Genomic DNA, 71,888 nt, shown 5'->3' with positions numbered 1-71,888 from the left:
GTGTGTGTTTGTAAGTTCCATTTGCACCATCATTTGGCAAGCCATCTGAGTGCAGTTTTATGACATAGCATTGACTTGTTTCTGATCCCAGGTACATCATTGTAGTGGAGCATGACCTGAGTGTGCTGGACTACCTGTCAGACTTCATCTGCTGCCTTTATGGAGTGCCCAGTGCGTATGGGGTTGTCACCATGCCTTTCAGTGTCAGGGAAGGTTAGTCCATCTTCCTTGTAGTTCTTCAAGCTTTATTTCTTACAGCAATATGAATTGGAATATTGTTTCCAAATGTTCACCTGCAGCCGGTTGCACCAGTAGAACGTAAGGTCGATCGTAAGTTTAGGTGTGAGGTGTGTCTTAAACCTTACGTTGAAACTAGTTTTAAACTAGCACTGCATTCTTTTTCTGTTGCACCATTGCTACTTAAAGGGATGTTCCGGAGCAAAAACAACCTAGGGTCTATTTCCAAAAGCTAACCGGTTCAAACAGTTGTTTGAGAGCATAATTACGTTAATTGGTGCAGTTTTGAGCATGACGGTCCTTTGCATTAACACCAAATTGTCTTACAATGCAAGTGCAAAGGGCAAAGACACACGTCAAAAACAAACTCTATTTTCCACCACTGACGATGTTCAAAATAGAATGACACTTCTGTGTTCGTATGGTGAGGTTTTCTACAGACAAATCAAAGTATTGTAAACGTTTTAAGTCTTTCGTAGGTTATAACAATGTTATTTTCCGAAGTGTCTTTTATCCTACCGTAGCTGTCTTTCTTTCACGGCCACCTCAAAGTAAAGGTTTAACAAGTCGATTGACGAATGCAACGCAAACCTATGTCCATGAACGCGAAAGGAGAATAGCCGACCCTCCTCTCGCGTTCGTTGACGGTTGTTTGTGCTCCATTTGTTAATCAACTTGTTAGGCCTTTCCTTCAATTTGTTTGTAGAGAACCTCAGCTATTAAATCAAAATATTGTCTTATAGAATGACTTTTTTTACCGTTGACAACCAATCAATATCATTGTTTAATGATATTGGAAGCGTCACAGATTCACAGCACTTTGCATGTTGGTAACGTTCGCTGGAAGATTGTATGCTACAGCAACATTTAGGTTTGACTTCCTCCACATTTACGTTGTTGTTGTTAGGGCTGAAACGATTCAACGAGTTACTCGAATAACTCGATTACAAAAATTACTCGAGGCAAAAACCCTGCCTCGAAGCCTCGTTAAATTCCTATGACGCGCACTATACGTGCAGGGATCTGATTGTTCCACACGGTCCGTTGTTCAGGAAGCACACCACTATCGAGTGAATCGTGATACATTCTGAATTTAGCTGGCACGATGGCGGAGTCAAGATATCCATAAATGGCAGAGAATGTCAAGTAAACTTTTCAAGTAAAGTTTTGTGATCATTACATACTCAAAAAGGAAAAGAAAAAGCATCTGAACCTAAATGTCCACTCCATGCTGTTTCACCAAGCGCCAATAAAGTAGGCTAGGCTATTTATCAATCTATCTAGCCTATCGATCATCTATCTACGTAGCCTATAGCCTACATTGATGTTGGTTGATTTTAATCACATACTGTATTTGTAGCGATGTCGTGATGGCTTGTTTAGCTTTGATGTTTTTAAGTAGGTAAACTTATTCACGTTCAATTGCAAGACAGTATGCCTAAAAAAAGAACCCGTCACACACATGCATGCACCCTCATCTTTCCTCACGCACCGCACGCGTGCACACACACACAGGTTGCTAAGTTACCATAGCAAATAGGCTCACCCCAGAAATTATTTTTTAGTAGCCTGGTAAAATTATTTGTTAGTAGCCTAATGGTAGGCTATTTTTTAGTAGCCTAATGGTAAAATTATTTGTTAGTAGCCTAATGGTAAATGCTGCAGGTGTAGAAATCTACATAAAACAGATATTTATGTTGATGTCAGGTCTAGATTACAGCATGAAACTTGTTGTAGGCTACATATTAATACATTAAATTGCTTTCCCTCTTCTCCCTCCCAGCACTTCACAACATAGTATGGGCAGCTTTGTTTGCCCAGCTAAGTCATGCACAAGAGGCTGCAATTTTACAGAGAGCATTTTGAACATTATTTAATTGATAGCACTGGCACTTAAAAACACTAAATGGGTGAATTGCAATATATGGGCTTAGTTTTGTAGCCTAATGTTGGAGTTAGAATAAATACCTCTGTGCCAATTGCTTGATCATTTTACAGCCATGTCATTTTCGTTAAGCATTATGGGTTTTGGTTGTTTAAAAATGCAAAAAAACAAATTATCCGATTAATCGAACGATAAAGTGCGAGATTAATCGATTACAAAAAGAATCAATAGCTGCAGCCCTAGTTGTTGTATGGAATAAAATAACACTGTATTTTTAATAACAGACTTTATTGCTTTGGGAATATTTCAGCCACCACTGTTTGCCTATCGTAGGCTACTGCAGTGGATATGTAGTGAAGGTAACGGTAACACTCTATATTTCTAAGAAGTTATGGCTAATGAAATCTCTGATAACAGATCAATCAACAGCAATGAAATGTGTGCTTTGTGTGATAATGAGGTAGATGTTTGGTATTTGTACTGCTAGGTCCAGACGATTTCTAGTGAATACAAACGTGATTCAAACACTGTTCAAGTAAATTAAATGTATAATCGGTCACGTATGTAACTCTTCTTGACCTATACTTTGTTAAATTGAACATTCCCACCATTAAATTAGAAAACCATGTAAACAACTTACTTACAAGGGACCTTACACCTAGGGAGAGGAAGATGTACAATTTAAGTCATAACTTAGTGTTACTTTGAAACTTTTTTGTGGTGCAACCCATAAAATTGTAGTAGCTCATAAACTCGTAGACGACGTAGTGCCAGTTTACGTTAGAACTAAACTAAGATGGAACCTGCGTTCAACTGGTGCAACCGGCTGCTGCTGTATGCCAGCATCAAAGAGGCTTAATTATCTGAAATCTGTTTAATCAGGAATCAACATCTTCTTGGACGGGTATGTTCCTACTGAGAATCTTCGCTTCCGGGAGACGTCGCTGGTTTTCAAAGTTGCAGAGACTGCCAATGAGGAGGAGATAAAGAAGATGTGCCGCTACCAGTACCCCAACATGAGGAAGGCCATGGGCGACTTTGAACTGGCCATCGTGGAGGGAGAGTTCACTGACTCTGAGATCATGGTCATGCTGGGAGAGAATGGTGAGTGAGTAGTCCGAGCAGTAGAAAGGAAAATGTTAAAATGGGAAGGTAGGCAATGGTTCTGGCACTGTAACAAATGAAAGTTCTCACTCATTTTTTTGTTCGGATTTTAGGAACTGGCAAGACCACATTTATCAGAATGCTGGCTGGCCGACTAAAGCCAGATGAAGGAGGTGAGAACCAGTAGCTGTCATTTTAGATATTTTCGAAAGATGGTGTTTCAGGGAAGATAAGCTGACATGAACCTGATATTAAATCCACTCTGTCTGACTTACAGGTGATGTACCCCTCCTGAATGTCAGCTACAAACCTCAGAAGATCAGCCCAAAATTCAAAGTGAGTCTGATCTGACCGTAACTACAGACCAAACACGTTTCACTTGTGCCCCATACAGTCCTGCTGTATTTCCAGTGAATGTCAGTGTTCCACACAGTGCTGCTTTAAAGTATGTGAACCTCTTGAACAGTTTGGAGGTTTCTGTTTTATCATGAATAGTGTTTAAATATGAACTGCCAGGTGTGTATATTTTATCAAATGCATGGACTTGTTTAAAGGGAATTCCGTGAGAAGCCTAAAATTTCATGAAACATGGAATTAATGTATATACAAAAGTAAGTGAACCCCCAGCTACATTGGTAAAGACAAGTAGGTAATTGATTAAAGGTGCTCTAAGCGATGCTGGGTAACGTCACTTCTGTTGACTTTCAAACAAAACAGAGAGCTAGCACGCTTCTTCCTCCCCCTCCCTCCCGTGCTGCTCCCATGCAATTGAAACTCTCCTAAACGCGCATCTCGTCTGTGATTTGCTGGAACAGTTTGTTAGGTTTTTATGGGCTAGGTTTGCCCAGGTTGTTTTTGTTGCCGTTCTTGGAGCCTGGGCTGTCCAGAGATCGCGTTTTTTTTACAGTGATTCAGGACACAGACGGCTGGTTAGGTGATTTTTGCAGTAAGTGACATAAAATGTTTCAGCCTAAAAAACGTGTGGCATTGCTTAGAGTGCCTTTAATGTAAAACATATTTGGGTGCTGAAATAATCAATTAAGCATACTAATCAAACAGACTTCCGTTGGAAAGGGCAGCCATGATTAAAAGAGAGAAAATCCACCAAACCACTGTAGTGCCAAGGCATACACACAGGAAACGGCAGTGCCAAGAGAAGAGGAGATATCCGAGGACATAAGGAAGAGAGTAGTGTCTGGGGAAAGCTATAAGACCCTCTCTAAAAGATTCCAGCTCCATTTATTCACTGTAAGACCAATTATTTGCAAATGGAGGGCCTTCATCACAACACCATGACCTGACCATGTCGAATGGTTTACAAACTTTCAAGCAGCACTGTAGATGTGTTTTTGAACTGAAGTGATTGAAAGACTTGATATTAAGGTCTAAAATAGTTCAACTGATCTGTTGTGTTGGCATTGTGTGTGTGTGTGTGTGTTTGTGTTCTTTTAGGGAAGTGTGCGTGCCCTTATGCACGAGAAGATCAGAGATGCTTATATGCATCCTCAGTTTGTCACGGATGTCATGAAGCCCATGCAGATTGAGAGCATCATCGACCAGGATGTAAGTGACCCAACTTTTGAAATGATTCTTCCATTCTGTTGTGTTTGCTCAATGGCATAGGTGCAGGGGTAGTTCAGGGCATTCTCCAGACCTGGTTCTCCATACGTTTGAAATGGGCTTTAGTTTCATACCAAGTGTTAATCAAGTCCATTTCCTCTCACATATATTTTGGTTAAAGAACCCAAGTTACTAAGTATCTGATTAGTATTTTATAGTGCATATGTTGTTGTGTGTTTGCAGGTCCAGAACTTGTCTGGAGGAGAGTTGCAGAGAGTAGCCCTGGCCCTGTGTCTGGGCAAACCTGCTGATGTCTATCTGATCGACGAGCCCTCTGCCTACCTAGACTCCGAGCAGCGTCTCATGGCTGCTAGGGTCGTCAAAAGGTGAACCACCAGAAGAAACCTCAAGAAGAGCCTTTAAGGGTTTTGCGCTTTCTTAAATTGTTGTACTTACATTTGCACTGATATTTACTCTCCAGGTTTATTCTCCATGCTAAGAAAACAGCATTTGTTGTGGAACACGACTTCATCATGGCAACCTATCTGGCTGACCGAGTCATTGTGTTTGATGGAATCCCATCAAGAAGCACAACTGCAAACACGTGAGTACATCTACAGTCACAAATGAGTAAAACTGAAAGGCTGGCTGTCTAGTTGTGCGTGAGGCCTGAACTCCGTGAAACTGAGCGTGAATCTTGAAAATTGGCTTTCAGAAAAGGGGAAAAGAAATGGCTTGTAATGCTTGCATCAAAAAGACCCCAATACAACTTTATCCTGACCAGCAGCCAAACAACGGATACCCTGTCTCTGCTGAATTACTGAAGCTAAGCAGGTGTGGGATTGGTTAGCACTTGGGTGGGAGACCTTCTTGGAAAACTAAGTTGATGCTGGACGGGTTTACGTTGTCTTTACCAGACTTTTACCAGTAACATTTTATAATGTCTGACAAATTATAATCTCTCCGGTTACCATGTATAATGAAAATAATTCCCTCCAAACATTTTAGCAAATATGTGGTAAATACAAACTTGATACACTACCCTTTTATTTTCAACGAATATTCATTTTTGATTGAAAGTTATAGACTTGCCTACGGTGCATCTAGTTCTGATTCATGGTATCAGGGAATATGTAGCCTAGGTCTAAAGCTGAAAAGGGTGAGTGTGACTTAAATTTGATTTTATTTGGAAAAATGGCCTAATCATGTCATTCTACTGTGTGTGTGTGTGTGTGTGTATATATATATATATATATATATATATATATATATATATATATATATATATATATATATATATATATACACACACAGTATACCCTGCCTACTGTTGTTTAAGGTTATCATAAACAGATGGACCTGATATTTGACCAGCATGTCACCAAATGGTCAGGGAAATTGAAAGCTTGCCGGTCACGCAGAGCGGCACCAATTCTTTCCAACTGAAATGCTGCTGCTCGAAGTACTGTTTTTGAGTCGCTATTAGGTGGCACTCTTCCCTCTGGCCAAAAGTCGATCCCAGTGCCCTAGTGCAGTGACGGTGACACTGTTATAGGAGATGCCGTCCTTTGGCCCTGACAATGTGACCATTAAAGATCCCATGGCAGGGATGGGGGGTTCCCCAGTGTGTGGTTAGCGTTCTGGCCAAAATGGCTGGCGTGTATCACCTAGATGGGTGCTACACATTGATGGCAGTTAGCGGGATTCCTGTTTCATTGTATAGGGACATAAGGCGTAGGGGGATACAGCGCCTTGATAAGGCACTAAAAATGCAAGTTGTTGTCATAATTGTTCTTATATGTTGGCAATTATTGGGGGGGTGGGGTACCTTTAAAATGCAACAGTCAAAACATGTAAAGGTAACAAAACTAAGAAATTCTTAGCCTGCACATAAGAACATTTAGGATAAAGTTGAACTACACTAGGTTAAATTAACTTTTTTGTATTAGACCTAAATACAGTTAGGTTATCAGTTTGACTAATTGAGCTGAAACCAGTGTGATGTCAATCATGGTGCAAATGGAGGAAGTATGTGATATCTGAATTCTTGATCTTTTAGGCCACAGACTCTACTGGCTGGCATGAACAAGTTTCTCTCCTTGCTGGAGATCACTTTCAGAAGAGACCCCAACAACTTTCGACCAAGGATCAACAAACTCAATTCCATTAAGGTATGGGGGTGAATAACCTGTATGTTTGAATTTAATCTGTATGTTTGGACAAAAGTAATTTTCCAATTGTACACTTTCGAGCACCTTGGTTGCACAGCTGAAGTACATTCATCTCAAACATTATGATGTTTTAAAACCTTGAAGTACTTTTCAAAATGGCGTTTTTAATACATTTTGTTCTCCTCCCCATTTTTACCTAAAGGACGTGGAGCAGAAGAAGTCCGGAAACTACTTCTTCCTTGATGACTAGCCACACATCCTTCCCCCATCGCTTTGGCCTGCCGTGCTATCCATCCCACTACAACCGTCTAGCGTAACATGTACAGCTTGGAGAAGAGAGGGGGTCGTAACCTGCTCCGCGGAGGGTCCAAGAAGGGGCACGGACCACAGACCTGCTGCTTCCGCTTCCAGCCTTCACATGTTGGTGCTCGGCTGGGCCTCCGTCATCCCTCCAGGAGTACCAGCAGCTATATAAAAAAAAAATGTGTTATTTTATCTTTCTGAATTATCATATTGATTCTTTTTTTTAAAGAAAGAATATTCCTCTCCTCAATAAATGCTAGCTGCCCCACCTCCTCTGCGTGGCTGTACGTGAGTGTATGTGAAAATGTAGAGGTTTGACCCCCAGAGAGCCATTTGGAAAAACCTACTTCACTCCGCTCCTGTCAGCTGAAGTATGATCAGGTCATGACCAGATCCCCACTTTCACCATGGTCAGCAAACCTTTGAAACTGACCCTAGACCAGTGGTCAGGGGCATGATGTATCAACGTCTAATCTCCACTTGTGATAGAGCATTGATATCATAACTGATTATTCACCCTCTATGCTCAGTCCATGCTCCTGGCTTCTTAACATTGATTGCAGCCTTTCCCAGCTCCGTGATACAAAACGGTCCTAAGGTATTATGGCTAATAACTATATTAATTATAATGTTTTACAGTTAATTCCTAGTGTCATTTCCATCTTTGTCACAAAAAATGGAAGTGCACTGGATATCAGAAAGGTTCCATTTTTTTTCGGTCACCATTAGCTTAGCGTGTATGAGTGTGTTTGTGTGTATGCAAGTACTAAACCTGGGTGGTAATTGTTGAAGGCAATCTCATTTCTTGAAGCCTGGAGTGGAAATTGTATCCAAACAAATGAAATAAAATCCATTTACATAGATTATTTTGAAAACTAGTGGTCTTGCTCTCTAAAAATGATACACTTTGGGTGTGTGAATATCTTTAATTGTTAATTGGCTCTAACTACACCTACATGTAAATGTCATGCACCTGTTGGTATTGTAATGATTTGACAGCGACACACACAGTTGTCCAATCAAAAGGTTTATTAGCTGAGAATAAGAACAGGGACCAAAATTAGAATACACACGGGTCAAGTCAAGCAGACACACACACTACACATACAGGGGAGGACGCAGACCCCCCACACAAAAAGGATCACACACGAGGGAGAATTAAAAGGGAAACATGTTACAATAAAGACGCTAACATTACACTCAAAACTAAGGAGAATTAACAACATAAACCCCCCAAACGTTCGCTCTCATATCCCAGCATGCCTTTCGCGGGAGAACGCTAACACTGTCTTTTTGCGCCGACGCTACAGTATTAATGTTCCGGTCAATGTAAGTAGTTGAAAGACATTCTACATGATACAGTAGCCTATTGACGTAATATAATATGGTATATTGCAATCAGAATGCGTTACTAGACCGTTGGCATCCTAAACTGAAGCTTGGGAGGAGCTTGACAAAATACAGTATTTTATACATTTTAAGTAATTTATTCTCAGTCTACCTATTCAAGCTGTAGCATTTGGCTTGGACACACCCTTTCATCACTATCTTCTATCTTCTTGTAACAGCATTGGGGTGTAGGCCTATGCATGGATCGTGCTTGACTCCTGCACGATCCCTGCAAAGCACATCACCACCCTGGCCGGCGACCTTGCCAAACACGCTTTTGCTTGTTTCAACTTGTGAAATGGTGTTACTGTAGCAAAAGGAGGATTCAAACATACTCCATTTCAGTGAGAGCCTACGTGAATATTGTGTGTATGACCAACCAGCAGGTGGCACTGAAGAACAACCAACCAACAGTCATGAGGAGCCCATCCCATGGTACATTATTGTAGGAAATGTGAATTTATCTTTTATTTATATTTTTTTATTTGCATAGATGGACATGTCATACTTTATGTATACAATATGCAGACTGGAGACAAAAGCATGATACCCAACCCAAGATGTCCCTCACGGGATTATACAATCGTGTACTTTGTGATAAGAGCATAAAACCTGGTACACATACACACAGTATAGTGAATTATAAGAGAAACATTTTGAGGTATTAGGGCATTTCCTATCTCTTAAAGGAGCCCTGTAATTGCAAGCCATGCAATCTTTAAGCCATGTTTTCACTAAAAACAGCAGCAGCAACAATGGCCACAGTGAATATATTTAACAAAACTCTAAAAAAGGTTTGGACAAAAAAAAACTATTATACAAGAGAAACATAGGACATACTGTATGTTGCTTTGATTTGAATCAAATGATGTTTATGGGAAACATAGGGGTCATTCCATGTCAAATCACCCATAATTCAGAAATGTTCTTTGTATAATAGATTGTTTTGAAAAAAACATTCATGAAAAGTCCATGGGACCCTGCATTTACTCTGCATTGTAACAACAGTCAGTTGTAGCATGTACAAATATGGTGTTTAAGGAAATATTTGTGATGGTCCAGTCTTCCTTCATCATTCATGGAGGAATCCATTTCATGTAGCCTACTTGGGAGATCAGTGATGCAGTGCTCTTCCTGATATACACTGGGCCTTGTGCATAAAACTGACCAGAATGACTCCATCATTAAACATCAATCATCCATCATCATCCAACACCCATAATGATCATCAAATGTTTCCATGTCTGATCCAAGCCACCACTTCCCATACTTGATAATGCAAATTATTTTCCCGGACCACTGTAAAAAAAAAAAATCAACTTGTGGATATCTGTGAGGCAGCCGTGGCCTACTGGTTATCGCTTTGGACTTGTAACCGGAGCAGGGACGTGCACAGGACTTTTGAGGGGCGGTTGCTCTGACCTTAAAAAAGGGCACCCCAAAAAAAAAAAAAACCTCACGGGCTATATGAAGGACTGAGAATAACAGAGCCTTTATTAAAATATATATACATTTCTATATAGAAGTAAAACACTGAAATACAGCACTCAATCACCTTAACACAGAAAAACATGACTTGAGTCATGAAAATCACCAACATCAATATCCCTATCAATCAATATCCTATCAAGTCACTGATAGGTTTCTCCAAATGTGGGCTCATCATCTGACCAATTACATATTAATGTTATTGCCATTATCATTATTATTTTAATGCCCACTAGTGGTATTTATGTTCTGCTCAGGCAAGATCTTTGAAATGATAGCCTATGTTTTTTTAGATTACAATTATTTAGCAGCTCTTTAGCCCTGTACTTTCTAGCATGGTCCTCTCATCTCATATTTGGTGATCATCACTTGGGCCTACCTGCCCTATGTGCCTCCTCCTGGTCCACATTTTCCTCACATGTTCTGGAGGCTTGTGACCGCTCCTCATCTTAAATGTAATGTAATTATGAAACATTGCCATTAGTAGGCTAAAATATGAGTCTGATTAATTAATCAATTAGCTTACACAGTGTCATGTCATCTTTATCACAGAAAGTTTCTGTCTCACCTGCTGGTTGGCTTTTTCACAGCCAACCCTGCAGTGATGTGCTGCCCTTTGCTGCCTCCCTGAATTGTCTCACCCTCTCCTGAATCCGCCTCTTTTCAGTGGGCATCTTGGCTTCAAACAATACCCAAAATAGTGAATAGGATTTAAGCATTTAACCATTTTGAATAAAATAATTAATGTGATGCATTACTTCCATCATTCATTCTTGCTAAAACAAAATGTGAGAAAGTAAATCAGCATACATGTAGCTTAGTTTGCCTAATGCAGGGGTGGGCAAACATTTTGGCTCAAGGTTTGGCTTTGGGTTTTGAAAATTGGCCGGCGGGCCGCACAGTAGGCTAGTAGCATAATGTTCAAGTTAGTTCTGCTGCAAAGGAGATAACTAAGAGTAGGCCTATTGCCTATCATCTCTATTTAACATGATGTTTTGACATTGTAAACGTTCTCTAAGAGCAGTAGTCCCCAAACTACGGCCCGCCACCTCATTTTGGGTGGCCACCCAAAACATGTTCGTAGTATATACTGTATCATCCGGCCCGCACGGGAGTACAACATCGTCAAACTAAAACCTCCGCAATTTCCCCCATTCATTCTCTATGGCGAGTCTTAACAGTACGCATGTAATACTCTTTTTGTCCACCGGTGGTTGTTTTGGCGCTGTTTTGCGTTTGCCATCGAAAACGGAATGAAATGTAGGCCTACCTGCAAACAATGTAAGAGGCCTATGCTGACTGCATCAGTGCTCAAAGTATTTTAAAAATGTATCAATTAATTGTTAATAACTAACTAACTTCTATTCAAGTCATATTTCTGGGACTTTCTGGGATAATTATTTCTATTTTTTATTCACTCGTTCAAATGTTCATACAAAGAGTTCTCATCAGGTGACTGAAAGTTAGAATGGTGGTCATTTCAGACCACTTCAGCACTTCATAAAATTCTCATAGTTTGAGAACTTGAAATTATTTGTAGGATATTCACAACTTGAGTTGTGTATGCAAAGACACAGAATTCAGAGTTCACACATTTTTTTTTATAAAATATACTTTTGGGACTCCCTGCTAATACTTTTGGGAATGCAAACGTTTTTTTATTAGTATTATTTAATTTTACACTGATATGGCATGATGACAATATAAACACAGCTAACAATGATATTAGCCTAAATTGCAATAGCCTATGATTAAATGTAATAGAATATTCAACTAAGGTAGACTGCTGTTGTTCACAGCACTAAGCTATTTATGGTTACTGATATAGAACTACTCCGAGTCTCTGGCCCTCTCTTGGAGCCAGGCATAGTGAGCTGGCCCTCGGAAGAAAAAGGTTGGGGACCACTGTCTAAGAGTGAAAAGCAGTTTGCGATAAAGCTAACCAATGTCGTCTCTGTCACAGGAAAAAAATAGCGAGCAGCAGCCTGATAACCAAATTAAATGCTCGGTGGGACGGATGAAAGTGCCTGGTGCGCGGGCCGCAGTTTGCCTACCCCTGGCCTAATGCCTACCAAAACTGGCTTTGTGGTAACGGGCTGCTTGTCTGCGAGCTATCTGTCTGATTATTTAGGCTAAACGTGGCAAACTCAGCCTGGATTTATGAAGATTTAAATTAATTTAATAAAACTTGATGATGATCGTTCGTTTGTTATACATCACAAACTCACTTTTTCCGACAACGTGGTTTCGCGACAATCTCCTTCTAAGGCCGCTCATGCAGGCTCAGCTCAGGTGCCGGTCGCGTGCAGCGCTTCAGCCACGTACCAGCGCTTTGCCCTTCCCCTACTGACTTTCACTTTCGGTGCCCGAATGGAAGTGAATTAGGCTATGCGATTTTTTTTTATCTAGGCCTACGTGAAATTCTGCATCCATTGTACGATTTATTTATTTATTTATTTATTTTCCTCTCGGAAGGGCAACGTGAGTCGAGATGAGCAGTTGCCATATGAGCAGTTGCCCGGGCAACCTGAGCAACCCCCCTGTGCACGTCCCTGAACCGGAGGGTTGCCGACCAGACCAAATTTCCCCTCACAGGATCAAAGGAGTATACTTATACTTACTTAACTCTTCTTTTATAGCCCATTTGAAAACATCGACTTCAACATCAGCAACTTCATTTTTGATCAGTATTCCAGTCTAGTCAGGGAAATACATTGCTTGGGATTGCCCTATCTGTTTTTCATCTATATTTTCATATTTCATATATATTTTGTAGATAGATGTTTTTTTTTGTAGTTTCTTTATTGTGACCATTGGTCCTGCAGCCTTTTTCAGTGTTAAAAATGTCTTAAAACTTTAAACTGCAATTACAGCTGCCAGGCTAACAGGGCTCTTGTATGAGATGAGGAAAGGGTCGAATATCTTAAAATGTTTATGTTATCATACACTGTGGGTGTGAGTTTGACAGCGTATTTTGCAGACAGAGCATGCGCACTGTGGCCAGAGCTATTTTGCAGACAGAGCATGCGCACTGTGGCCAGAGCGAAGTCAGACACATGAAGAGGGCAGAGTAGGCTAAAAGATAGGTAGACAGATCAGAATTTAACACTGGTTGCATGTGATTGGTTTATTCGATTTCACTGCACTGGAGAGGTCTCGCTCATTTGAGAGTCCCCACCTTGACGTAGTGGCCCTATGAAGGCCTACCATGTTTCCTGCTTTTATCACAAACTGCACGATTGGTCCAATATTTAGGACTGTATCTGTCAGACCTCACACAGTTCCTCATAGCCACCACTAGATGGAGACATTATTTTCAAGAATCTGTTATCTGTCCTTCTCAGCTACCTGTGAATTAATGAGTGGATTCACCTGGTGGTCACATGACTAATTGACAGAGTATATAAGCTGAGCTGAAAATGACTACACTTCTGCGACATGATTTTGTGACTGAGCAAGTGCACAAGGTGGACGCTGCATAGCTGAACTTCTCAGTGGATACTATGTTGGATTACTCTCTGGAATTGGACTTCTTTCTCGGATTGTGGATTAAATTCTCATGGACAGTTTCTTGTGACTTTCCTCTCTGAACTTCTCTGTGGACATTTGGATTACTATTGTAAGTGGACTTTGCTTTTGTTGTGGATATTTACCTGTGAACTGAACTGTATCCTGAAGCTTGGACTTACCTTTTGTGAACTGTGTGCTCTGGTGACTATTTTGGTGTGATTGAGCCGTTTGTCTTGCACCTCTGTTGGATTAAAGAGACTAATTTCTGATAATTCTCTGCCTCTGCGTCTGTGCTCAAAACCACCTCCTGACAATATCGCTGTACTATATGCTACTGTACAAGAAAAACAAAGCTGTTTCTCAGTGCAGGGCCTTTTAGCTATATTGAGGTTGCTTTTTGGAATTGAAATTATGACTGGAGTTGAGCTCCAAGATGACTAAATACAATATGGCCCGAGTGACTAGAGATCGATTCCCATCCCCAAGAGATGTCTCTTAGGTGACATGCACAACAGAGGTTATCAGAGGGCAAGAGCTCGCTGCAGCTGGTTGGCCAGTCTCGGGTCCTAAGAGCTCGTGGTGGACTTGATCGATGACACTCTCCAAGGGCTAAGAGTGGGGGTGGGGGAGGGGCGATGAGGAGAGCTGTGTTGGGGGAGAGGATGGTTTGCTCTATATTCTGTTGAAAGTAAAATCTGATCCAGGGTGAGCCTGGCAGAGATGAGCCAGTGAGACAGCTAGTTAACCAGGCTAACAGCTTGACCTTTGACCTGTGCAGCCCACAGCTGTTGCCTGTTGCAGCAACAGCCGGTACTGAGGTGGGGAGATCAGCGTGGTGTCAGACAGTGACCTCATCTCGCACACCTCTAGCCCATTCCTCAAGTGGTTAGACTGAAGCAAGGTCATGTTGAAGGAACATTTCATTTATTTTAAGCTCTCTGAACAGGTGAAAGTCAAAACGCACAATCTGCATAAAACCCACCAATTCATATTGGTACCATATGGTGGACAAGAAAAGCCTGGTAATATAAAGTAAAAAGAAAAATATTTCATATATATTTTGTAGATAGATGTTTTTTTTTTGTAGTTTCTTTATTGTGACCATTGGTCCTGCAGCCTTTTTCAGTGTTAAAAATGTCTAAAAAACTTTAAACTGCAATTACAGCTGCCAGGCTAACAGGGCTCTTGTATGAGATGAGGAAAGGGTCTAATATCTTAAAATGTTTATGTTATCATACACTGTGGGTGTGAGTTTGACAGCGTATTTTGCAGACAGAGCATCGCACTGTGGCCAGAGCTATTTTGCAGACAGAGCATGACAAGCACTGTGGCCAGAGCTAAGTCAGACACATGAAGAGGGCAGAGTAGGCTAAAAAGATAGGTAGACAGATCAGAATTTAACACTGGTTGCATGTGATTGGTTTATTGATTTCACTGCACTGGAGAGGTCTCGCTCATTTGAGAGTCCCCACCTTGACGTAGTGGCCCTATGAAGGCCTACCATGTTTCCTGCTTTTATCACAAACTGCACGATTGGTCCAATATTTAGGACTGTATCTGTCAGACCTCACACAGTTCCTCATAGCCACCACTAGATGGAGACATTATTTTTCAAGAATCTGTTATCTGTCCTTCTCAGCTACCTGTGAATTAATGAGTGGATTCACCTGGTGGTCACATGACTAATTGACAGAGTATATAAGCTGAGCTGAAAATGACTACACTTCTGCGACATGATTTTGTGACTGAGCAAGTGCACAAGGTGGACGCTGCATAGCTGAACTTCTCAGTGGATACTATGTTGGATTACTCTCTGGAATTGGACTTCTTTCTCGGATTGTGGATTAAATTCTCATGGACAGTTTCTTGTGACTTTCCTCTCTGAACTTCTCTGTGGACATTTGGATTACTATTGTAAGTGGACTTTGCTTTTTTGTTGTGGATATTTACCTGTGAACTGAACTGTATCCTGAAGCTTGGACTTACCTTTTGTGAACTGTGTGCTCTGGTGACTATTTTGGTGTGATTGAGCCGTTTGTCTTGCACCTCTGTTGGATTAAAGAGCCTAATTTCTGATAATTCTCTGCCTCTGCGTCTGTGCTCAAAACCACCTCCTGACAATATCGCTGTACTATATGCTACTGTACAAGAAAAACAAAGCTGTTTCTCAGTGCAGGGCCTTTTAGCTATATTGAGGTTGCTTTTTGGAATTGAAATTATGACTGGAGTTGAGCTCCAAGATGACTAAATACAATATGGCCCGAGTGACTAGAGATCGATTCCCATCCCCCAAGAGATGTCTCTTAGGTGACATGCACAACAGAGGTTATCAGAGGGCAAGAGCTCTGCTGCAGCTGGTTGGCCAGTCTCGGTCCTAAGAGCTCGTAATTGGACTTGATCGATGACACTCTCCAAGGGCTAAGAGTGGGGGTGGGGAGGGCGATGAGGAGAGCTGTGTTGGGGAGAGGATGGTTTGCTCTATATTCTGTTGAAAGTAAAATCTGATCCAGGGTGAGCCTGGCAGAGATGAGCCAGTGAGACAGCTAGTTAACCAGGCTAACAGCTTGACCTTTGACCTGTGCAGCCCACAGCTGTTGCCTGTTGCAGCAACAGCCGGTACTGAGGTGGGGAGATCAGCGTGGTGTCAGACAGTGACCTCATCTCTCGGCACACCTCTAGCCCATTCCTCAAGTGGTTAGACTGAAGCAAGGTCATGTTGAAGGAACATTTCATTTATTTTAAGCTCTCTGAACAGGTGAAAGTCAAAACGCACAATCTGCATAAAAACCCACCAATTCATATTGGTACCATATGGTGGACAAGAAAAGCCTGGTAATATAAAGTAAAAGAGAAAAATATTTCATATATTTCATCATCTTTGAGACTTGAGGAATTGAGAGATACTGTGAAGGATATATCATTGGGTGTCATTCATATGTATCCTTTTCACCCCCCAAAATGTACTGCCTTTGTGAAGAAAATGAGGAACATTCCAAGGTCATTCCAAATCCAGATATTTAGTATTTCAGTTGTGTATAATTTTTGTGTAATCACAATTATAAAACACCTGGCACTGACTTCAGTCACTCTTCAATTAAAAGTAAATTAAATTACTCAGTTTTTGGTTAAGGAACTGAGGCTATTTTTTGAGCCTCATATGTTTAGGGGGCCATGCTATCACCCCAATACCCCAACCAGATGAACAACATATTCCTCCTGAAAGATGACTTCACCATCCAGTATTGAAACAAAGATTGCATGGTGTGGCATGGCACTTATTGCAAATTATGTTAATCTTATACTCTATAATATCTGCCATCATCAAGATGGCCTGTTCTTTAATGTTCATCCTCTTTGGCTTTAGTGTTCATGCATAACAGAAAAAGGATTTGTAAATGTTTCATTCTGGAAAAAATCTTCCTCATAAAAAGGCGGCCTCAACCGATTTCTCACATGCACATACTTTATTGAGCACAAAAACTACCTCTGCATTATTTAATTTATAAGTGATACTTGGCAATAATTCAGTCAGATGTGTGTGTGTGTGTTGTGTGATGAAATAAGAAAATAAATAAAAGGTCTGTAGCATAGGGAGAGATGTAAAAGTGTTAAGTCATGTGTGTGTGTGTGGGGGGTGGTCATGAGTGCTGAGGAGTGAATGAGTGCAAAGTCAGTATAGTGTGAGTTAAGGGTTGGGAAATGTTTGAGAGTGCTGAGTAGTGAATGTGTGCAAAGTCAGTATAATGTGAGTTCAGAGTTCGCATGGCCTGGGGGTAAAAACTTCTGAGTCTCTCAGTTCTGGCTTTGTGACTACATAGGCGTCTTGATTTCAGCGGTAGGAATAATCCATTGTTAGGATGAGAAGTTCTTCAGAATCTTTTGGGCTCTTAGGAGTACTCTTCTGGAATAGATATCTTGTAGAGCAGGGAGTTGAGTTCTTATAGTACGTTCAGCTGAGCGCACTACTCTCTGCAGAGTACTACAATCTCTAACTGTGGAGTTCCCATATCAGGTGATGATGCTACCAATAAGAACACTCAACCACTGAAGTGTAGAAGGCCTTCATGATGGATGTAGAAACGTTGAATTTCCTTAGTTGACGAAGGAAGTAGAGTTGTTGTCTGGACTATGACAAGGTTGCTAAATGACAAGGTTGCTTTAAAGGGACACCAGGCAACGTTGTCGTGTTAATCATCTTTGTAAGTCGGTATATGGTTAAAAGACTCATTACGGGGCGAATGAAGGCTCTCTCGCCCGCCCCTACAGCCTTTAGGAAGAATATCCCACTTGCAAGTTCGGTGAATCCTACCCGCCGACCGAAGCAGGATCAGTTTACAGCACAGATGCAGGCTAACGAAACGCTAGAGATTGTTGCAAACGTGTGTATAATGGCAGAGCTGGCGAAGAAGCAGCGAAATCCCTTGACGGAAGATGCAAAGAAAAGGAAAAGAGCTTCAGACCGGGGGGGGGGGGGTTCGTAGAGAAAAAGCATCAGGCTTGCCTGGTGTCCCTTTAAATGAACTGGTTTGTGCCACTAAGATGTAGGTGACAGATGGACTACATGTATCAACCTTGTCTCAGAGGATAGTTCTCCTTCAAAATAAGTTGAAGTTTAGGTTTGAGCACATTGCCCACTGCTACTGTGATCTGAAGCTGAGTGACTCCATTCACCAGCAAGTATAAGTATATATACTCTTTTGATCCCATGATGGAAATTTGGTCTCTGCATTTATCCCAATCCGTGAATTAGTGAAACACACACAGCACAGTGTACACACAGTGAGGTGACGCACACCCTAATCCCGGAGCAGTGAGCTGCCTGCATCAACAGCGGCGCTCAGGGAGCAGTGAGGGGTTAGGTGCCTTGCTCAAGGGCACTTCAGCCGTGCCTACTGGTCGGGGTTCGAACCGGCAACCCTCCGGTTACAGGTCCGAAGTGCTAACCAGTAAAGTGACCACAGCAGCTGTTGTAGTATTGCCAGTTCCAGGTCTATAAGCTCACAAATGTGCAGACATCTCATACACAATGTTATGGGGTGAGGAAACTCTTAACAGAGTCCCAGGAACTGAGATTTGGGTGTGCAGGGGGCATTAGGGACATATGGGGTATGTGTATGTGTTGGAAGGGGGTTGGGTGGGGTTGTCCAACTGTCTAAAGCTGCTTAGACAGCCCATAGGAGCAGCTCAGCTTACACTTCCAAATACCATCTATTTACAAATGGCACATTGTTCATTTTAACAACTGCACATCAGTGCTGGACCTTTACTGAGTGTAGTGCAGCCTAATGAAGCTGTCAGCTGGTGTGGGTGTGAGTTCAGGGCACTCATCTCCTAACCTGCATAGTGCTCAACCATAGTGCCTTCACTACCTCTGTTATACTGTGTAACCATAGCAATGAAAAGGCAATTAATAGTACATATTTATTGTGACAATTAATTATATTTTCTCAGATATTGCATTGCCCTGCATAAGGACACATTCTATAATTCTGGACAAAAAGTTGGTGATGTTTGAGGTCAACTACTAATGACATGATAGGCCTACTTGAAAATATAGATGTTTTAGCTCACTCAAAGGCGGGACAGGAGACTAAGCAATTAACTTGTAATGTATTGGATGAAAACCTTCAGTTGTGACACGTATAACAGGCACTAACATCAACAAGAGCTATGGACTTTTGTGAGGGGATTTATTTTTTGATCATCCATCACAAAGTCTTTCACTGCCTACTACACCATCACAAGGAATTTGAAGATAAAGACCAAAACCAAACCTTTAATATAAGCCAATACGTTTCAAATTGTTGCAGTGCTGTTTTGCAGGATAAGAATAAAAAAAAATGCTGCCTCTAGGCTATCACAGAAATAAGCCTATATATTTCATTTGTATATTCTGCTCAGTCTTAGCTTACACTTCATTACAAGTAGACTTCCTACAGTAATTCAGGCAATATAGACTTTGTCATTATAAAATCTTGCATCTCGAATCAAATCCCCTAAACGGCTCCACTAGGACAAGAGCAAGTGGGCTATTGCGCCTTCTGGTGTAGCCTTGTATTGATTCAAACAGAATTTACTTACGCTATTTATTTATGGATAACAAGTGGAGCGCAAGGCGGATGCTTCAACTCCTGTAAAGAGGAGCCTGATCCCTGCAGAGCTGACTAGTTACCCTCCAAAAATGTCAGCAGCCAAGTTTCATTAACCCAATAAACAATAGCCTACTACTGCAGACAATTTAATAAAAGTAGGCTACACAGGCTGATTTTGGTTGGTCACAGAAATACCCGAGCAAATAACAGTTACGTCCGACACTGTTATAACAATATTAGGCTACAAACACACACGTATCGCATTAAAATGATTCCTATAGCTTCTTCATTCGGAATCTGTGACAGACATTGTCGTTTCGTCTGTTCCGTCTACCCTCACGCTCTTGACTCGCACTGTTTTCCCAGATTTCACATTCACGTGCAGCTTACTCGCGCCTCACTCAGACATTCTGTCGCCAGCCGTGTGACGTAACCAGCGCGCTCGGGGCTTCCACTTTCGTTGTTTTCATCCGCCGAGAAACCGAGCCAGCCTTCAGGAGAATGTAGTTCCACCTCTCAAGGACAATAGTTCAGCCATCTGTAGATGGGGGTGAACTTGAGATTTGAATTCTAACAGAATCCTAGCCATTTATTTCAGAAAAAACAGTGTGTGAATAGGAATTTTGTACAGATGTTAGGCTATGTCAAAATATTTAATATGCCTTATTAGACTGTTTTCTGTAGATTAACTGCAGTGCAACAGAAAATAAAATCTGTATTTGCTAATAACATTCTTCGCAGCTGATTATCACTCTCCACTCAACTTTGTGTGGATGTTACTCTAGGCCTACATATGTTAATGAGATGTTAATAATAGGCCCACACACACAGAATACAAGGTGATCTGTTATTCTAGGTGGACATTCTAGAATATGCCCCCCCTCCCCCCATCTATATGCACTTAAATGGTCAAACCTGTGAGAAATCCATATTTATATCCATGCTGTTCATGATGTGTCCAGAACTGTGGATTTTTTCATAATTCTAACATTTTTATTAAATAATTAAATTACAATCTCTCCAGAGTATGTCTTGGAAAAGCTGTAACAATACACTTGGCTAACAACTCCACGAAAGAATACATTGTTTCACAGTTACATAATCTCGTTCCAGTAGGCCTGCAAATGTTAGATGTGTAAAAAAGTAGGTCTCATTATTATGGTACCGCCCCAAACTCTATCCCGCGATGTGATACCATATTCGTGCGGAGGGTGAGGCGGTTCCGCGACACACTGACGCCAGGCGAGAGCAGATTGAGCCCTATGATTGAGCCAGGCTGTAGGACGGACGCGCGGAGGGAACGCTTGGAAGTGGCACTCGAGGTAGGCTACAGCAAACTTCTTCTAGTCTTCACTAACAAAGCATGTAAAGTTACGAAGAAGCAGTGTCAGCACTGTGTTTATGCGTTCATATAAGACAAGGGCATCGTATTCAACTTACCGTTTGTATCCTAAAGTATCTTTGGGGAGCTTCGAAACTTTTGTCTTTTATAAGGGACGTCGACAGCATGTTGGGGGCTGTCGTTACTGGAAACATTTTTTATCATACAAGATAACTTTTCTGTTTTTGTCGATGTGAATACAGTCTACATCTTTAATGCATAAGAGAGATAAGATACAGTTGATCTCCCATCTTGTGTTTTTTGTCTACACCCTGCGATGTCTAGGTCATTATTATTTTGTATAGCCAAATATGTGGCTACCATACAGTCAAGCGGTACTTTCTTGACTGGGAGATGTCATGTTTTTTTTTGACAAATGTTTTGATAAGTGTAGAATTATTAAAGGTGTAGAATAAGTGATGTAGACCCTGATCAACAAGGTGTCCAGTTTAAGACTTTGCAGTCTACATTTTTGGAGACTGTATGAGAGTAATGTGTATTTTAGAAGAATGTGCTATTTTAGCATACATTGTAATGTGTGTGTCTGTGCACGCATGTGTGGGTGGGTGCTCTCTGGATGCAGAGGCTGTTAGTCCTGGGCCAGATCTCCTGACATCATTGAAGATGACATATCAGATTACTCAAAGGACGCAGAATTTGTCCTTGTCTGTGATTTGGTTGAATTGTTACATTCTCTCACATTCCTCTCATGACTGGGTTATGTTTTCCCTTTGAATTGGTCTCTCTGGTGACTGGAGGTGTGATATTTTACTCAGACCAAATTACATGTAACCCTATGTGTTTATCGGCCTAATCTTTTTGTGTCTACCACTGAGGCTTTTTTTATGCAGTGCATTACATTGCATTACCCACACTGATTATCATAACCCTGTCATGAATGTAAAAATATCCGACATCTGTTTATTCAGAAATTTAGTAATGAGAAATAATGACTGCTGTTCACTAGAATAGGACCTACTTAAGAGGCTGCATATATCTAAAATGTATGGACCAAGAGAAGTCCTCCAAAGGTTGGCCTATCCCATGTCTGTCCCAGAATCTTCCGGATGTTCTGGTTAATAGATGACTTTCTCAAGTGTATTTCCCCCTCTCTCCATTCATTCTTCTTCCTGTGTATTTATTTATTTCCCTCCATCACACTTCCCTCCATTTTTGGTTACATTCTTCAGTTAGTGTCCTTTCCTTTATCTTGTCTAGTCAGCCTCTCTTCCTCAGAGATATTGTGATTTCTGTTCCTTGGATGTCTTTTACCTGCATCATAAATGACGTCTGATCAGAACCATTTATATGGAGGTTCCGAGATGCTGGTGTGTGTCTCCAAAGATAGGGCAAGCTGCATCACATTTTCACCACAACAGCCCATTTCTTGTGCAAGTACTCTGTCTCTGTTCATTTCTATCCCCCCCCCCCCCCTGCCCCCAGCTATCACTTGAACGTCTCAATTGAACTGCTAGCTCTTAATGGAGAGCCTCAGATCCAGGCCCTGATAAATAATGTAGGTTCTCTATAATGCGGCGTCCCCTGGGATTACAGAGAGAGCACCATTACTGCCCCCTCATCCTCTGCTGCAGGGGGCTAAATTGATTAACAGCACTGAAGCAGCGCAAAATGATACATGCAGGAGTAGGGGTGGTGCGGGATAAAGCCTGTCATGTGATCAAGCTGCGTTAGCCTGGCAACGCTAAGTGAGCATGGTTTTGCACGCTTCCGCTAGTGTTTAGGCATTGGGTTAAAACATAATAATAGTATACTTGTGACATAAAGCACATCTTCATACTTTCAGGAAGATGTGCTTTATAGCCTACAAATGATTGTATTTTACATCCACGTCAGTTTCATCTCACTATTATTCCCTAGACAACCCAAAACATCTATTGTCCTTAAACACAAACACAATTACTATACAGATCTATGTGTGGTAGAGTTAGTGGTTGTATAGATTCTGAGATTAGGGGCTCATTTGGAATGCTCTTGAAGATGACAGTTGGTGTCATTGTGCTCTCAGGCTCCAGATGTTTGGCCGATGTGCTTTCCTGGAATTAGCCACAGAACTGGATTAAAAGTTATTGTTTTTTCTTCTTTGTCTTACCCATCTGGTGGCAAACTGTGCAAGGTCTGTAAGAAGTTATCAACGCAGACCAGTGATTCCACTGATCAGTAAGGTATTCTTAAAGATGCTATTGGGCTCTTACTATGTTGACAGTTATCCAGCCTTATTTATAAATATAACAGTATTTCCCTTTGTTCAGAGACGACAAGTATATAAAATATACTTATTGTATTGTAGTAAAAAGAAGTTTAGGAAGACATGTAATGATTGTTCTTGCTCTGACATATAGTATTTTGAATGTCACTGTCTATCAGACCCCACTGAGAATCTGTCATCAGTTTCAGAGATACAGTTGAGATCATGTAATTTCTGCAAAATGACCTCCCGATTATTTTCTATTGAACTTGCCTATAGTGCCGTGGCAATAGCCGCCTGCACGTCTTCTGCGCCTGTCCCCTGCTCTCCTCATCCATCCCGAAGAGAGGTCTGTGGCCGATGCACAGACCCCTGGGACGAGTGAACGGAAAGAGGCACCACTCCCTCAATTGTTCCTCTCCCCCACCTGCATGGAGCCCTGGTGCCTCCAGGAAGTGAGATCAGTCCTTGCTGAGAGCAGAGGAGGGGTTTTGCCATGGTGGCTACTCAGAGAGGATATAAGATGTTTCCTTTGATGCCTCTTCATTGGAGAAGAGAAGGATGTGGCTGCCTTCCTCTGCAGTTCTCCCTGGTAACAACACAGGGTCCAGAGATTTTAAATTAGCAGTTGGCGCAGAGATTGGCCTGCTATGCTAAATATAGTTGAAAACTTTTTAGCTTTCCTGTCGCTGTGGACCATGATAGCAGCCACAAACCCCGCACAACCCAGCCCCCCTCTTGGGATATAAACAGCACCTGTTTTCATAGCATGTCTCTCAATCTTCGTATGGCACACTCTGAAACACACACACACACACACAGTCCGTACACCACTCAGGTCTGTAAACTGTGCCAATCTCCTAGTGTCAAATCCAAAAATAAGATTCTGTTCTTTAGGTCCTGTGACCCTTAGGTGAAAGCCCAGGATTCCAAAGTTGCTGTTTTTCCTCTTCATAGAGATAGGATTTTCCCACCTCAGCCTGACACAGTTTTGACATCCGTTTTGTTGCTCAAGTGTTAAAAATGTTGCATGTATGAGGTAGCAGAGGAGCTCTTTGAAAGAGCCATATGCTATAGCCATCCACACATGGAGCTAAGTCACAATGTTATGCACAGGCCTACTCTGCTCTCTCCTGACTGATTCTAGTGCAGTCATCCGATGATGTTGAAATGCATAGCTTTCTCTTTATGTGCCTTTTTCAGAAGTTATTGCCAACATCAGTGGTGGTACTAGAACTTGTTTGATTGCATTTGGGTTTGTTGAATAAGTGCAAGCGTTTTCTCTGTGTCTGCTTTCAGATGTCCCAAACTATTTAAAGGGTGACAAATACCACATTCACACTTTTCATAGAGTATCACATTACATGAATGCAGGGAGTCACCACTGCTTCTTTCTAGTCAACTTCAAAGCGGGGTGTAAACTTTCAAGTCATACGTCCCTGTTTCCCTCCAAATTCCCACAATGCCTGCTCCTCTGTGCTATGTTTCCTGGGACTTGCCTGAAAAAATTACACATTTATGGCAAGTTCCACTTGCATTTCCTGTCCCATTGTCATGCATTGTGTTGATTGAAGTTTCCGACAAATTCGCAATAACATATCTGTCCAACCATTTACTGAAAAAGCAGGAAAAAATTATCTAGCATTAAGAATGATCTAGTAACAGGACATGGGAAGTGTACTAGCACCGTTGGAATGGGCATGTCAATTTTGACATAACTTTTTTATTGGATAAATGCAAATTACAAAAAAACTCCATTCTCCCCATACTGACAGCTCTGAATATAGTAATGTAATTAGTTACAGTGAGAGCATAATCTCTACATCTGATTCAGAGAAGCCTGATATTTGAACTTTGAATAGCCTAATGTAATGATAATATCTGTTTTTTCTATCAGTCCAAAATTATGCTTATTGTAGCTCATCTGTTGCAGAATATTTTGTAGGGGACAACAGAGGTGCCTTTTATGCCTTAGTTCATCGTTTCCCAACCTTGGGGTCGGGACCCCATATGGGGTTGCCTGAAATTCAAATGGGGTCGCCTGCGATACTCGGTATATTACAAATGACATTGCATTCAAATATACATACATTAAATACAAAATATTAAAAACCCCATGTAATCAGATCCTTCATACAATCTGGCTACAAAAAAAAATAAACATAGACAGCCCACATTAGATGCCAAACGAATTTGCTTGCTAGGACGTTTGGGGAAGATCAAAGTCCCACTCTCGACTGGGTGTTACAACAGAGATGTTGTCAATGATTGGGTTTGCCAACATTTTGTGACATCAAAAGAGGGTCACCTGCCAAAAAAGGTTTGGAACCCCTGCCTTAGTTGAAAGGTTTTTGTTTAGTGTTTTAACAAAATCTCTCTTTCTGTGTCCCTTCTGTTTCAAGGTTTCCTGGGTATTTTCTCAGATCTCCCTGATCATCAACTCCAGAGGACCAAGAGTGGTTGGGGTGCTTTTGACGTGCCTCCCCTCCACCATAAGTGTGGGTGTGTGTCCGTGTGTGCTTATGCCTGTGAGTCCTGCGTGGGGGTCAGCTGGAGTCCTCTCCTCTCTGTGAAAGGCCCCGACCAGGACAGGTGGTGTGGGGGGGTGGGCTTTGGTTGCCGGGGCGTGCAAGGCAAAGCCGCCACCATGAACGTCACATCGCTGTTCTCTTTCACGAGCCCGGCCGTGAAGCGGCTTCTGGGCTGGAAGCAGGGTGACGAGGAGGAGAAGTGGGCGGAGAAGGCGGTGGACGCGCTGGTCAAGAAGCTGAAGAAAAAGAAGGGTGCCATGGAGGAGCTGGAGAGAGCCCTCAGCTGCCCAGGCCAACCCAGCAGCTGCGTCACCATTCCACGCTCGCTGGACGGACGCCTCCAGGTGTCCCACCGTAAGGGTCTGCCACATGTCATCTACTGCCGCGTGTGGCGCTGGCCCGACCTGCAGTCTCACCATGAGCTAAAGGCCCTGGAGTGCTGCGAGTACCCTTTCGGCTCCAAGCAGAAGGACGTCTGTATCAATCCCTATCACTACAAGAGAGTGGACAGTCCAGGTGAGGCCATCTCCATCTCTAGCCAGAACAATTCCTCTCCATTCCATAGAGTAAGGTGAACCAATTTGTTGTATACTAAGAATAAATGTTAAGCAGCTATGACACCTATATGAAACTGATAATTAGGGGCTTTGTGATCCGCCTCATTGAAATAGCCTGGACACTTCTCTGGTGGAGGTGGTGGAGGTGAAGACCAGTGCCTAAAAGCCCTTTAGGGTGTTGCTGATGTAACATGCTCATATGTTTATCACTTATATGTTTATAATTGTAGTTAATTATAATTACCTAGAATTCAAAAAAGGACATTTTAAAATGTATACATGTATACAATTTATACATGTTTATACACTTTGGGATATTTCAGGTGGTGATAAGTCATGATATTTCCTGCTCTGCTTTGAAAATGGGCCCTTTTTGAACTGACGAAATGTTAATGTACAACATAACAGCAATAATCAGTTTTACTGATCACTGAAAGCATTTACTTAAACCACAAAAAGACTTTGCTGTGTTCCTATAGTCCAGAACTCACTGGACTGTTCGAGATCAGGTTGTTAAGCATCTCGTCTGTTTCACCTCCCTCATAACTGGTGCGTTCAGCCTCCACTTGGGATCTGGAGCTTATGGCCTCATCCCTTTATCTTCTTCCTCATCCTTCCTGTGGCCTCTGCAGATGTGCGGTCTGCTTGCTCTCCCAACCCCCTCCCTCTGCTCTCACGCTCTCACGCTCCTCTGATTCTGCTGCAGAACACTTTAGAGAAGGAAGGGTGGTGGAGCGGTGCACATCAAAAGCGCAGCCCTCTTTTGTTGGCTAAGCAGAAGATGAGGGTCAGCTGACGAGACAGAAACAGCTGTCTGCAGGCTGTGTGTGTGTGTGTGGGGGTGCAAATCTGTGTGTGCATACATGTGGTTGTGTGTGAGCAGAACGGGAGCAGGAAATTCCAGCCAGGGGAGAATGAGGCCTTTGTTTCATGGCAAACTGTGTGTGCGTGTGTGCGTGTATGCGTGTGTGCGTGCGTGTGCGCAAGTGGGGTCTGTTTGTGTGTATGTGTGCGTGCTGCTGCCTTGCAGGCACAAGTGAACATGTGGCCATGGAAGAGTGTTACAGGAACTCCCTCCCTCACACACACACATGTGCAGGCACACACAGAGGCACATTCACTCACACTCTCACACACAATAGGAGGAAGCAGTGGTTGCCTAGCTTTAGTGCTCTTGCTAAGGGTCCGTTGTAGTCAAGAAGAGGACACCTGTCTCCCTTCCAAACACAAGCCCTCCTCCAAGTGTGGAGAGAAACAGATGCAGCCCATGACTCCCCCAAACCAATTGTTATTGGACAGACTCGGCCTAGTTGCACAAGAGTGTTGCGGAAGCCCTATTTATATATGCAGCTGAAGTGCAAACGGCTTTATGTACAATTAAAGACTGTCTGTTGCAAGACGAGGCCTGTAACAGGACTTAATTTGTCACTTGGGGTTTTCCTTTTTTAAATAACATGACTAATGTGTAGCCTATCTATAGAGTAGGTCTGCTGTTCGCTTCACAGGACGAGAGTGAGCACTCAGGTTTACGGTCTTGTGCACTCTTTCCTGTATAACTCTACTGTTGTTTGGACATTACATATCTGTTGAAAGAGTCCATATTTTCATGTGTTTATATGAATGATGAAGACGAAAAGACGTCTAATTCATGGCAGAATCTGCCAACCCTCTCACCTTATCAAGGAAGAGACATAAATGACTTCTGTAGAGTGATCCTCTCATCTCTTTGTCAGTGCTGCCTCCTGTGTTGGTACCACGCACCAGTGAGTTCAACGCGAAGCTGAGTATGCTGCCTCGCTTCCGGAACCCTCTGCACCAGGCTGAGCCTCACATGCCTCAGAACGCTACCTTCCCTGACTCCTTCCCGCAGCAGCCACCTCAGCCACCAGCCGGCAGCCTGCCCTTCGCTCCACACTCGCCCACTAACAGCTACCCAAACTCCCCAGGCAGCAACGCAGGCAGCAGTGCCACTTTCCCACAGTCACCCTCCAGCTCTGACCCCGGCAGCCCCTTCCAGATGCCAGGTGAGGCCCTCTGTTGTATTTGAAATATTTTACATGACTATATATTTATATGAAGACATACAGAATATTTTACATGACTATATTCATATGAAGAAGTACCGAATATTTTAATTGTTTTTAATAATACTAGTGCAGTGCCCGTTCAAAAATGCCATTCCTGTAGAAAAGCCGTAGCCCAATTACATGCACGCAGGTATGCCTGCTTTAAAAATAGAATGATAGGGAAAAACATCATTCCAGCTAAGCATTCAATAATGAATACTGAATATTGTATTATAATATATAAGCATATAATTAATGTGTAGTAATCAGAATTTAGGCATGGCAGCATGTGACATTTTTACAGATCAAAATGACATAAGCCCAACAGCTGTTTTTAGTTAAGGCCAGGGTAGGAATTTCACGGCGGCCACAACGGCCATGGCCGTCGTTGCCTCTTACGTTGGCCATGAGGCCCCTTTGAAAATCAGAGGTTTACAGGCCACGGTGGCCTTGGTGCCCCCTTCTTTCAATATTCTGCTTTGCATCCTACCAATAGCTTATTTTTATTTAGCCTGTGGCCTGTCAAAATAATCTTAGCATTCACAGCTTAAATTAATTTAGTCTTTTACGCAGTGGAGACAGTGACAGCACAAGAAAGAAAGTCGCCCAAATTCACCCATTCATCTCAGTTGAACTACTCAATGGCAGCCTATTCATCACACAGACATCACAAGTATCACATGAAAGAGCTTTTTCTCAGCTTTTAAACGATGTTACCCGTTAGTTGAACGGTTCGCGAGAAAAGTAAATAATATAATTCAATTTAATCATACATTCTACTGAAGGTTTTATGTCCCATGATCTCCCAACCCATTCATCTCGTGGAATACTTCACTTAACCCTTCTTTTTTTAACACACAACAAACCAATATCAGAATAAACAGCATACCTTACTGAACACAAAGGTGTAAACAGTCCCCTGTACAGTTAGCCGTTCCAGAGTAATCCAGTTTTGAATTTGCAGTACATTTCGACATGCATGGATGTCTCCAAATTTGGGCTTTAAGTTTTACTATGTGTTTAAATTGTTCCACATGATTTCATAACCAAATACAAAACAAATGTTACAAATATCGCCTAGATATTGGTAAATCAGAGGACAGCTGACTGAGTTTGTGAAAGTAGCCTTAGCCTAATGAGCACAAAATGCTAAGCATGCATCTAGGCTATTTGAGTTTCTTAAAGCTGAGCTGTGGTTAAATTGTTCAATACATGATTTTATAACAGGCCAATTATAAAATAAATGTTATATATAGCCTAGATACCTGTAAATATTAGATGATCAGATGATTTACAGTTCTATGTAATATGTCATGTTTCATGTTTTTGTAATGTTTCATACAGTGATGCAGGTCTACTGCAGTGAATAGGCTAAATAAAACTTTGATCATTTTTATAGCCTACTACTGTATAGTTTACTTTGGCCTTGGTGCCCTGACATGTGGCCTTTGTGCCCCCCACCAAATATGCCCAACTGAAGGCCAAGTGGCCTTGCCCCCAGAATGGTGAAATTCCAAGCCTGGTTAAGGCTATATGTTTATTGTTAAGCTTATTGAATAACTCCTGATAGAGAAGACAAATCATTTTGTGGAATGATGCATCATTGTATGAAATTTACAACGATTTACTCAGCAATCTCTGGTAGCCTTTAAGTGACATCATGCTCTGTCTGCCACTCGTTGTCTGTAGCTGATCGAAAAATATAAGCCTAAAGCTTTGATGTAAGGCTAGATGTTTAGCCTGTTGAATAACTTAATGATCTAGAAGACAAACCATTTTGTAGAAAGATGCATCATCATATGAGATTTGCAACGATGAGACTCAAATCCTTTGGTAGTATAAGTGACATATCGCTCTGTCTGCCACTTGTTGTCTAGCTGTGTGCCATTCTGAAATGTCCTTAAATTCTGGACCATTAGCCTATCGCTCATTTCAATTTGGGACCTTGCAGTCGGAATTGTCTTTGGTTTATTCAAAGGCTCAAGTCCAAAATAGCCTGGGCTATTCAAAGTGTCCATTTATTGCACATAATATTTACATCATTTTGAATAGCCACTGCATACCCGTGTTTGTTGGCGTGTTGTTGCAAAATCCGCATAATCATTTTATGCAAGCAAACTGCATACAGGGAGTCTTTATTGTTGATGTCAGACATGATAATTATCCAAACATCTGTGATGACCTGTGATTCAGTACTGCTCATCCCCGTATCAAGACACCTGTCAAGTTTGAAATCAATCGAACAACGGTGTGAATGACAGACAGACGGACGTTCCTGTAATTTTTAGATGGATTAACACAATGAAATTATACTGCTATATGGTAATCCTTTGATTACTTTGTCAGGTATTCAGGAAAATCACAGCACTGAAACAGCTCTTATTAAGGTTAAGGTTAAATGACTAAAGTGATGAAATATGACTAAAATGAAAGGAATAACTAAATCAGCTTTTACCACCTCAAAAACATTGACAAACTTAGAGATCTGATGTCAAAACATGATTTAGAAAAACTCATTCATGCATATATATCCAGCAGGGTTGATTATTGCAATGGGCTTTTTACAGGCCTTCCTAGACTCAGGTGATACACAATGAACGGGTGATATGAAAGCTAAAGAAACTGACCACATTACTCCAATACATAAGTACCTGCACTGGCTTCCAGTAAGTCACAGAATTAACTTTAAAGCACTACTGCTTGTTTATAAATCACTAAATGGAACGGCCCTAATTAGCAGACATGCTTGGGTGATACACACCTTCCAGACCTCTCAGATCTCAGGAGAAAAACTTGTTGGTAAAACCCGCTTGTTAGAACTAAACATGGTGAAGCAGCTTTTAGCTGCTATGCGGCTCAGCTCTAGAACCAACTTCCAGATGACAATAAGGCCCCAAATGTTTTAAATCTAGACTTAAGACCAAACTGCTCTCAGATGCCTTCTTCTAACTGATCAAATATACTTTCTGTTAGTGTTACCACTGAATTACAAATTCTGAATCTGTCTTTTAATTATTCAACCTTGTGTCTTTTATGTTTGTTTTTTAATTACTTAATTACTTAATAATTATATTATGTACTTTACTTTTTAAACTATTGCCCTTTTATGCTTTTATTTACTAATTCTATTAGTCTGCTTTGGTTTATTTGAAGCACATTGAATGACCCCTGTGAATGAAATGTGCTATATAAATAAACTTGCTATACTTGGTATGTTGTGATCCTCGACATGAACGGAACAAGGTGTTTTTAGACACCTTTGGACACACAGGGTTAATGATCGTAGCATTGTAATTTTCTGTAAATTACAAAAGCAACTAGTACACTCAATCAGATATAATTGTGGTAAGAGTCACTCTTTTACGAGAGTAACTACTGTCCTCTTTCACTTTTTATGTAATTCGGGGAAAATCAACTTCACTAGTAGTGAATACTGTTGTTGTTGTTGTTGGATTGTTTGAAACCCTTCATAACACGGTATGATTGAAAATCACTGAGCCTGTAAGTTAAGTATTGATGAGTAATTGTTCATTTGTGGTTGTGTATTCATGTTTTATTGTATAGAAACCCCTCCACCTGCCTACATGCCCCCAGATGAACCAATGACCCAAGACTGTCCTCAACCAATGGACACCAATCTGCTGGCTCCCACTCTGGCTCTTGAGAACAGCAACCGCCCAGGTACTCTAAAGGGATCTATGTGTCAGAAGAGCAACCCAACACTGATCAAAATACCATTAGCAATTTAGCTGTTAATATGGTAAGCATTACACTACCAAGTGAAAGAAGAATTCCTTAGAAGAATGAAGAGTATGTTGGAGAGTTCACTAAATGCATTTACTTAATGCCACATGTACTCCTAAACAACATTTAGATTTGCCATCCCTTAGGCCAAGGGGTTTACTGTTGCCAAGAGCTTTGCTGCTGCAGTAATTCCATAGCAACTCTCCTTTCTGACTTGCTTGACTCAGATTTCTTAAGTGGTGATTAGGAAGAGGCACTTGATTTGATCTAATTGATCTAATTCCAAATCTAATTTGGTTGTTGACCTACCTAGTCTACGTCCAGAAATGTTTGTTTACAAGGAGGCACCAATAAATACATGCTTTAAGAGCAAGGTGCAAAAGTAGTAAATCATATTGTTTTAAAGGTTGCAAAATGTAGATTTGTCCTTGATTTGAATCCTCTAAAATGCTACAGTTAAACTTAGCATCAGTTACAGACCTACAGAGAAGTACTGCAGATTCAAGGATGTTGGCAGGAACAAGTTGAGTTAGGAAATGAGTGCAGATGTGGGGCTAGGAAGTGATGAGTTTTGGGTGGATGAGTGGCCAGTGGGAGGCTTTGGCAAGCTGCATCCTGAATGAGTACGTGTGTGGGTGGGGTAGCTACATTCACACTTCTATTGTTGGAAGCTTCTAGAATAAGGGGCCTAGACAAAACACACCTGGCGAGCAGAACCACATGACCAAGGAAGCAGGGGAGAGGTATGAGCTAGATAAACACAGCCAGTTCCCTGTCCACTGGCATTGTGTAGCTGGCAGAGCCTGCCAACAGATACCGCTTTGAGGGCACAGAATCAGCAGTCAGCACTGCACACACCATGCATTAATGTATATAAAGACCGATGGGAAGTTCTATGCGTGTCTAGATTTACTTACTTAGATATATCATCCATGTGACTTTTATTATAAAGCCTTTTAAATTACAATTAGTGATTAACAGTGCTCACTCACTCATGATTGATTGAATTGTATTCATTTGATGGCCTCCTTGTTTGAGCTGTAACAAATCCAACCCATGGTCATTTCCCAATCCCACCCCATCTCTCTCTCCCACTTGCTCCCTGTCACTCGTTATTGTCCTATCTGAATAAAAGAGGAAAAACTATATATTAGTCATATGATGAAGTGTTAGTCCACTCTGTTTGTCTATCAGAATCTTAGTCATTGTGCATGCTTGTGTATTTCTCTTGCAGATGTGCAGCCAGTGGCTTATGAGGAGCCGAAGCATTGGTGCAGTATTGTTTACTATGAGCTAAATAACCGTGTTGGCGAGGCCTTCCAGGCATCTTCTACTAGCGTACTGGTGGATGGCTTCACTGACCCCTCCAACAATCGCAGCCGCTTCTGCCTGGGCTTGCTCTCAAATGTAAATCGCAACTCCACCATCGAGAACACTCGACGCCATATTGGCAAAGGTACAGCTTTGGTATAGCATGTAAATAAATGGATCATGTTGTTGTATTAAAAAACTAATATTCTGGAATTCGTTTTTTAAGAGCACTGGTGTTATTTCTGTTAAGTAAATGCCACAAAAAGTAGTCTCTCTGAATGCTATAATTGTATGAGCAATACAATTACAATACAACTAATGATCAGTTCCAATTATGGTATATCGAGGCACAGTATAAGACATGGAGATATATTCATGGTTATATCCTGGCTGATCTCTCTACAGGCGTGCATCTGTATTATGTGGGTGGAGAGGTATACGCTGAGTGTTTGAGTGACAGCAGCATCTTTGTGCAGAGCCGTAACTGTAACTACCACCATGGCTTCCATCCTACTACGGTCTGCAAGATCCCTAGTGGCTGCAGCCTCAAGATCTTCAACAACCAGGAGTTTGCGGAGCTACTGGCCCAATCTGTCAACCACGGCTTTGAGGCTGTTTACGAGCTTACCAAAATGTGCACCATCCGCATGAGTTTTGTAAAGGTATTACGTACACTTTATCTGACAAAACAGTTTACTTTTCTGGACTGGATCACATGTAAAAGCCTCCCCCCAACACATACGGACACAAATGACATGTCTGACTCTGCTTCTCTCTGATTTGTCTCTGCTCTCCTCTCTTGCTGCAGGGCTGGGGTGCAGAGTACCACCGGCAGGATGTCACTAGCACCCCCTGCTGGATTGAGATCCACCTGCATGGCCCACTGCAGTGGCTGGATAAGGTCCTGACCCAGATGGGCTCTCCTCACAACCCAATTTCTTCGGTGTCCTAATCGTAACTGAGCCTGGATGTAAGGGTGGGCTGGGGTGGGGTAAACAGAGCACCCATCCCCCCGGGTATCTAGAGCATTAGTTTGACTGATGGGGGTGGGGTAGCTCAGGTGGGTGTTTGTACTCAATTTCAGAGTATGCATCAGACCAGTTCTAGAGGGCCAGTGTGTCTGCTGGTTTTCAGGAGTGAATTTCTTATTGCAGTCAGTTGCTTCAACCAGTCCCTTTGTGAGCTTTCTGAAAACTGGTTCACACCATGCCCCCTAAGAGCCAGTCTGTGCAGCTCTGTTCTACTTGAAGGAGGTCTAACTAGGGCATAATGGGGTAGAGAAGACTGACAGGGCAGTCTTCAGAGTTGTTATTTGGGAATCTGGAAGATACTTGATTTAAAAACAAAGTGTGACCAAGCGTAATAAAAAAAATCAGACTAGCATACTCATTGCCAAGTATCCTTCCTCTAGAATCTTCTGGTGGCCTTCTTTTTGCTATTGCATTTTGTTTATCTTCTCTCTGTCTTTTTTCCAGTTTCTCCTCCGCTCTTTCTTTTAAAGTTTACGTCACAGTATTCCATGTGGGATCCCCTGGAGAGTTCCATGGGGAGTTTGGGACAATGGGTGGGGGGGAGGGGAGGGGTGCATTTTTTATGTGTACAGACTTTGAATAGTGAAGGAAACACTCAGTTGAATAGAAACTGAAAAGAAAAAATGTTTAAATTAATGTAAAAATGGATGTCACTAGATTTTAGATTAGGCAAGTTTACATATTCAGGTTAATAAAATAAACCAGTGTGCCAGATACTTATAGGTGGTTATGTCAAGATGGCAGGAGGAATGTCACAGAGATTGTTAAGTAAGTGACAGAAGGATTTGGACACACATGATCTGCTCTTTAAATGACACGCAATAGTGTGACTTGTCATGATGTGCTCTTTTCATCATACTATTGTGTCTAAGGGAATGTGCAAGTTGGGCAGAGCCATTTGAAAATTCTGTTGTCAATGTGCATTATGCAACAGTCAGCGTTTTGGAAGATTGCCTTAAAAATTCCAAAATTCTTAATGTGATCTACAGTATCCCTGATTTTTCTGTAAAAGCAATTAATTGCGGTAGAAGGGAGTGTGAAGACAACAGTGGGTGGTCAATGAATAAACATGTTTGGCTACATGTTTCAGTAGTGTTAAAGGTGAGACAAAAGACTTTGTTTTAGATGCACTCATCCCCTAGACTAAGTGCTATGCAGTCTTTATCTTTATTGCTTCTTTGATCAGAGTTTGTTTGGTCACGTAAAGAATATTTTATGCCAACAATGTATTTTTTTTCTGGAGCAGCAGAAAATACAGGCAAGTCAGTACTGACTTGCAGAGTGGATACCATAAAGATGCATTGCATTTGTTTCTTTGACTGAATCTGACTCAGCTAAATCATGTACCAATTCAAACAGTCATGTTCTGCCTGAGCCTCTCCAGTTAGTTCTTACTGGAAAAAGTAAACATTTCATATCTGTGTTCTTGTGAGTTGCTGTGGGTTATAAATTGATCTTTTTCTAGTAAAATGCAAACTAGATAATACTTATTTCTTGTCCATTGTTTAGGCAAACAGAAATCCCATCCGGTGTTAATGTAAACATTTTTGTATTTTTGAGATGTTTTACTGTTTTTTTTTTATATGCACTTTCACAGATGGCTCCTTTCTGCATTTCTCGTTTGTCTCCTTTAGCTGGTTTTGCTAGTAGTAGCATATTCCCAGAAAGCAGTTTTATTCCATGAATATCAAGTCTACTGGAAGATTCAATAAAAAAAAAAAACTGTTTCTTTATTAATGTGTTTTGTTGTTATTCTTCTCCATTAAGCTGATGATACACAAGGCAACTTTTTGAGAGCTGAGCTTTGGTAGGGAGAGTGGGGGTTCCAGGCAGAGGGCAAGAGCTAGGATGTTTGTGAGGGGGCACAGGGTGGTTCACATCTTTCATTGAGTGATGGAAAAATATCTATCTATCTTTCATTGAGTGATGGAAAAAAGAATCCTGCAATGTTGTTGAACCCTCTCCGACCCTTCAGACAGAACCTTTGTCAACACACCCCAAATTGGGCTGGGATATTCAAGAACTGGACTAATTAAGGTTATGTCGGCTGTATTTGAACCAGCTTAAAAACCGCCAATACAGATAGACAACAGCCTACTCTTTTGTCCAACAGTAACTGACCGATACAAAAATGGACAGAGCCACTCCTTAGGACTTGAATGGAGAGAAGTGAAGTCTAGTTGAACCAGATTACTGTTTTATTTAATTTGTTTTGCGCAGCCTGAAGAATAGTTTGGTGACAAGACATAATGTAGGGGCAGCCGTGGCCTACTGGTTAGTGCTTCGGACATGTAACTGGAGGGTTGCCGGTTCGAACCCTAACCAGTAGGCACCGCTGAAGTGCCCTTGAGCAAGGCACCTAACCCCTCACTGCTCCCCTAGTGCCGCTGTTGTTGCAGGCAGCTCACTGCGCCGGAATTAGTGTGTGCTTCACCTTTTGTTTCTAACCCAGTCCATATCAGTATACAGTAGATAGCCAGCATGATGATTTTTCCCCTTGAAATCTGATGTGTTTTCAAAGTGTTCCTTTATTTATTTTTTAATAGTGTATAGTAAGAGTTAAGGTTTGCTCAGATAGAGAACAAGGTAGAATAAGAATTTATTGATGATGTAGGTAGTTACTATCCTGGAAGACCAGACCCATTCTGAAATATTAAGGGTCTGGCTATGAGTAATGAAAATGGCCCAACTCAAGGGGCGGCACCAAGCATGCATTTAAAAATATTACTGCACGCAATTGGATAACACTACGACCAATGTTTACTGACCGATTCCGAACGTCGACGCAATTAGATAACACCGTCCACCACCAATGTTTCCGGACATCAACGACGCAGCGCTGTCGTCATCTGTTTAGGTCGCCTCTGGCCCGTCTATATCAGATACACCGATGTGATTGGTGCAGCTCGGTTTCATGGACATAGGTAATAGTCATAGTCACTTGCTGAAGAAATTCAAATTTAGCTCTCGCGAGAACTCTGGATTTCCAGGGTAGGTAGTTACTCCATTAACCAAAATAGAATAATTGCCTTATTCTCTTACACATGATGACCATATTAGAATTTTAACATATTGTACTTGATGCCTCTGATATAAATTTTTAATTAAAATGGGGGCAGCCGTGGTCTACTGGTTAGCACTTCGGACCTCGAACCCCGACCAGTAGGCACTGCTGAAGTGCCCTTAAGGCACCTAAGCCAAAGTCCTTTTAGGCAAGTCCCTCCACTCGGTGGCCATATACCGTTTTATGGGCACTCATCGGGCACAGTCTTTGGGTCGAACTGCGTGTGCGCAAGGCTTCACGACACCAATCTTGCTCCAGCGGCGAGATCACAACACATGATTGGCACGATGTCTTCACAACACACCATATGATTGGCTCAATGTATTCACATCACACCACATGATTGGCTCAATGTATTCACATGTCAACGTTTTGCCGAGGAAGGGGTGGGATACGTGTAGACAACGGCCATATTGGCGTGACAAACTAGCCCCATGCATTTCTATGGAGTATTTTTTGAGTGCTGTGTCTCCACATTAGAAAGTCTCTGCCTAAGCTCCCCGAGCGCCGTTGTTGTTGCAGACAGCTCACTGCGCCGGGATTAGTGTGCTTCACTAAATTCACGGATTGGGATAAATGCAGTGACCAAATTTCCCTCACCAGATCAAAAGAGTATATATACTTTATACTATACTATACTTTCTGAATGATATTTCATGAATAGAGATGGTCAATATTTTCACATTTGGTATCCGCCATATTAGATTTCAAAATGGCCAACATCAGGTTTGTTTGGAAATCATGTCAATAGCTTCCTTGACCCTGAAAATTAAGTGTTAGAACTTTGGTTTACTTTTTTTTTTTATCTTGTTTAATTTTGAAGTATCAGCAATTCTATTAAGAATGGTGGCCATATTTGAATTCAAGTTGGCGGCCACTAGGGGGCCCTATGTGTTGGGGTCCATTTAAATCTTTGATCACTAAGGGTAGTATAACCAGAGAATGTAGAGGGCTCTGGTGTATAACTGTGCTAAGTTTCATGCTTTCTGCAAAAACTGAACGATTCTGGTGCTGGTCCACTGTAGGCTACTAATCAAACAAAACATTGCTTGATGTTTTCAAGTTTCTGATAGCCTATGCATCTCAAACTTTCGCGTGCGCAGCAGAACTTTCTTATGTAGGCTACACATGAGGTGACGTTCACGATTACTTTTCCGATGGAAAAAAAAGTTTTCCACCAGACCCCACGAACGCACCACCCAGGATGGGGACGTGTCTCAGTCCAAAGTTCCCGGATGTTCCTGTCCAACTCCTAACAGATCGGTTAGGTAGCTAACGTTAGCATGTACATGGATCTGGTATAGATATAGAAAGCTAGAAACCGCATTGGGCTCCAAAACGTACGTAAAGCGCCGCCATATTGGTGGGGGCAACAACAACTGAGAAACACGTCCCAAAGATTGTTAAGGCGGAGCAAGATACTTTCTATATCTATACAGGAAGTGGCTCCTGATGAAATATCTTGCACCGCAACTGTCAGTCATGCACAGCCAATCTCAGACAGAGTAGGGCGGCGACCGGCAAGTGTGTTGACCTCAGCAATATGGCGGCCGCGTTTACGTGAACTCGAACCGAATGCGGGATCTAGCTTTCTAATCTATGAGCATGGTGTCAGCTCAGCTGGTTCTGCTATTACCAACACAAGTTTAAAGAAGGATTCTTTGGTAGTCATAGATGTGCCAGGTGTGTCGCGCTTAAGGTACGTTCACTGTAACATAATGTTAGGGAATTAGCTGCAACGCATACTAGGAAAGGAAAGTAACAATGTTTATGTAAGTTGGTGATGATAACAGTGGTGCATGTGTCCAACTAACTAGCTGGCTAGCATCTCTGGTCAGTATCCTCAACGTTCAAGTAGATGTGATGTTTGTTATGTCCCGCCAGCTAATTTCGCAAGCTAAGTTACATACGGCTGTTTCCACATTAAGTGCATTATTAATGGATGGTTGTATATTCACTGTCTTACTTCATCCTCCGAGATTGTATCTCGGTAGTAGACAGTTATTGTACATAGCTCTTTAGCTAGCAAACTGTTAATAACCATGGTGTCTCGTTCAAGTGAATGAGCTGCAAAGTCAGATCACTTGTCAGAAAGCTGTCCTGTCTAGAAGCTAGAGTTGGGCTTCTTCTTGTACGGTAAACAGTCAGTTGTGCATCGTCATTCTAAAGGTGAAATGAAACGTCATTCATCAAACTGAAATATCAAGTGCAGATCGAGTTCACTGTGCATGTAAACCAGAGAGACGTTAAGTAATCAAGGATCTTTGTGTAAACTTTAGGCTAACTTTAAAGTACGTGTGCACGTAAATACGCATAATGAGAAAAACGTGCTTAAAATGTAGTTTTAAATTCCCCATAATATTGAATAAATTTAACGTTAGATGACGCTCTTACTAACAGCAACTCCATTAACTAATTGCTGATATTGACAGTCGTCCTGGATAGGAGTATCTTGGGGTAAGTGGCTTGTGTAGGGTCAGAATGGCCTGGGGCCTAGATCACAACTTCCAGGTGCCTCACAGGCTGCTCGATTATGGCAAAAAACATTATCATGATTATTTTATTCAATATTGATAGATTCAATATAGATGATTATTAAACATGATTACTAAGTGATTTTGGAATTATCATCCATTTCCAAAAGTTGCATCATTTATATTTTTAAATAGAATTTAAAATAGGCCTATAATTCAACAGGAAAAATACAGTAAAAAGATAATGCACACGACAACTCAAGACAAAAAGTGATGGTCATTTTGATACCATAGATTTAATAGAGACCCAGTCAGACCAATAGTATGAAAAATCAGGGACAGAGTTTATAAGTATAAGTATACTCTTTTGATCCCGTGAGGGAAATTTGGTCTTTGCATTTAGCCCACCTTGATAACAGGGCAGGGAATTATGTTAGAATGCTGTTTATAGATTTTAGCTCAGCATTTAATACAATAAAACCTGTATTACTACTCACTAAGTTGGAAGATCTTGGACTGAATTCATCTCTGTGTAAATGGATTTTTAACTTCCTGACTGGTAGACCCCAGGCCGTGCGGGTGGGTAGTCACATCTCTTCATCCCTTACTCTCAATGTTTTAAGTCCATTGTTGTATTCCCTCTACACTAGGGGTGTAACGGTACACAGAAGTCACGGTTCGGTTCATACCTCAGTTCGGACATCACAGTTCGGTACGAGTTCGGTACAATGGAGGGTAAAGCAAAACAAAAATGCAGAAAGCAATTTTTTTTTTATTGTGCATGTCTCAGGCTGTACCACCTAGTGTCATACAGTCTCTTCCCTGAGCTATCTGCAACAGCCTGAAGTGTGTAAGATGTAGGCTAAACAGTACAATAAGTACCCAGACTCCATCTGTAACTTGTAAACAAAATAAGACAATCAGCAATAAAACTGAAAATAGGCCTACAGCATCTCTTATTTCTGAAAGTGCAAATGACATAGAATAATGATTTTTAAAAATCCACTTAAGCAAGAACTTCGACATCTGTGTTTAGTTGTATATGGAAGGGTCTACAATTTGCCTCAATATTTTTCAGTGTGTGTACAGTAATAATCAAGCCTACTAACTGTGAACATATCACACTATTTTGCCTTATTTTAAAAAACGAAATCGCTCCTTTCATTTCATAAACAGACTACAACTAGAAGTCATGTGACTTTGCCCTTCGACATTAACTCACATAGACTGTATATAGAACAGTCTATGTTAACTCACCGTAGCATGGTTTGTTTATTAGCCTGGTTAGCATTGTCACTTTCTTTTACTGTCTATGCACTAAACACTACCAGCTCCTCATGTGAGAAGTTACAAGTTACCCCAACATAAAGGTAATTACCACACGATTTACATAGCTTTCTGTCATTACGAAATCATTTAATTTAAGCCATAGGTTTTGGCCCTATTTGTATGTGTATCAAAAGGCTGCTGAAGCGCATGGGAAGTTTTTTTTTCTCGTTTCAGTGATTGGTAGCCTACATCATCATCTGGGTGATGGCTTCGAATATGTGTAGCATATAATAAAGCAATAGCAGGTCCCAGGCACTCAAATATATAAGAGGAGAAGGAATTCTTTAAAAAGCCTTTATTGAATATGGCTTAGGTCGACCGAACATGGTCTTCTTCAGGGAAAAGTAGCAACATGAATGAGAATGCCACAGACTTATAAGTTAAGTCTCACCCACAATACAATCATTTAATTAACTCAATAAGATCTAATATAATCAATTAGCCTAATGAGTAAACAGGTCTGCAAGAAAACCACACACAGTAATCAAAAACTACACACACACAACAACACACACACACAACAATCCTAGACATGACAGAACTACATGAGATCACAAAAGAGAGCAAAACTTCTTATTACGACATCATAAAAAACACTTAAATTCTATGTCCTCGTTCAAGCCAGGATAACTTAACGCATCCAGCTGATGGATCCAAAATGTCTCGCGCTGGTTGAGTCTGTGGATCCCATCACCGCCTCTCTCCAAAGGCCTTACATGTTCTAACCCTTCTATTTTTAATAGAGAATCATCTTCATTATGAACCTGTGCAAAGTGTTGGGCCATCTGATAATCAGGGTTGCTAGTTCGAATAGCGTATTTATGTTCCGCCAAACGATCGTAGACGCCTTTTTGTGCGCCCTACATAAAACACCTTACATGTACAGGATAGACGTAAATAACAAATGTGGTGTTACAATTTATGAAATCTTTTATTTTGTAGGTTTTGTTAGATTTAAAATCCACAAATGTTTTTGAAGGAATGACATTACCACAATGGGGGCAATTCATGCATCGGTGTACACCGATGGGTCTCTTAAGCCAACTCTCCTTCTTCTCAGGGGGAAGAAAACTGTGAACTAACTGATCACGAAGGGTCGGGGCCCTCCTGTAAGAAACAAGGGGGGGTTCAGGAAAGACCTGTTTGGAGGGTAGGGTCAGAATTAACAATGGCCCAGTTATTCTGAATGATTTGTTTTATCAAGTTAGCTTCTGTATTATGTTGTATAACAAAAATATCATTAATATAATTTTAAATGACCTAAGCCATATTAAATAAAGGCTTTTTAAAGAATTCCTTCTCCTCTTATATATTTGAGTGCCTGGGACCTGCTATTGCTTTATTGGATTTTTCCTACCCCAAGAGCACCGCTTGAGGACTTGATAACTTCACCTGAGCGCCTGGTTGAACCTCTTGCGTGTGTAGCATATATTTCCACTCGCATCCCATATAGCAACTGCTGAACAACGCCGGCACGGTTTCATCTTATCCACCACTCTCTCGCCTGTACTACTGTAACTGAACTTCTCAAACTTGCGATCTTAAAGAGACCAGCGGATCCTCTAACTCTTGTGGGTCGCCACCTTAGTGCTGCTAATGACTGACTGACTCGACCGACGACTCAGACGACCTGACAAAAAAACATAGGCGCCAATCAGAGCTAAAGCGAGGCTACAGATTAGCGTTAGGTGTCGCTAAAGAACTCCCGTAACTCTCGCTACTTAACAGTAATTGCGCATGACATTAATGAACTAATTACAGTGCATGAAAATGCACTGTTCTGTTATCCGAAGTCTTATTCTTCTTCTTCTTATTATTATTATTATTATTATTATTATTATTACAGTGCATGAAAATGCACTGTACTGTTCTTCCTAGGCTTCTTCTTCTTCTTATTCGTCTTCTTCTAACGCAGTTAATGCAGCTTCAACCGTTTAACGTAGAAACCTCATTTAAACTATGTTGCATAGGTCTTACTTAGGACATGGGGGCTTTGTATTTTTCATTTTTGTAACTTTTATACTTTTTAAACTATTAATTATTAACTTTTATAAAATCCCCATAGACTTAACATTAGGCTGATGACATCACAATGGACTAATTAACTTGATTTGCTGTATCAACTTCCAGCTGCTCATCTAGGCCCCATCAAAGAATCAGTTCAACTGATTGCACCTGTATCAACTGAACTAGGCCAACTCTCTCTGTGTCTCTCCATTCTACAAGGATATAAGGCACATTTCATCCAACTTTCTATCCATTCATCCTCTTCAAACCATTCACTCATCCACCCATTAAACTATCCATCAACATCCATTAAACAATCTGCCTATCAACATCCATTCAACTTTCTGTCTATCAACATCCATTACACTATCTACATTTTTTAAACTATATACTCTGTCTCAGGCTTTAAGCATACAATATGGCTCTATTAATACTGCTGTTAAGCAATTAGAATCCTAGGCCAGGTGGCCGGGCTATATTAAACCTCATCTACCTAGTTTAGTCATTCCAACTATTAAACCTCATCTACCTAGCAAATAATTTAACCTTTTAAACTATCCACCTATTTAACTGTTCAGTCATTACAACTATATTAAACCTTATCTACCTAGTTCAGTCATTCCAACTATATTAAACCTCATCTACCTAGCAAATAATTTAACCTTTTACACTATCCACCTATTTAACTGTCTAGTCATTCCAACTATATTAAACCTCGTCTACCTAGCAAATAATTTAACCTTTTAAACTATCCACCTATCTGTTCAGTCATTCCAACTATATTAAACCTCATCTACCTAGTTCAGTCATTTCAACTATATTAAACCTCATCATGTTGGTTGCCAATTAGCACATCATCTGTTTTAACAATATATTTCACACCATATGTTTTGCATTTTCATGCACTAGTAATTCCCTGGAATTGTGTTTTCTAGTTATTATTCTTCCCACCAAATTTCTGCATCTAATTCAGCTTTAACCGTTTAACGTAGAAACTTCGTTCAAACTTTGTAACGTAGGTCTTGAAAAGGACACATGGGGAATGTATTTTTCACTTTTGTAAACGTTATACTTTTTGAGATATCAATAAAAAACAAGCTTATTTTTCCCCATAGATTTTGTATTAGCACTATGACATCACAATAGACTAATTAACTTGATTTGCACCTGTATCAACTTCCAGCTGCTCACTACTAGGACCCATCAAAGGGCCAGTTAAACTGATTGCACCTGTATCAACTGCTTTCTGCTTAACTAGGCCAACTCTCTCTGTGTCTCTCCATTCTACAAGGATATAAGGCACATTCCATCCAACTTTCTATCCATTCATCCTCTTCAAACCATTCACTCATCCACCCATTAAACTATACATCAACATCCATTAAACAATCTGCCTATCAACATCCATTCAACTTTCTGTCTATCAACATCCATTACACTATCTACATTCAACTTTTAAACTATATACTCTGTCTCAGGCTTTAAGCATACAATCTGGCGCTCTTAAGACTACTATTTCCTCTGCCCACAACTGTTTCAAAATACATGTCCTCACTACAACAATTCACTATTAAATAATTTAACTATTTAAACTACTCAACTATTTAACTGTTCAGCCATTTCAACTGTCAGTTGTTATCAACTATGACTCCTGCCAACTGTTTCCCAATAAAAGTTTGTTTGGCATTTTATGTTAATATACAGTATGTTTATATTTTCATGCACTGGTAATTTCCTCGAAATTACATTTTCTAGTTAACATTAACAATGAACATTAATGACATTAATGGCCTACTGGTTAGCGCTTTGGACTTGTAACCCGAGGGTTGCCGGTTTGTACCCCGACCAGTAGGCACGTCTGAAGTGCCCTTGAGCAAGGCACCTAACCCCTCACTGCTCCCCGAGCGCTGCTGTTGTTGCAGGCAGCTTACTGCGCCGGGATTAGTGTGTGCTTCACCTCACTGTTTGTTCACTGTGTGCTGAGTGTGTTTCACTAATTCACGGATTGGGATAAATGCAGAGACCAAATTTCCCTCACGGGATCAAAAGAGTATATATACTTATACTTATACGTCATCCGTTGCCAAACTGAATTGTGGGTCCGTTGCGTCGCGTTTCTCCCGTAGCTTGCGTTGAGAAGTTCAGCTGTTGCTGCACCGACAGACGGCACCGGCCAATCAAGCCAATCGACGGACAGCACCAACCAATCAAATTACGGTTATACTACACATTTGCATAGCTACCGTCGGGAACACCCACTGGCATGCGTTGACGGAACGCAACTGTGGGTAGAAGCCGTAATACGCTTCCGTAATCTTCAGCTAACTCCATAGACGGTAAAGTAAACACTCAGGCTTGCGGCTTCAGGTTTTGTGGCTTCTGTTACATGACATCAGCCATAGATATACATAATAAAAGCCTAAAGGAAGTAGGTAAACAAAATGCATTATTGCGTTGATATTTTATAGCCCAATGCGCTATGTATTTCAAAATTAATCGCAGCAATTAACACATTCATTTTGACAGCCCTAATTTTGAATAATGATGGATTGCTGCTCAACCAAGGGCGTAGGTTTGGTCTCAGCTTTGGTGGGGACACATCCCCAACTCCTGTTGTCACAATACCAACATTATTGTTTCAATACCAATACTAAGTGAAGAATCTCAATTTTGATACTTTTGCGATTTTTTAAAACTTGATTTGGTTTGTGTGATTTGTGAGATCATTCACATCAGTGGCAATCACAGAATTTGATTGACTTTCCACACACAAACACACATAGAAAGTGATGGTTGTCATCAGTGTTGGGCAACTTACTTCAAAATCGTAATGTATTATGTATTACTCATTACTGTCATTTCAAAGTAATTTGTTACATTATAATATGTATCTGAATTGTAAGGCATTACACTACTATTGTATTACTTTTGAGTTACTTTCACCAAAATATCTAGAAATATGAATTTGGAATTCTAAATGCAGTTTATTATGCTCAATGCAGCTCATTGCACTTCTAATGGAGGGCGATGTGGTATAACATAATGACTGAGCTTAGCCTGGTGCCACGGATGTCTATCAAATGCGTCTGTGCATAGCTCATCATCATCTTGCTTTCCCCCTTATTCTGTGATTGGTCCCCTATCTCAGGCGAAAATTTGCTCCATGGTCTCCAGGCTGCCTTAGCAGCGTGAATCAAATCGCGCGCAAGGCAGCATGGGAACACCCAGGCTAGACTGAGCTAGGCTTAAGGCTAACAACAGTAGAATGCAATAGGCACAGTGATGGCTCATGATCCAATACAAGGAACAATCATAGCCAGAATTTTGTTAAAAGCAGACCAAAGGTCAAAGTCTGGTCAATTGTGATAGAAATGCTGTAACTTTAGGCTTAGGCCTACTCATTAAAATTAACAGAGAGCCCACTACCTGTATATTGCAACCCAAAACATAGACATGTCAAGATAGGCTACACAGTGCCGCTGCTGGCAATTTTGGTGCCCTAACTGGTGAAATACAGTATTACCCTAAGTATGTCATCATATGGCCAACTATAAAGATGTAATCTGCCTGTTCTCAGGGATGAGTAGTATTTCTGAAACATGTAATATGTATTTCAAATACAAAATAGTATTTTGTCATTTGTATTTTATTGGGTTGAAGGAAATGGCTCTGTATTTTGTATCAAAATACTTTATTGGTGTGTATTTTTGTATTTTAAAAATACTGCAAAATACTATATGTGAAAAACACTAAAAAAAGTAGATACTACACACAGGTGTAATGAATAATTGGTAATTAGGCAACAATGGTTAATGTTTATCGCAGTTAGCTAATGTGAGAACAGCTGTGTTCAACGACATTCACAGCTTTTCAGTGACGACCTTTGCTGAAGCATCAGCTCTGGTCTGAAGTATAAATACTCTTTTGATCCCGTGAGGGAAATTTGGTCTCTGCATTTATCCCAATCTGTGAATTATGTTTGAATTTCCTTCCTTGTAGCATCCTTTTCTGCATTCCACAGTGGGGAGAAGTTCACCTTGTTTAATTAAATAACAATTCTATTTCCTTATTAGCTGCATACTTGAGGTTGGAGATATTAAGGCAAGTCAAGTTTCTCACATACTGTACTGGAAATTCAAGATATACAGCTTGAATAGCAAAATATACTTATGATTTTCTTATTCAGTTCTACACTGGACTTGAATTACGAAATTCGGCACAGATACACAATTATGATTTTGGCCTATTGATTATAATGTGGTTAATTGTATGTATAAGTATATTTTAATCTCTGCATTTAAGAAAATATAATCTCTGCATTTATCCCAATGCGTGAATTAGTGAAACACTCAGCACACAGTCAACACACACTAATCCCGGCGCAGTGAGCTGCCTGCATCAACAGCAGCGCGCGGGTAGCAATGAGGGGTCGGGGTTCGAACCGGCAACCCTCCGGTTACAAGTCCGAAGCGCTAACCAGTAGGCCACGGCTGCCGAATTGAAAGCTCTGTCAGTTGTTTTGGATAAGCATCAGCTAGATGACTAAATGGAAATGGAAATTCTTGAATTATTCTTAATTCTGATCACACTACATGAACTTGTATACTATTTGGCATGACAGGGGCCAAATTGTATTGTTTTTTACTGTATAGTTTATAGGCTCAATGTTTGAAAAAAGTATTTTGAGTATTTTCTAAATACAAAAATACAGTATTTTATTTTGATACATTAAAAATGAGGGTAGGCCTATTAGGTATTTTATTTTGAAATACATTCTGATGTATTTTTTTCCCATCCCTGCCTGTTCCCAGCATTAGCACAACACTTTGCTATGGTTAGCTTGTCACCTGTGACGATATATGCTAGGCATAAGTGACTGACCTATATGGGTGCGTTTGGAGATGCCTGATGGAATCAGACGTTGTTGCCACACACCTTGCATGTAGCTGTTCGCTTATTTCCTCTGTGCACGAAGTTATTGTAACCCGAAAGTAATGATAAAAGGCACAACTCGGGAGGACTTCTTGTCGCCATGGTCAATGCATTTTTTATCTGTGAGTGTGCACATGCGTACGTTGCACATTATGGCAAAGGGGCCATGCCGCTCGTTATCGTTTTCCAAAGTATACTGTATGTTGCAATAAAATAGAAATACATGAATACATTTAGATTAAAAAAGCAATAATTGCATGAAATACAGCTTGTTCAGGAGTCTCGGCGTCCAAGTCTGAAGTCTTTTGAGTGGAGTCGCAAGTCAAGTCTGAAGTCATTGTTTTTCGCGACCTCATTGTTTTAGGCTAGTGAAAAATAGTTTTTCAAGTGCAAGGATATGTGGATTCAATTAATCATGTTTGCTATGTCATTAGATAAAATAAATGTTCAAAAAACTAACAAGTCAAAGAAAAGCTTTATGGGATGAGATCATAGAAGAAATATCTGGTGTCTCGCAATGTTTTTTAATTTCTATGGAAATGCACCTAGTTTCTTTTATTTCTTTGCATTGTGCAGGCTACATTCACAAATACACTGCAAGATTGGCAGCCTAGTGACTTATTTTCTGTGCTATAGCCTATGCGACTCTCCGCACGGCACACCCATATTCAACATGACTCCTAACTTTGGTTGAAAGATTACAGAAGCTAGGTTTAGCTGTGACAATATCCTGGGTACTCCTAACAGCTAATGTTATTTTACACAGTATGCTAAAATCCGAATTTTAAAGCCTGGTCACTAGTCGCCAGTTTGTATGGCTAGTTTGCCTACTTAGACTCTGCATAATGAAAAAGCTTTGTATGTCCCCTTTCTTCTTCTTGATGGCATAGCTGATCTACAAACCACAAAAAGAGGCAAACATGTACATGCTTAAGGGCAAAGGGAATATCAAAATGTTTTACTTTGGCCTTTTATGGGGTATGTATTGGTAGACAGCCCTGGTAACTTACCGTTGTCGTTGACACACCTGCTCGCTTGACTGCCACTGCAAAGTAGCCTGTGCATTGGCATTCTCCAATGCGTGTAGCCTGCGTGTCAGATAACCCTGACGTTTCTTGTATTGTCGTGCTGGCTGTCGGAATGATCAGCAGTACAAATAAGTTCGCTAAAATATTGGTGAGGACAATTTTGTCATCTTAAAATTTTGATTAGGACTAGTCCTTAGCGTCCCACCCTAAATCTACGCCCATGTGCTCAACACTGTTGCTCTTCAGTTCTGAAAGATTTAATGTTATTGGAAGTTGCCAATCCAGCAGCCTTAAAATTTGCCATGCAAAATTTTGTTTTTACAGTGCTGAACATTTGACCTTTTCTACATCATACTTCCCACACACTTTGTTGCATCAGAAACTTCTGTTTTTCCATGAACATTTTGAATATTTGATTTGAGGCGGTTTGAAATTCTTCTACAAAGATCAAGGCTTAAATCTTACGCCATTTTGTTTTACAAGCTCCTAAGAATTTTGCATGGTATTCTATGCTCAAATCAGACTTTTCGCTCTCTTTCTTTGCAAGTCCATGCAGCAGCCTACAGTTTTACTGTACATCTAAACGTGCCCTGTTGGTGGCAGTATTAAGGCTGCAGTGGTGGGATTTGGGATGGAGGATTTGTGTGTGTGTGTCTGTGTGTGCCTGCGTGTGCCTGCGTGTGCCTGCATACGTATCATAGCCCTCCCCCGCCATCGCTGAGTGGGTGGAATCTATTGGTTTATTTGTCGTGGTAGGCTGCCAATCACAGCTGCTAGTGTGTGTAATGCCCTCCTCCAGGGTATGTGCTGCTTTGTGAGGCAGAGAGGTAATCAGAACACTGCGTATAAAAGACTGCATGAGCCGGGTGACTGAGGAGAGGAGGTGATAGAGGGAGGCAGTTTTTAAGGGACAGCAGAAGAATACAGTTGCTTACGGATTGCAGGAGGAGTCATGTTCGCTGGTATTGAAGGCCGTAACCCGCATGTGAGTCTGCTACCGTTTCTGTCTTGGTCCTCTCGGCCCCTGCCCCCATCATAATGCCTAGTGTAGAGCTCCAGTCTTGTGATGCTACGTCTCAGAAGAGCTCTGGCTGGGTTGCTTTGATGACAGAGGGCTGTAACCCGGCTGTTAGCCCTATAATGTTAGCATGGGGGGGACTAAAACAGGCTGCTTAAAGAATGTGTGTCCTTATTGTGACTTGGTCCTGCAATTATGTTCCAAGATCTTATTTGTAAAACACTGCTGCCTCTAATTTTGCACTGTTGTACTGAGTGGCTGAATCGGCATCTAGTCTATGGCTATGACAAGCTGTGTAATGAATGGTGTGGTTTTGTTGGCATGAAGGAGCATTTCACACTGGCTGTCAAGTTGAGCGAATTGCAAGGAAATATGAATAGCACAGTGTCTGGACAATATGTGTAGTGTTATCAGGCTCTCAGATGACTCTGCTAGAACAGTGTATTAAATGTAGAATATGTATATGTAGAAGCACTCAATTAAAATTCATGATGGTTAAGAGGTGGAATAAAGTAAGAGTGGTACAGTGTTGGCCAAATATAGATTGGACTGCATTAATTAGGCTTTTTCATGAAATTGTTACATTACAAAGTAACCACTAACTAGGCTATGTCTCCCCATTTCCCCTCAACCTCATGACAGCAGTTTGTTTGTCAGCTCAGCCGGCTGGAGGGGGCTTCCAGCTGACGATACAGCTCTCACAGCAGTTTAAGGGTCAGCAGGCCGACAAGATTGTATGGTGGTTCTTTGAAAATAATCTCAGTTACCAACATGTAGGATGGTAGTGCCAAAAAATAGCAGTTTAAAGCTGTTATAGCATAGTGGAGTCACTCCCAAACTCATCTTTACTCACTTCTGCTGGGAAGATACTGGACAATAGATGATCCATCACAACCAGCGCTTAGGCCTAGAATGGCTGGTTAGGACTTAGTTCATACTGTATATTCAGTGTAATATAGATGGTAGGTATAGGGTGTTTTCACATATAGTACTATTTAAAATAACCGAACTCTCCACTAAAAGGGGACCAGAAAGTGGACCAAAACAAAAGGGACTCGGTTCATTTTGTATTCACATTATGAGTTCCTTTGAAAGAGGACTCGGATCTCTTTCTTGTGCACTTCTGCTGCTCTGATGGGGCCTCAGTTTTCTTCCTATTCAGACTATACCTTCTCTGGGGGTCTCAGACCTTAGGCTACTGCTTTGGATTATGGGCTATATAGTTGCTCATTTCCATCATCATTCATTATCAAGTTGAAATAATTAGCATAACCCATAGGCCTAATTGGTGTGGTGATTTTGTTTCATAATTTTTTTCTGAAATAAATATATATATATATATGTATGATAATATATTTTCAGAATTAATTCTGATCTGAAGTTATTGCAAATATCCTCTTGAACAGTCAGTCAACACGCCAACCAATCACACTGTCTAATTCAGTGGTAGACCCGCCCCACCTGGTTACTGAAAAATGGTGAGGAATGGATCCAAAGTTTGCTAATTCTTCATTAGTTAGGCTACCAATACCTTGGATAAAAAGATATTCAGCTGAACGATAATTTAAGAACACACCAAATTTGTACATTTCAAATGTCTGTAGGCCTATCATGAGCCTAATGATAATAGTAAAAAAAAAATAATAAATGACATGCCTTCTTTTTTGGCAATGGAAAGTCAAGTAGGACAAAGTAAGCTAGCATACAATAGCAAAATGTGAAAGAGAACCCAGGGCGATTTGTGTTCACAATGCACAGATAATGCGAACCGTGCCATGGACTTCAAAGCGAACCGTGCCAAAACTACCTCCTGAGGTGGTCTCAGTTCGGTTTGCGTTAGGCCCGTTTCACACCAGGTGCGTGGCGTGAGCGTGTCAGCTGCGTGGACGCTTCTGGTGTGCAAAGACATAGAAAATGCTGAGTCTGAGTCCATCCCAGCTGATCTGAGTTCGTTTAGAAGCCTGAAGATGAACTGGTACGTTAGGATTATTATGTGTTATGTGGATGAACTGGTACGTTAGGCCTATTATGTGTTATGTGTGATGTACTCCATGATAATAACATGACAAGTTGTGTTAACTAATGATCGGACTAGATATAAGCACAAATATCTAGGCTAATCATCTGTTACTGAGTTTAATGAGGTTGTCAGAACTACAAAGGAAGTACCCTCTAATAGATGGTAAAGGAATTGTGTAGGCCTATAGCCTAAAACGAACTCCAGATGGAAATAGATAAAGATAATCATAGTGTCTTGTCATCTTGTCTTTTCTTTTTTTAGGGGGGTGGGGGGTAGGAAGCCAAGTGCTTACTTTGGCCAAGTTCCTGTAACTGCTCTGCTCTGTTTGTCCAAGAGACTCTCATTATGTCAATATGGGCACTTGCTTTCTCCTAAACATGGAGCAGTTAAGGGACTATGGAGCTCTGTACTTTTGTCAATGATTATCAGGGCATTGGGGGAGGGGATAGGATAGGAGGAATGACCACTCGTTACAGAGAGATAGCAAAGAGCCGCTTTAACCCTAGTCTAGTCTGCAGATAGTTTGGTAGTGGTGGGAGTTAATTTCTATCAATTGTGTTGCTTGGTGAAAATCAGGACCAAGATTATCATTAACTGCTTTTCAGTCAATTTACATACATTCCCTATTTCTTATGATCATCATTGATTAATGGCTTTCTCATCTTGAATTTTTCACCTGACTTTTAAAACGCAATTCCACTTTACAATATATTGAGTTTGATTGTAGTCTAGTGATTATTACCCATTTGACTCAAGGAAATCCTACGTTGATAACAGTGTTGTACCTGAACACTGTAAGTGTCCTCACAATAAAAAGTGACTTAGTTGTGTTTATCCCTTTAAGTATTTGTTCTCATTTGTTTTCATGCCTCAGCGACTCACTGAGAGGAGCACTCATGTAAGTATGGTCCACCATAGACATAATATCTATATTATGTCTATGTGGTCCACACCCTGGCAACCTTCTGGCATGGTGATCTCAGGCTTGCATAGATACCAGCGCTGTATCTTATGCCAGGACACTGTGCACTGAGCGCTGAGCTGCATCCTGTTTCAACATTTCAAGCACTGAGGATCTCCTGTGACCTCTGTTATACATGGTCTCACCTCACTTGCTTTATAACCCTACTTTGGCTAGGATGGAAAACAATGATGAGACTATGACAGGACTTATCAGATGTCAAATTTTAAAAAAACTGGAGCGACCAGGTGTAACAGATGACCGATGTGCTGTGCTGTGTCTTTAAAGGAATTATCCGGAGTACAATGCACTTTAGATCGATTTACGGATGATTGGGAGTACATACGTTGGTTGAGTTGACATCCAAATCATGTCATTCGGATGTGTTTTGAGAAAGTTGGATGTTACCGTTTTTAGTCAAAGCTCGTTAGCGTGGAAGTGAGAAGGGCATATTATTTTGCCGCTACAAAACGCTATATTTTTTTACCTCTTCTACAGTTCCAAACAAAATTGCACTTACGTGGTAGTGAGTAGAGGGTCCTAAAGCCAAACCCGAAGTATCCGAGGTCTTTATGTGGTCGGATAGAGAGTCAGAATGAATTTCATCAAGCCAGTACCTTTCGGAAATGTTGCCATCTCGATTGCCAAGTGTGCTCTGGAAATTCACAATTTAAAATTCGCCGTTTAAAAAAAAAAAAAAAAAAAAAAAACACAGTCCAGTCCATACAACTTCATTTCAATTTCAAAAGAAATACTGGACTATTTTTTTTTTTTTTTTTAACGGTAACGACAATTGTGATTTCCGGATCCATTTCCGGAAAGGTACTGGCTTGATGAAATTCATTCTGTCAGTCTATCCGACCACATAAAGACCTCGGGATACTTCGGTTTGGCTTTAGGGACCCTCTACTCACTACCACGTAAGTGCAATGTTGTTTGGAACTGTAGAAGAGGTATAAAAATAGCGTTTTGTAGCGGCGAAATGACATGCCCTTCTCACTTCCACGCTAACGAGCTTTGACTAAAAACGGTAACATCTAACTTTCTCAAAACACATCCGAATGACATGATTTGGATGTCAACTCAACATATGTACTCCCAATCATCCGTAAATCGATCTAAAGTGCATTTTACTCCGGATAATTCCTTTAAGACCTAGTCATGATGTGTATCCCATGCTGTCTGTTCTTTTGTTTTAAAATGTTGTGGAACTAGTCTGGCTTGTATTGACTTGTGGAACTGGTTGAAAATCGTCCACACCCAGAGTGACAAAAGGGAATATGGCATGAATTGCATTTTTTAGTCACTCCTAGATCTTGAACACAATTTGCTAAAATTTGTTTGCATACTAACTGCTCTCTCACAGGGATGAGACTGCCGATCATCAACAAACACAAAGTAGTTTCCTACACATATTTTTGTGTTTTCTATTTTTGGCAGGAGCTGTATTACCTAAAAATGCAAAGGGAGAGAGAACAAGTGGAGAAGATGGAAAATAATGGCAAGCGGAAGCTGAAGGTGTGCGTCGCTACCTGTAACCGTGCTGACTACTCCAAGCTGGCACCAATTATGTTTGGTATGAAGGCCAATCCAGAGATTTTTGAGCTGGAGGTGGTGGTGCTAGGATCTCACCTTATTGATGATTATGGGTAAGATAACATTAGTCAAGATATAAGCCACTGCTCACATTATGTGCTTAGGTTAAGTTGAAATTCCAGGAAAGTTATGCAAACATGGCTTTAAATGCCTCCTGGTATTCCCTATTCCCCACAGAAACACATTCCGTATGATCGAACAGGATGAGTTTGACATTGGCTCCAAGTTGCATACGATTGTGCGTGGGGAGGATGAGGCAGCCATGGTGGAGTCTGTTGGCCTTGCGCTGGTCAAGCTGCCTGACGTCCTCCAGAGGCTTAACCCAGACGTGCTGATTGTCCATGGCGACCGATTCGATGCCCTGGCCCTGGCTACTGCGGCAGCCCTCATGAATATTCGTATCTTGCATCTGGAGGGAGGAGAGGTGAGCGCATTTCGTAGCATTACGACTGGAAATTATGGAAATTTGGGCTGGACAGTTTTATCAGTTGAGCAGGCTAGCTTTCATAGGGAACCATTAGGCTTTGATTGGATCAGGACCAGGGAGGCAGTGAGACTCGATCAGCCATCATCCTCCACACTCATGCAGAAGGATGGACTTAACATGGACTACAGTCCAAAACTAATAATGATGGTCCATCTGAAGCACTGCACTCACATGTGCCCTCTAACAATTGAACTGCAAACTGTAAATGGGAACCAGCCTTCTTCATCTTTTAAATCAGTCAATTTATCCATCTAATTGTGACTTTTCTTACATGTTGTCCATTTTGTGTGCTATGAATACCTTTTCACTATTGGTCTCAAATATTAAAAATGAAATGCTTTTAGATGGATGTTAGAATGTGTAGTGTGGCATTTAGAAATAATCATGAACAATGCATCATGTTCATGCATACATTTGGGACTCATTTTGTTAAATCAAAAGGTGACATTCCTAATGTTGTCTGACTTGACTATGCGCTCTAATATCAATATGCAGTGCGCTCTACAAACAGCCTTCCGCACTGCTGAGAACCAGTGGTGATACCAATACTTGTACATTTATTGACATATCGCAGGCACAATCAAATGTAAATCACTTCAGTAATTAGAAGCATTTTTTAAACATTTAGGCTAGAGGGACATGATGAAGGTATACTTTAAATGACAGTTTGTAGTCTAAGGGCCCTATCGTAGCGATCAGATACGGGTGGTCAGAGGCGCAATGTTTAAAGACATTAAAGGCACGGCCAGTCCATATTCACTAATTTAATGCCGTGATTTGTGATCCAACGCTGGGAGCCAGGTGCAAATGGGTTGTTCTTATGTTTCTTAATCAGTCATGGGTGGGTTTTTGGGGTAACATCCTTTAAGGACTTTAAGTTTCTCAAACTTTTCCAGACCAAGGACCACTTAACCAATAAAAAAAAATATCACGGATCATCTAGCTGAAAAAAATAGTAGACCTACTTCAACAGTATATTATTACACAATAGGCCAACTCACTGAACCACCTTACTTGTTGTCTTTGCACCTTGCTATTGTGTCAGAGGATTCATATGATTTAAAGTGGCATAGCTTACATAGGAAGTGTTGCAGAACTGTTTGAATTTACAAACAAGTTGGTTCAATATTGCAAACAACTCATCTATATTGTCTGCTCGCGGACCACTTGGGATAGCTTGCGGACCACCTGTGGTCCCCGGACCACACTTTGAGAAACACTGCTTTAAACCAATGAGAATGATGTCACACAAAAGGTCAGGTTCGTACTACCAGCATAAAAATTTCCACTGTTGGAGAATGGAAAGACCGTTTAACAATTTATTAAATTTACACAAACACACCCCCATACAATATGCACGTTATATCACAAAGAGTCCATAAAACATTCAGTCCATTGGCACAGAGCTAAAGATAAAACTCCCAGAGCATATGGTGTCAAGTCCGTTTAGTTTGGCACGGGGTTGGGAGAACCGGATCGTCTTGTTATTTCAGGCAGACTCCAATCATTCCGAAACACTCAGTCAATAGCGAACGTAGAGTGAAACTCCACATATGGCAGCCAGCGCCACGTCGTCTTACTACTACAGGCAGGCCCCAGTCACTCTGACACTCAGGACAAACAAAAAGAGGCTCTCAGTCTCCGTCGCATCCCAGTAGACAATTATTATGTACACACACGCACGCAGGCAAACCAACTTTCGTTTACTTAGCTTTAGTGAGTGTTGAACCAAACTCATCCGGCCGCTGGTGTCACGTCGTCTTGCGTTTGTAGGCAGGCTCACTGCGTAGGTTACAGCCAAACACTAGGAGAGAGGGAGAGCTCCTAAGTCGCAAGCAGATAACACTCATATCCCACTCTCACTTCGCTACAGGCAGATGGACTTTCCTTTACTTAGCTTTAAAATCTGTGGAATCAGGCTTCAGGTCCCGTTCTCCAGACGCGGCACCCCACTCCAGCCCTTCGTCTCCTGTGGCGTGCTGCCTGTGTTTTTCTGCTCGTCCTGCCTCCGTGTGTGCCTGATCAAACTCCGGTGTCGCGTGCCCACCTGGTCATCAATTAGCAGTCAAAAAAGTCTCACGTGCAGTAAGCGCTATGCAGAGGGGGTAGTCAGCTGGCTGTAATAATCAGCTGATCGCTATGCAATCACAGACCCATAGTTCAAGCACACAGTGTCACAACAACCCACAGCAAATAGTATTGACATAAACACAGCAAACTTCACTGCACACAGTATACACCCAAACCCAACGAATCATTAAATATACACCGCACACAAAATAAACAGCAAACCATTTGGATCAATGAGTCATAACAATACAGCAAGTGTTCTACTTTTGACAATGACATCTGTCATTACCTTTAACAGCAAGCAGCGCAACTTCAAACAGCGCATCGGTATTTTGATAGTCAGCGGCGCATTTGAAGGAATCTGCTTGCTCGTTTATGCAAGCTTTGTTGACTTCCTGTTGATATCTAGTACACAATGGGAAATGATTAAAAGGGATCTAGTTGCAGTCTTGTAAATAGTGACCCTGTAAGATTCCTAGTCGTTGCAAAATCTTAGTCTATGACTATAAAATCTGTGTCTTGTCTTTAGATGTGAGAGGGTGTGTGACTATAGTCTTTCAAACATATTTTCCAAATCTTTTCAAAGTCTTCTGGTGTAGCTTAAAGGAACCTTCTTGATCTAAATCAATCTGGGTTCAAGAGTGGCTGCTCAACATCCACCAGGGCTGCAAGAAACTTAGAAGTCATGCTAGACAAGCAGCTAACCTTCTCTAATCACGTTGCCTCGGTTGCCCGGCCGTGCCGTTTCGCACTCCACAACATACGAAAAATCAGGACTTACCTGACTCAATGTGCTACCCAGGTCTCTCAGCCTGCACAGTGAAACCCCTTCAGATGATCCAGAACACGGCGGCGCGCCTGGTCTACAACCAACCCAAAAGGGCACATGTTGCCCTGCTGCTCATCCAGCTACACTGGCTATCTATGGCTGCTGCATCAAATTCAAGGCTCCAACGCTTGCCTACAAAGTAGTCTCCAGTTCTGCTCCCACCTACTTGAATGCCCTCATACAGGCATATGCTACCTCCAGACCGTTGCGCTCCTCAGACGAACGGCATCTAGCTCTGCCACCGGTACGCTCAGGCCAATCCAAACTTTTCTCATCTGTTGTTCCTCGTTGGTGGAACGCGCTATCAGTTCCTACTAAAGCAGGGACCTCCCTCTCCATCTTCAAAAAACTCCTGAAGACCCAGCTCTTCAGAGAATATCTCCTCTCATAGCACTACTTACAACTAGCGTTGCTAATTCTAGCACTTGCCACCTGACTAGAACTGACACTTGACTGTATAAAAAAAGCACTCACTGATGCACTAACTTGTTCTTATTGTACTCTACCTTTTAACGGCAGAATCACTGGATCTAAACAAACTTTCGAAGTGGCATAAATAGCATTGAATTTAGGCATGTGCCATCATTTCTACCTAATAAAAATAAATATATCCATTTAAACGTGTTTTACCTGCTAGGCAGCAGCTTAGCCACATAACACGGATTCCCTGGCAGGTGTAATAGAAAGAAACAAAATTCCAGTGGATATTTTACGTCTTCTCAAAGACTGGTGGCTGTTAAGAGCGACGTTTTTGCCAAAAAAATAAAGCCAAAACACATCCGTGAATTTAAGGATTTTAACAGCATGCTGTGAAGTTACATGCAGGTCTCTTTTACGGAGGAAACCCATGTTAAAATAAAACTCTGTAGTCACGAATTTGATCGTGTTGGTATGAATATATGTTGTAGTATGTGAATCCTACAGTGTAAAAAAAATATACTAAGGTCTTAGAAACGTTGTAAAATTATTGAAATAGATTAAGAAAGCCACCGTTATGGTGATTTCTAATGGTAGATTGATTTGTTTAGATCCAGTGAAATTGCTGCCTTGGCAACGCTACGTCATGGCTTCAGTACTCTATTGTTTTAAAAAGTTTTAATCTGTTTGCCATGTTGTAAGTCGCTTTGGTTAAAAATGTGTCCGCTAATGTAATGTAATGTAACTTAATCTGGACTTTGTACCAACTTCTGACCGGAGAGATTGACAAAGGAGATAAATGAGAGGATGGCGAGGGCACTGCTGAGTCCACCCATAAAGCGCATTCAGCCAGTGCCCACATTTAACAGGAAAACACAGCGCAAAAGACTGTTGTGTACAGAAGCTACCAGAATCCATTTTCTGTTGCTTGCTATTTTCTAAATTTGACTGAATTTGAAACATGCTGGACCATGCTGTACCCCTAACTTACACCTTCTGTGCTATCAGAACTTTTTAACGGTTGTCCTGATTCTGGAATTTGTGCTTCCAAGCAAAGAAAATGTCACAATCACATCTTCCTGTGGTTCCAGGTGAGTGGCACTATAGATGATTCCATCCGACATGCCATATCCAAGTTGGCCCACTACCATGCCTGCTGCACACGTAGTGCTGAGCGCCACCTCATCGCCATGTGTGAGGACCATTCCCGGATCCTCCTGGCCGGCTGCCCCTCCTATGACAAACTGCTGGATGCTCACCACCGTGATGACTATGCTGATATCATCAAGGCTTGGCTGGGTACGTCCTAACAAACATGCCTGTAGAAGCAACTGTAGAAATAACCTCTTTGCTAAACACCCGTGAAGTGTATTTTGGGGACTTATTTTTATTAAAGGAACATGCCAACATTATGAAAAAACTCTTATTCGCTGTCTCCCCCAGAAGTAGATAAGGTGATACATACCCTTCTCGTCTCTGTTTGTGCAGTAACTCAGTCTGAAGCACCCACCGTTAGCATAGCTTAGCATAGTTAATTGAGGTGGGTAGCACCCAAAAGTGACAAAATAACTTTTTCCTATTTACATGCTGTGACTTGTATACAACATATAGGCTACAAATAGGCGATTTTCTAAGCATAAACAAACATAGAACTTTGTTCTCATTCAGGAAAAGCACTGCTACTTGGGCAGTGCTATTTACACACAGCACCTGAAAAGCTGCAGTAGCAGTGCTTCGCCTGAATGAGAATGTAATTCCAAGAATGTATACTTATAAAATCGCTGTGTTGCATTTTACATTGAAATGTGTACACATTGTAATTATACTAGTCACAACATGTAGATAGAACAATGTTTGAGTTTTTGTCACTTTTGAGAGATGGGCTAGTTGGCCCTGCCCACCTCAATGAGCTATGCTAAGCTATGCTAACAGTGGATGCTTCAGACTAAGTTACTGCGCACACAGAGACGAGAAGGGTATGTATAATTTTATCTGGCTTTGGGGGAGATGGTGAAATAAGCTAATTTCCCAATTTCCATGTTCCTTTAAGCCTTAAAGTTTACTGGGGGGGTTTACCTATATTGGGATGGGACAAGATGTTTAGGAGAGAGGGAGATGGGAGTGGGATTAGGAAATGATAGTGGGCCAGAACCCAGCCCAGGTCCCTGTGGGCAGCTGTATATGGTGGTATGCAGCCACTGGTGCCATAACTTCCCCACACTACACTTGTCATTTTTTGACAATACAGTATTCATTTAATGTTTTATGTCTTTGATGATGGAGCATCTCTTTATCAGTAAGCTAAACCTTAACTCACAAGTGCTCCTATATAATTAGGATTTACCAGAGGAAATCAGACCTGATATATTGCTCAAGCATGGATGAAACCTCACTAGAGTGAGCTAAATCTTGTCATCATGAACAGGAGATGGTGTCAAAGAGCAGGACTACATCGTAGCGTTGCAGCATCCTGTAACAACCGACATTAAAAACTCCATAAAGATCTATGAGCTGATGCTGGATGCTCTTATCTCATTCAACAAGCGGACATTGGTTCTCTTCCCCAACATTGATGCTGGTAAGACTGAGCGATTGGTTGTGTCTTCTTCCCCTGCTCCTTTAAATTAGCGCCTCACCTCTTTATCTCCATCACACGCACATATCAACATTTGGTTGGATGGACTTCAGTAGTGTTTTGAGCAGTTGAAATTTACAATTCAACATATTGTAGGATGCCTATTGGCTCTCATACTTTTACACAGTCTGTGAAGTTGCAATATCACTTAAATGGTTGCTCTGTGTGTCAGTTTTAGCAGTCATGATGACTTATTGTGTTCTAACATTGCTCAATCTTTGTCAGCAGTAGTCAGCAATACCTTTACACATTATGGAATAGCAGTGTTTAGTCCTTGTCTTCATGAATTAGTTAGCTTTAGTGTCAACTTGTAGTCTGATTGGTGACGCCTGTATTGAATAAGCTTCATAAATAAAACAAATTTGTTTTTATGTCTGCTGTTACTCTCGTAATTACAGGGTGTAGACTATACCATCACCTTCTTTAATCCAGAAATTCAGTAATGGTCCATGGTGTCAACTGGGACTATGTTGTTTTGAACTAAAGCTTCTCTATATGTTTCTGCAGTCAGCTGCATGCACACTGGCTATTACACTAATGTACAGGTATTTACCAAAGGTGTGTAACTGAAGCCTTTTCTTCTTTCAGGCAGTAAGGAGATGGTACGTGTGATGCGCAAGAAGGGTATTGAGCAGCATCCCAACTTCAGGGCCGTAAAGCACGTTCCCTTTGAGCAGTTCATCCAGTTGGTGGCCCACGCGGGCTGCATGATTGGCAACAGCAGCTGCGGGGTGCGAGAGGCAGGGGCCTTTGGAACACCCGTAATCAACCTGGGCACCAGGCAGACTGGTCGAGAGACAGGTACTGTCAAGCACTGGACGCTCTATCTCTGACACATGGGGAGATTGCTTGTGACTTAACATACATTTTTGGTTGTGTTGAAATGTTCTGATAAATGTTCTGATAAATTTGGTTGTGTTGAAATGTTCTGAAGAATCTGATAAATTACTGCTTGATTCACTAGAAACATTCTGTCTGTCAGAAGATTGGGGCTTTTCTACATACTTATGTCTGGTACATGTAAAGACAGTAATTATTTTATTTGTGATGCATGATGTTTGTTGGATAGGGGAGAATGTTCTCCATGTCAGAGATGCGGACACTCAGAATAAAATATACCATGCGCTGGATCTACAGTTTGGGAAGCGATATCCCTGGTGTGTACTCTGTGATCCTTACTGACCTGTTTTCATTATGTAGTCATTTACTAATGTAGTCATGTATCAAAAAAGATGCAGCAGTTTAACTCTGTCCTCTTTGTTTACCTCTCAGCTCCAAGATCTACGGTGATGGAAATGCAGTTCCACGCATCCTCAAGTTTCTGCAGTCCATCAATCTGGATGAGCCGCTGCAGAAGACCTTCTGTTTCCCAACAGTAAAGGATTGCATTTCTCAGGATATTGACCACATTCTGGAGACCCAGAGTGCCCTTGCTGTGGACCTGGGAGGCACTAACTTGCGTGTAGCCATTATCAGCATGAAGGTGAGATACAGGCATACGTGTTACTGGATGTGAAATGCTTTAAGGTCACCATACGTGGTTTGATGCAGGCATATGTGTTACTGAATGTGAAATGCTTTAAGGTCACCATACGTGGTTTGATGTCCAGCACCCCACATGTCTCAATGCTGTAGGTACCCTACAGGTCTTTTAGAGACAACACCTCAAGTCAAACTCACAGTCAGGTACCACAACTTCACAGTTCGATCTGTGCCTACTGATGGTATCAGTCAAATAAATTGTAATCATACCACACGGCACGATGTGATTTATGGACGTAATTACTAATCAGCCCAGGTATCAGACTGAATACGGTGAGGACAAAAGGCTTGATTCAAGATGGGGACATAGGAAATCCAATTTTTCCAATATACTCTCAATGGTTTTTCAGTTTGTATAATAAGCATGTTCATATTTCAAATTGGCTTTGAGTTGGGATTTTTTTTTCTTTTGGGGGAAGTTTGTCCCACGCATGTCCATTCATCCTTTGTAATTCCCAAACTTCATTGCTCTTAAGTCTTGTTTCTTTTGCACGCTGCCTCTCTTTCTCTTGTACAATAGGGTAAAATAGTGAAGAAGTACACCAAATCAAACCCTAAGACCTATGAGGAGAGGATAGATCTCATCCTACAGATGTGCAAAAAGGCCCTCGATGATGCTGTGGGTCTGAACTGCAGAGTCCTTGGAGTTGGTGTGTAGCCCTTCACTCCTTTATATAAGCTGTGCATATCTGTATGTCACACATTTAACACTGGATTTTTAAATAACAAAGTATATAAGAAGTGTATTCTAAGCTGAAGTGTATTCTAAGATGAAGTGCATTATAAGCTGAAGTGTATTATAAGATGTAGTGTTAGGTCAGCTTTGGCAGGCACCAGGCCTGTATTGGAGGCAACATCGCCTTTATCTATTACAGCTTTATGAACTGGTGTAATAGACTGGGGAGATTACAGAATGCCATGTTCGGGCTGTCTAAGAGCATTATCATTAAATCTGCCCTTCTGCTCTCTGTCAGGTGTGTCAACGGGGGGCCGAGTCAACCCCCAGGAAGGTGTGGTCCTCCACTCCACAAAGCTGATTCAGGAGTGGAGCTCCGTGGATATCAGGACTCCCATTTCCAACGCGTTGCACCTACCTGTGTGGGTGGACAATGACGGGAATTGTGCTGCCTTGGCTGAGCGGAAGTTTGGTCACGGAAAAGGCGTGGAGAACTTTGCTACCATTATCACAGGAACAGGTACAGTCTGACCGTCAATATGAATCCCAAATAATATTGATGATATTACATCATCAATGATCAGATCAGATTCCAAAAATAATTCCGTGAAAATGCATGGATTCCAGTTGCTGCTACTGGAAGCCACTGGAATCCATGCATTCCACGGAATTATTTTGGAATCTGATCCCTTATCGTACCTGTTCATTCGTACTCGTCGCTTGACTTATCGTGACTAAATTCAAGATGGCGGCGAACGGTAAACTTCCTGAAGGTACTGTCTGTATAAATCGTCTAGTAAATAAACTACCAGTGCTTTTTCAAAGTTCTCAATGTCTCGTTTTAAATGTCAGGGCCCTCAGAAGTCTACCAATGAAATGTGGAGCTACTTTGAGCCTCGTAAATGGTGTAAAACAGTGATCTATTTGCATGGCTAGCCCGATGCCTGAGGCACCCCCATTGAAAACCTGTTTGTAGCATCGGCTAACTAGTGCCAGATTTCGGAGTGCAGGGTACAAGCCGAAATGAGCTATGAGTCAAAAGTTCACACTCGGTATCATGTTTCAACACACTTTAGGTCAATATCAGACCGAACTGCTCCTTTTAATGACAATAATTGACAATATGTCAAATATGACAATAATTAAGACTTACATCCTATTCGAGTCCCTGAAAGGAGCAAAACCTGTTTTACCACAGTTGTATAGCCTTGCGTGTAAATTAGTAGTTAGTAATTAGTAGTGTAAGTATTAATAGGTATGGTGCTACAACATTAAATGTCCCATCAACAATTGATGGGAACAATATCAGATCCTAACATTACGCAATGGGCCGCTGGCTAGATACATAGGCTTATAGAATTTATTCTAGATATCAATTGTTAAGTTTGTTTAATTTGTGGTTACATCTACAATTAATTATTTCGGACAGCAGTGAGTGATAGGCTATCATAGTATAACAATTTATGTCTTTATATTAGAAGGACATTTTGATCATAGTTGAATAATAGATGGGGGGGGGGAGATATGTCCCCCTCAAAGTATACTATGATTACGTAAGGGATAATGTATAGAACGCCGGTCATTACTGGGAAAATAAGTCCCGACAACTTAACCGGACCCGGACCCCACAGCGGAGGGGTGTTATTCTCCCCTGAAGAGACTTATTTTCACAGTAATGACCGGCGTTCTATACATTATCCCGCTTATTATAAGGCTACTTGCCAAAACGAAATAATAAACTGTGTGTGTGTGTGTGTGTGTGTTTTAAAATGAATAGGTATAGGTGGTGGGATTGTCCAGCACAACGAGTTGATCCATGGTAGCACATTCTGTGCAGCAGAGCTCGGCCACATTATGGTGTCTTTGGATGGACCAGAGTGCACGTGTGGTAGCCGTGGCTGCATTGAGGCGTATGCATCCGGTATCGCCCTACAAAGAGAGGCCAAGAGACTCAATGATGGTAGGAAATCATGCACAAGCACTTTCACTCTCCCTCACACTCACATGCTCATACACATCCAGATGGAAACATACATTTTCTAACACTGTAAAACCTCTATTACAAGATGGGTTCCAGTAAGACGCAGGCCCTTTTTCCTGGTCTGGTGTGGCCACAGGTTTAGCCCTATGGGATATGGGATTTTATGGGATTTAGGCTATGGGATTTGCCTTGCCTACAAATACATGTAGGCATTGTTCTTTTAGCCTCCTTGTTTGTTAGGTAGCCTAGGTTATGCAGTCTGTTAGACAATGCAAATACAAATTATTTGTAATACATTATTGGATAACGCAATTTCAATACTACTAGGCAAATATTCATACTGTTTGAAATAATCAATTTAATAATACTGCTGAGTACATTTTGTGTGAAAGGAATTCAAGGCCTGGCCCATATATAAGCAGCAATAGAATTAAATAAAAGCCTGAGTTATTAATCAAGGTTGGTTATGGTAATAGACCTTCAAAAAAGTAATTGTGTGCACATCCCACCTTCTGGCAGGTGCAGGACAAATTAAACTTACTCCAGTGAAAAAATGTAATGTCCACAACACAGCTTTAAACTCCCTTATTTAATGTAAGAAAAAAGGATAGGCAATGTTTGGACCCTGCTGGGTCTTCAAAATGATTTTGCCTGAAAAAGACCCAGTAGGGTGAAAATGTTGCCCATTCTCCTTTTTTCTTCCATTAAATATGTTAATAGACCTACCTCCCTACCTATAATTCATGATTGTGTCTCTGCATGTGCTTGCAGAAGACCTGTTGTTTACAGAAGGAATGGCTTTAAAGAAAGAAGACCCAGTCAGCGCCATCGATCTGATCAATGCAGCTCGTTTAGGAAACTCCAAAGCTGACGCAGTACTGAGAACAGGTATGTGTCTTCAGCTGTGTCCTTGTTCTCACACTAGCTGTAGTCCCGTGCACTGGTACCAATACTTCAGCTACATGTGATTCTAATTACCTGACTTTACTGTACTTAGCTGGCGCAGCACTGGGTGTTGGCATCACAAATATTCTCCACATGGTGAACCCGTCCATGGTGATTCTCTCCGGCGTTCTGGCCTCCTTCTACGAAAGTCCTGTGCGGCAGATCATCAGTCAGCGCGCTCTCACCTCTGCGAAGGACATCCAGGTTTTGACCTCTGACCTGGAGGAGCCTGCCTTGCTGGGCGCTGCCAGTATGGTGCTGGATTATGCCACGCGCAGGACTTACTGAGCGTCCCTCCTGGGAAGGCTGTTCTACGGCCTCGGCCTCACCCTCCAGACCTCTATAGGAGCCCAAGGCTGAGATGGCTCAATACCCTGACCATGCCTTCTACCTAAACAAATGCAAATGTATGACAAAACGTCTGAATTTTCTCTTAGATGGATAGCCTTTTTATCTTTTGTTTTTCACCTGAAACCTTACCTGTTCTTCTTTTACTTAGTGCACCAAATGCGTGCACAGTGGCTGCCAACTGTTTTCTAGCAGAGGGCTCATTGCTTAAACAATGGTTCTTGCAGTTGCTTCTGCTGTGTACAGTGACTGATGACCATTTACAATTGTAGTCACCTGCTGTCTTTCATTTATTTGTCTGTAAAAATATTCAGTCAGCATTTAGTATTGATTATATATGCACTGATGGTTGAACTTGGATCAAACATTCCTGACTGGTGTGACATGAGGATGACTTCTGCAGTCATAATGTGTGACAGAAACTGGATTAGCATGCCCACAACAAAAAGGCATTTTTAAGAGTTCTGGAGAGGACCACAACTTTTGTAGAAGAACAGTATCGCCACATAAAGTGCACCTTAGTAGTGACAGTGACATAAGAGTGAGGTAACACAAAGCTAAAAAAGGTGAGCTGCTCCAATATTTGATTAAACCAACCAACAAACAAATGAACACATGGGTGACAACTTATCTTTCTGTAGCCTAACCGGACCATGGTGTAGGTATTATTATGACCGCTGCGCAGCAAAACGCTTTTTTTTTCTGTCCAGATTTTCTTTTTTTTTTTTTTTTTTTTTTTCTCTAATTTTGTGTCAACAATTCCCAGGACACTGAAAGACCGGGGTGCACAAAACTTGGTGGGCATGTAGCCCCATAAGGATGACCCGGAACCATTGTTTTTCGTTTTGATCCATCTCCTCCCCACCGGACTGGATCCCCTGAAAGGAGGGTAGGGCGGACACAGTTTTCTGTGAATATCTCGAGAACTGTAGGCCCGGGGAGGACCCTTTTTTTTTGTATGTTGGTCTTAAGAGGCCATGTCAACCCATCCCATAACTACCCATTTGATGTATAGTGCCTCCTAGTCAAAAAGTCAAAAGCAAAAATGAGGGGTTGTAATTGCAGGTATCTCTGGCTGATATGGTCAAAACTGCACACAATTTGGATTTGTAGGATCATTATGACACCCTCTGAATGCATGCCAAGTTTCGTTCATGGGGGACCATACAATAAATGAATATGTGTACATTTAGTGACTGTACACATGCACACACACACGCACACAAATAAACGTGCACGCACACACATATACACACGATTTATTTTTGCGGAGTGAATGTGCAGGACTGAGCGGCGGTCATTTTTTGTACCACTTTGCAGTACATCTAGTTTACACCCAGTGTATGCATGAACCAGTCTGCAGTAGCTTGTATCTCACCAATTTGTGTTATCATCAATAGTTAAAATGCTAAATAGATAGATAGATAGATACTTACTTTATTGATCCCCAGGGGAAATTCCTTGTACAAGCCTTGTACAAGCTTTGCAATTAAATGAACAGATCATAATATATATTACACGGTGGCTTGAAAAGGTCACAATACTTCCAAATGAAAAGAACACTTGCATCAATTTGACAGCACATGACATACAAATCCACAGAACACACACAAATGAACACAGCACAACGAAAGAATTCACTACACCAGAGATTTCCAATCGGAGAACTTAATTGAGACAATTTTATGTTTCCAGTCTTTTTTGGTAAGTTGAACTTAATTTCATCTTAAAGATGTTAATAGTTATTTATTGACTTGTTTAAATTAGTTTACCCCAAGCAATAGCTATATTTAACCAGCAGTGATAGATCAGTTAGGATTGTCACAGTTGTCTGACGGTAAGATTGAACCTCTTTCGTGTTGTGAATGCTTCTGTTGTGTGGGCACTATCTGCATTTGTTGTGTGAATTTGCAACACACAAAATAAAGTTGTTGCAAAGCTTTAGAATATTTGATGTGTTATTGTAGTGTGTAGCAATAGTTGTCTATTTCATGTGTTGTGTGCTGTAGGCCATTTTATGTGTTATTATTGAAGTGTTTTTTGTATTTGCAAATATGTTTTTTTTTTTTTTTTTTTAATGTGCAAGTGTTTGGAAGCATTGTGACCTTATCAGGCCATAAATTATAATTGTATATTTGTATACATCATATGATCTAGCAAATTCTTCATCAATGCCTAACTGTACAATAGCAATAGCAAACAACCAACAATCTCACAGTAACAACTACATGTTGCGGTCCTACCTTGTGATATTCTTATGTGAATACTGGAAAAGACTGGATGTATGTCACTGAATGCAAATTATGCAATTTGCCAACACCAGACCTTGTCTACAAATAAATCCTAACATTCACCTTCAGTGCATTTATGACTCAGTAGTAAGATGTACATCTGTGGGAATTGTGGGATTTTTTTCCAAATGTTCCAAAAATACCATGATTCAAATGTGTAGTTCCATTGAGAGGTACAGAAAAGCTTGAATGTACAGTGCTGTACTTCCATTAGAATAAGGAATTTCCCCTTGAATCATTGTTTATCTGTGGTACATTTCGAGTTGAGACTTTGGCTCGCCCATCTTGGGTACACAAATGCTTTCTGCTCAATTTCTGTGTATCATATCAGCCTGGGCCAGGGCCACTTTGCTGCCTGGGAATCCCATAAGCCATAATATGCAGAAAAACATTAAAATATGCTCACACCGGTTTCATGATAGACGTTTGCATCCAGAGCTCACACCACTTACTCTACAGTCAGACGTTCCCATTTCACAGATGCCACTTGGCTGTCGGATAACTCGGTAGACTGTGGGAAAAGAAAACAGGGCTAGGTTTCCCTGGTAGAGAGCAGCTCGAAAAGTTCCAGGATCAGTTCATGTCCCATCTAAACAGCATTCTCCCATCCCCCATCTAAGAAACATTCTGAGGAGTAAAGAGATAACGCTCTTGTTATGACCGCCGCTAGCGAAGCGGTCATATAATGATTGTCAAAGTTTTTTTTTTTTCCCGTCATCTACTTCCTGAATTTTTGGTCAACGATACCCAGGACACCGAAACACCGGGAAAAAAATGAAATTTGGTGGGTATGTAGCCCCACTAGACTTTTACGGAAAAAAATTGTTTGGTCCCCGGGGGCCCGAATCCCAAAAAAGTTTTTCCTAAATAACTAGAATTTACTAGTATGGGTCTTTCTACCTGAACCGTGGCACTGAGGATGAAGAATTGTTTATGGTAAGTTGGTCTCAAGGGCCCACATCAACCTAGCCCATAATCACTCATTTGTGATTTGATTTAATATTAATTAAGAACAAACAATATAATTTAACACAATATATTAAAAGAAGGATAAAAAGAAAGAAAAGTATTTAGAAACCTTGTTCTCCGTAAGAGTCGTGTCATTAAGCTACAAAGTAGCACCGTGAGAGCTATACAAGTAGCCTTGTTCTCCGTAAGAGTTACTATTCCTAAGCTACAAAGTAGCACCGTATCCAAGACTTTACTGTAGCCTAGTTCCTTTAAAAGTAAATGCATTCTAAATAATGCCGTTGCCGTAGTGACAATAACAAGCGTGCAGCCAAAGCCTTAGAATGCACCTTGTGGAATGTCTTATGTAGGCTACTGTACCAATGGAATTAAGTCAAATATAAATTATACATATGAGTTGAAATTAAACAAAAACAAATAAACAACAGGTATATTTAAACAAAAACAAATAAACAAGACATGTTTATTTACACACACACACACCAGAGCTAGTGAGCGGAGCTGAGCGGTGCGAATATCCCGCTCCTCGCTCAGGTGGCTGTTCACTCGGCCGCTCCTCGCTCAGGTGGCTGTTTATTTGGCCGCTCCTCCGCTCAAATTCACGTCAGGCCGCTCCGCTCAATTTCGCTCCCCGCTCCACTTCAAAATCCTCCGCTCCAGTGAAATCGCTCCACGCTCGCTCCAATTTAAAAGAGGGAGAAATAATCTACCAGCCGAATTGTCACCTTAGAAAACTTAAATCCCAAAGAACTAAGAGAAACGGTAATGTCACTCATAGAACATGTATTGTAAAAGATAGCCTAATGCAGTACTTTTCAAAGTGGGGGCCGGGGCCCCCTGGGGGGGCCGCGAGGGGGTGACGGGGGGCCTCAGAAAGTTGGAAGGAAAAATAAAAGCAACAAATAAATACATATGGAAAATTTAAAATATACCTATTACTATGAGGGTTGTTATACAACGCCATTATAATAATTTGTTGCATATCTGAACATTATATTTTCCATGATAATGACTGGGAATAATAGTAGAGTGATAGCTCTCATATAGCAGAAAGCCCCAAATGCAATTTTTACACACTGTATGCTCAAATTGCAAAGTGCTTGTGGCTAAAATAATTATTAGGATTAGCTTAATGTATTTTTACATTTGCCGTAGTACTGTCGATGGGTTTAATAACAGATCAAGGGGGTCCTTGGCCAGAAATTAGTGGTATTTGGAGGGCCTTGTCGTGGAAAAGTTTGGGAACCCCTGGCCTAATGCAACACCGACAGTGCAACAACGAACAAGCTTGGCAACGTACACATAAGCCTCAAACTAAAGGGATGAGTGGGATTAATTGCCTAAATAATACAGGTTTAGCGTCCAAGTTTTAATTCAGCCTTACACGTTTTCCTTTGCTCTCTGCAGCACACTCATGTTTTCGCGAAATGTGTCTTCTTAAATTCCAAAATAAATCTCACTGGAACAGTGTCACGACATAGGCTAGTTGTTCTTGCTCTACATTGTTTGTATCTAGTTGTTTTGTAGGAATAGTACGTTTGTAAGCCCTATGACTTTCAGTTTCCTTTCTAAAATATTTAGCGACTTCATCCCCAACGAACTCACTGTAACGTCGGCAAGCTGGACTATGTGCTACGGACTCTGGGACAATGCATTCTGGGATACGGGGGAGAACTCTGGGGGTTGTTTGTGTGTGTTAATGC

The 71,888-nt window shown here is 41.2% G+C and overlaps 3 protein-coding genes and 1 long non-coding RNA gene across 8 annotated transcripts in view; 3 read left to right on the top strand and 1 right to left on the bottom strand.

Annotated features, from left to right (window-relative positions):
- The window catches only part of abce1 (ATP-binding cassette, sub-family E (OABP), member 1), a 14,877-nt gene extending 6,754 nt beyond the window's left edge, over nt 1-8,123 (top strand). Inside the window, exons 10-18 of the mRNA XM_048260049.1 lie at nt 92-213; nt 3,005-3,226; nt 3,340-3,399; nt 3,504-3,562; nt 4,679-4,789; nt 5,030-5,172; nt 5,268-5,390; nt 6,846-6,957; nt 7,160-8,123. Of these exons, the coding sequence (XP_048116006.1) occupies nt 92-213; nt 3,005-3,226; nt 3,340-3,399; nt 3,504-3,562; nt 4,679-4,789; nt 5,030-5,172; nt 5,268-5,390; nt 6,846-6,957; nt 7,160-7,207 (1,000 nt within the window). The 3' untranslated portion in view covers nt 7,208-8,123. The remainder of the gene's footprint in view (nt 1-91; nt 214-3,004; nt 3,227-3,339; nt 3,400-3,503; nt 3,563-4,678; nt 4,790-5,029; nt 5,173-5,267; nt 5,391-6,845; nt 6,958-7,159) is intronic.
- Nucleotides 8,124-15,442: 7,319 nt separating this feature from the next.
- On the top strand, nt 15,443-34,544 carry smad1 (SMAD family member 1). The gene is made up of 7 exons (XM_048257308.1): nt 15,443-15,561; nt 25,729-26,373; nt 28,148-28,438; nt 32,045-32,161; nt 33,459-33,680; nt 33,941-34,197; nt 34,344-34,544. Exons 2-7 carry the CDS (start codon nt 25,974-25,976, stop codon nt 34,485-34,487), a joined length of 1,431 nt encoding a protein of 476 aa, XP_048113265.1. The 5' UTR covers nt 15,443-15,561; nt 25,729-25,973; the 3' UTR covers nt 34,488-34,544.
- A 4,597-nt stretch (nt 34,545-39,141) lies between these two features.
- gne (glucosamine (UDP-N-acetyl)-2-epimerase/N-acetylmannosamine kinase) lies at nt 39,142-67,537 on the top strand. Of its 5 annotated transcripts, none has more exons than XM_048247353.1 (15): nt 39,142-39,329; nt 53,313-53,336; nt 54,840-55,048; nt 55,173-55,419; nt 59,890-60,097; nt 61,224-61,376; nt 62,022-62,234; nt 62,503-62,590; nt 62,706-62,916; nt 63,069-63,119; nt 63,496-63,625; nt 63,950-64,171; nt 65,429-65,611; nt 66,404-66,520; nt 66,630-67,537. In XM_048247353.1, exons 3-15 carry the CDS (start codon nt 54,858-54,860, stop codon nt 66,863-66,865), a joined length of 2,250 nt encoding a protein of 749 aa, XP_048103310.1. In that variant the 5' UTR covers nt 39,142-39,329; nt 53,313-53,336; nt 54,840-54,857; the 3' UTR covers nt 66,866-67,537. The 5 variants fall into 5 exon arrangements, with proteins under 5 accessions (XP_048103310.1, XP_048103302.1, XP_048103272.1 ...); XM_048247315.1 differs by lacking the exon at nt 39,142-39,329 and adding an exon at nt 49,662-50,385; XM_048247345.1 differs by lacking the exon at nt 53,313-53,336.
- Nucleotides 67,143-70,544, bottom strand: LOC125297181. Its single transcript, XR_007193974.1, has 3 exons — nt 70,295-70,544; nt 69,669-69,727; nt 67,143-67,223 (listed from the first exon to the last, which is right to left on the bottom strand). It is a non-coding gene; the product is annotated as an uncharacterized LOC125297181 (long non-coding RNA).
- Between the last annotated feature and the right edge of the window lie 1,344 nt (nt 70,545-71,888).

Source organism: Alosa alosa, chromosome 1, assembly GCF_017589495.1.
Source record: "Alosa alosa isolate M-15738 ecotype Scorff River chromosome 1, AALO_Geno_1.1, whole genome shotgun sequence".
NCBI lineage: Eukaryota > Metazoa > Chordata > Actinopteri > Clupeiformes > Clupeidae > Alosa > Alosa alosa.
This window is presented reverse-complemented; position numbering and strand designations above follow the sequence as displayed.

What these genes read in the sequence shown, in the direction of transcription:
- smad1 (XM_048257308.1), top strand. Translation starts at nt 25,974, where the DNA reads ATGAACGTCACATCGCTGTTCTCTTTCACGAGCCCGGCCGTGAAGCGG. An exon ending in TGAGAACAGCAACCGCCCAG is followed by an intron (nt 32,162 to 33,458) that starts GTACTCTAAAGG and finishes TTTCTCTTGCAG; the next exon opens with ATGTGCAGCCAGTGGCTTAT. An exon ending in TCCGCATGAGTTTTGTAAAG is followed by an intron (nt 34,198 to 34,343) that starts GTATTACGTACA and finishes CTCTTGCTGCAG; the next exon opens with GGCTGGGGTGCAGAGTACCA.
- gne (XM_048247315.1), top strand. Translation starts at nt 50,353, where the DNA reads ATGTTCGCTGGTATTGAAGGCCGTAACCCGCAT. An exon ending in TAGCCATTATCAGCATGAAG is followed by an intron (nt 62,917 to 63,068) that starts GTGAGATACAGG and finishes TCAATGCTGTAG; the next exon opens with GTACCCTACAGGTCTTTTAG. An exon ending in GGCCAAGAGACTCAATGATG is followed by an intron (nt 65,612 to 66,403) that starts GTAGGAAATCAT and finishes ATGTGCTTGCAG; the next exon opens with AAGACCTGTTGTTTACAGAA.